General features: G+C 41.9%; 3 protein-coding genes across 3 annotated transcripts; 1 reads left to right on the top strand and 2 right to left on the bottom strand.

Annotated features, from left to right (window-relative positions):
- Nucleotides 1-3,195: 3,195 nt before the first annotated feature.
- On the bottom strand, nucleotides 3,196-15,414 carry LOC114838827 (sarcoplasmic/endoplasmic reticulum calcium ATPase regulator DWORF-like). Its single transcript, XM_029119153.2, has 3 exons — nucleotides 15,315-15,414; nucleotides 3,864-3,964; nucleotides 3,196-3,526 (listed from the first exon to the last, which is right to left on the bottom strand). The coding sequence occupies exons 1-2, from the start codon at nucleotides 15,325-15,327 to the stop codon at nucleotides 3,864-3,866; spliced, it is 114 nt and encodes a 37-aa protein (XP_028974986.1). The 5' UTR covers nucleotides 15,328-15,414; the 3' UTR covers nucleotides 3,196-3,526.
- A 6,134-nt stretch (nucleotides 15,415-21,548) lies between these two features.
- LOC105029339 (extracellular calcium-sensing receptor-like) lies at nucleotides 21,549-27,117 on the top strand. Its single transcript, XM_010902656.2, has 11 exons — nucleotides 21,549-21,781; nucleotides 21,889-22,180; nucleotides 22,364-22,606; nucleotides 22,709-22,804; nucleotides 23,527-23,842; nucleotides 23,929-24,101; nucleotides 24,232-24,462; nucleotides 25,824-25,947; nucleotides 26,038-26,231; nucleotides 26,314-26,592; nucleotides 26,689-27,117. The coding sequence occupies exons 1-11, from the start codon at nucleotides 21,549-21,551 to the stop codon at nucleotides 27,115-27,117; spliced, it is 2,610 nt and encodes an 869-aa protein (XP_010900958.2).
- A 9,495-nt stretch (nucleotides 27,118-36,612) lies between these two features.
- Nucleotides 36,613-40,629, bottom strand: LOC105029345 (extracellular calcium-sensing receptor-like). Its single transcript, XM_020044143.2, has 10 exons — nucleotides 40,394-40,629; nucleotides 39,925-40,207; nucleotides 39,517-39,603; nucleotides 39,315-39,422; nucleotides 39,052-39,234; nucleotides 38,593-38,973; nucleotides 38,272-38,496; nucleotides 37,713-37,836; nucleotides 37,146-37,618; nucleotides 36,613-37,056 (listed from the first exon to the last, which is right to left on the bottom strand). The coding sequence occupies exons 1-10, from the start codon at nucleotides 40,627-40,629 to the stop codon at nucleotides 36,613-36,615; spliced, it is 2,544 nt and encodes an 847-aa protein (XP_019899702.1).
- Between the last annotated feature and the right edge of the window lie 31,460 nt (nucleotides 40,630-72,089).

Below are 72,089 nucleotides of genomic sequence, written 5' to 3' on the forward strand. Positions count from 1 at the left end.
CTTCAGAGATTCTGATACACGCAAATTCTTAACACTGTACATTTTCATACTTTTTTAGCGGTCTGCTGTGGGAAACCAAGCCACAGCACTGGCACTGCAAGCACGATGCTTTTACTAGATATGCTAAATTGGACCACTTAAGCGTTGTATTGTAAGAGGGCCACCAATTGCAGAAATTGCTGACTGCTACCTGTTTGAGAGGTTCTGTTCAGACAATCTTTATGAAATTGTTTGTTAAGCTTGAGCTAGTCTAGAGCCAACATTACCATAAATCTTCGGTCTTGAGCTAGAATAAGTGTTATGAAGCATATAAAACAGGGTGTTCATGCAAAACAATGCTGTTGTTTGTTTTTTCCTGTGACAATCAATAGCTTGGTGAGATCCGATTTCATGATCAACAATTCTACAAAACAAAAGTGGTGTTGCACTTTTTCTCTGTGATGCAAGGTGTGCTGTGGTATCTGGCACTAAGACTTAGCAGCAGATTCTTTAAGTCCTGTAAGTTGCGAGGTGGGGCCTCCATGGATAGGACTTGTTTGTCCAGCACATCTCACAAATGCTCGATTGGATTGAGATCTGGAGAATTTGGAGGCCAAGTCAACACCTTGGACTTGTTGTTGTGTTCCTCAAACCATTCCTGAACCATTTTTACTTTTACTGAAAGAGACCAATGCCATCAGGGAATACCATTGCCATGAAAGGGTGCACATGGTCTGCAACAATGCTCAAGTAGGTGGTACTGTACGTGTCAAAGTAACATCCACATGAATGGTAGGACCCAAGGTTTCCCAGCAGAACATTGCCCAAAGCATCACACTGCCTCCGCCGGCTTGTCTTCTTCCCATAGTGCATCCTGGTGCCATTTCTTCTCCAGGTAAGCGACGCACATGCACTCAGCCATCCACGTGATGTAAAACAAAACGTGATTCATCAGACCAGGCCACCTTCTTCCATTGCTCCATGGTACAATGCTGATGCTCACGTACCTATTGTAGGCGCTTGTGGACAGGGGTCAGCATTGGCAACATATTAAGGAGATAAAACTTGTATCATTGTCCAATTATTTCTGGACCTAACTGTAGACACTGCTCCAAAAATTGAAGGGAACACTTAAATCACACATCGGGTGAAGGAAATATATAAAAAATCTAAATATTTACTTTATGCTGTATAATTCGTTGTATAATGTGACTCAGTAGTGCGTATGGCTCCCATGTGTCTGTATGCACTTCCTACAACATCTGGGTATGCTCTTGACGAGATGGTGGATGGAGTCCTAGGGGATCTCCTCTCAGACCTGGATCAGGGCAACAGTGAGCTCCTGGACAGTATCTGGTGCTGCTTTGGGGTGTTGGATGCACCGATACATAATGTCCCACAGGTTCTCAATTGGATTTAGTCAATGACATCAATGCCTTCATCATCTAGGAACTGCCTACACTCTGGGCACATGAGGCCGGGCATTGTCCTGCACCAGGAGGAACCCAGGGCCCATTGCACCAGTGTAAGGTCTGACGATGGGTCTGAGTATGTCATCCCAGTACCTAGCAGCAGTCAGGGTATCGTTGGTTAGCACGTGGAGGTCTGTGCGACCCTATCACGATATGCCTCCCCAGATCATCACTGACCCTAAAACGGTCATGCTGGATGATGTTGCAGGCAGCATAACATTCACCACGACGCCTCCAAACTCTTTCACATCTGTCACGTGCTCAGTGAGAACCTGCTGTCATCTGTGAAAGAACAGGGTGCCAATGGTGGACCTGCCAATTCTGGTGCCAATGGTGGACCTGCCAATTCAATCTGCAAATTGCTGGGCTGTGAGCACACGTGCCACGTTATCAGGCCCTCATGCCACCCTCATGGAGTCTGTTTCTGACAGAAACATGCACACCAGTAGCCCGCTGGAGGTCATTTTGTAGGGCTCCAGGAGTGCTCCTCCAGTGCTCCTCTTGTGTTCCCCCTGAGACGACTCAAGAAATTTGACATGTCTGTAACAACTCTCACCAACTTCTACAGGTGCACCATTGAAAGCATCGTCTCAGGCTGCATTACTGCCTGGTATATCTATAATATGCCAATCTACTACTCATATTGCTGTTAGTTGTGACGGTGAAGTGACGGACAGCCATGTCATCTCCCGCTTTCCCCGGTTTACTTTTCATACACGAACACATCCCGGACTTGTCTCTGATTATCACCCACACCTGGTCCCAATCCGGTCGTTAGTATGTGTTTAAATGTTGCTCCTCTGCTCCCCTCATTTGTTGGTCATTGTTGCTTGTCTATGTTTGTTGATGTACGTGTTGAGTGGTCTGCGGTCCACTTTGGTTTATCTCTTTTGTTTTTTATGTTTTCGGTGCGCAGTGTTAATTTTGATTAAAAAACACATCATCGACTGCCACCCCGCCTGTGCCTGGTTTCCTTCCTCTCCACCCCTATGCCAATCGTGACACTAGTTTACAGTACTCTTTATAAAATGCTGCTAATTTTAAAGTGTTATGTACTTTATATATTGCCATGTCACAATAATTTCATTGTGCAGGATGACGCTGTCTTATTCGGTGCATTTGACAAATAAACTGGAAACTTGTTCCTCCTGGCACAAAGGAGCAGATACCGTTCCTGCTGCTGGGTTGATGCCCATCTACGGCCCTGTCCAGCTCTCCTGATGTAACAGCCTGTCTCTTGGTATCTCATCCATGCTCTTGAGACTGTACTGGGAGACACAGCAAGCATTTTGTATGGATGTGCCACCCTGGTGGAGCAGGACTGCCTTGCAAAATGTGAAACTAGAGAAGAATCATTTAGGAAGGATAAGGAGAGCGCAATTGTCTGTGGCCACCAACAACAAAACCATTCAGTTTTTGGGGGTTGTCTAGCTGTTGCCTCTCCAGTGCACATGTTGTCACTTTCATTTGCACCAACATTTTTTTTTTACATCATTTATGTTTTTTGTGTAAATACATAAAACAAAAGCAATTAAGTTTACACTTGCTGGCTGGTCAAAAACCTATATTTTAAGGCCATGCCTTCAATTCAACAAAAGGTTGTGGACTTCAGAGAGGTTCCTATAGATTATTTGCTTTTTTACCTGGAAAGAATCCACTGGCAACATTTTAGAACCACAAAAGTTCATTTCAGAAACGTTTATTTTTTATGAGTGTAATGCAAAACTTTTTTCATAAGGTGTATGACTTTTTATCAAGGGTTCTTCATCAAACCGTAGCAACTGTCAGGTTTATTTGTAGGCCAAAAAAAGAGATTAAGAAAGGATAATAGACACAATCTGTCCCTTGTTCTATTTTTCAAGTGCAAACATACACATTTGAACTGAATATATTTTTTTATGAACAGGAATGTAGTAGAAAGACTGAATTGACATAAAAACCCCAATAGGAAATTCACATTTTACACATATTTCAAATCAATGTAAACACAAATTTCTTGGTCTTGGCATTGTCTTCTGTCCAATGTTTTGAAGGAAACATGTTTCAAAATGAAGCACATGGAATAGATTTCTCTCCTGTTGGGAAAGAGGGAAGGTGTTCATACAGAACTTTATTTATACTGTATTAAACCTATCATCTGACAAACACAATATGACACAAATGTGCACATACAGATATTAATTTCCTGCAAATAAGAAAATACTTACTTTTGGCATATTGAAGGTTAAAAGGATATTGTAAAGTCAGCAATTTCCACTATAATATGTCAGACTTAATTTGACTCAAATTAACTGAAAATTAATTAAACACTGATCAAATGTTCAATAGTATGCTAATTCACATTTTCTGGTGCTGAATGCTTATTTTACAATTGTGAGAATTGGGTCATATCCTACATTGTACACAGCATACCTAGGCAAAGACAAAGTAGACAATCACTGCACAGCCAACGATCCAGGCCACAATGAGTAGAACAGGGAACAGCCTGCGGGGCGACTCCACGTTACTTGAAGCTGCATAAAAAACACATCAGAACACCTAGATACACATCGTTGTGGGGCCCAGAGTTATTATTTTCTATGTGGTATGTAGAGTACATTCAGGAAGTATTTAGAACCCTCCACTTTTTCCAAATTCTGGAACATTACAGACATATTTTAAAAAGGACTAGAGGGGCATTTCACTCCTTAATGTATTCATTCCTAATGTTTACAGTGATACATTTGCATCATAATCATCACAATCTAGAACAAACAAAATTCCGATCTGAAAATAATTTTTTGAAGACAAAACAATTTAAAAAGACACTTTTAAACATTTTTGAAACACAAAAGATGACACCAAAGATAATTCCCATAGTGGTGTTCTGTGCCTATCTTTATTAATCACAAATACATGCTGAGTAGTGTTTTTTCCCATTTTGTTGGCTTGGTGCCAGTAATATACCCATAAGTGAATACAACAGATGTCACTGGCAAACATCACTTCTCATAAATCTTGCTGATATACCAACAAACAATAACACTGAAACACTTCTACCAGTAGACATTACTGTTTCCAATGATAACTTCCTTTTGACAAGCTAATTCTAAAAATATTAGCTTATTACTATTGGTAAAAACACAAAGAATTGCATTCCTGTAGAAATACAAATTCATGCTTTCATGACGTTCCACTAAAGTGGGTCATTCTATGAGCTTTGGCATAGATTCTACGGGTCTCTGGAACTCTACTGGAGGGATGGAACAGCATTCTTCCAAAGGATATTCCCTAATTTGTTTTAATGACAGTGGTGAAGAGCGCTGTGGAGAACACTTTACTTTGGCCATCTTTATCCAAAATCAAGTACAACAGGGTCTGCTCAGCATTTCTTTTAACAAAAACAAACAAAGAGAGAGATTCTCAACATCAGGTTTGACTACCTCATGTCCAACCGACAGCCATCTTGTCACAGCAGAAACTGAGTCTATAATCTGGGGTTTAAAGGGGAAGTGACACTTGATATTCAGGCCAAATACTTGCATACTGCCATGTGCTCTTAACTGAGGAGTGACCTCCGTCTGGCCACTACAATAAAGGCCTGATTGGTGGAGTTCTGCAGAGATGGTGGTCCTACTGGAAGGTACTTTTTACAAAATGCTTGAAACATTTACTCGACAGGTTTTGAAATAATGATCAGATGTTTTCTACAGACCTATTATCACATATTGATGGAAAAGATTTAGTGGCGCAACAGTTTGGGTGTGTGTATTCCCTTTGAAATGGGAAATTAGAATGTGTCATTTCTCTTGCCGTTCCAGCTAGCTTTTCATTTAACCATTCATCCATTATAATGTTTTGGATGATAAAGGTGTGTGGGTGAAAAGTACCATACCATACCATCTTCTTCCGCTTATCCGGGGCCGGGTCGCGGGGGCAGCAGTCTAAGCAGGGATGCCCAGACTTCCCTCTCCCCAGACACTTCCTCCAGCTCTTCCGGGGGGACACCGAGGCGTTCCCAGGCCAGCCGGGAGACATAGTCCCTCCAGCGTGTCCTAGGTCTTCCCCGGGGTCTCCTCCCGGTGGGACGGGACCGGAACACCTTCCCAGGAAGGCGTTCCGGAGGCATCCGAAAAAGATGCCCAAGCCACCTCAGCTGACCCCTCTCGATGTGGAGGAGCAGCGGCTCTACTCTGAGCTCCTCCCGGGTGACCGAGCTTCTCACCCTATCTCTAAGGGATCGCCCGGCCACCCTGCGGAGAAAGCTCATTTCGGCCGCCTGTATCCGGGATCTTGTCCTTTCGGTCATGACCCAAAGCTCATGACCATAGGTGAGAGTAGGAACGTAGATTGACTGGTAAATCGAGAGCTTCGCCTTGCGGCTCAGCTCTTTCTTCACCACGACAGACCGATACATCGACTGCATTACTGCAGAAGCTGCACCGATCCGTCTGTCAATCTCCCGTTCCATCCTTCCCTCACTCGTGAACAAGACCCCTAGATACTTAAACTCCTCCACTTGAGGCAGGCACTCTCCACCAACCTGAAGTGGGCAAGCCACCCTTTTCCGACTGAGGACCATGGCCTCGGATTTGGAGGTACTGATTTTCATTCCCACCGCTTCACACTTGGCTGCAAACCGTCCCAGCGCATGCTGAAGGTCCTGGTTAGAAGGGGCCAACACGACAACATCATCTGCAAAGAGCAGAGACGAAATTGTGTGGTCCCCAAACCTGACACCCTCCGGCCCCTGGCTGCGCCTAGAAATTCTGTCCATAAAAATTACGAACAGAACCGGTGACAAAGGGCAGCCCTGCCGGAGTCCAACATGCACTGGGAACAAGTCTGACTTACTGCCGGCAATGCGGACCAAGCTCCTGCTTCGGTTGTACATGGACCTGACAGCCCTTAGCAAAGGACCCAGGACCCCATATTCCCCAAGCACCCTCCACAGGATGCCGCGAGGGACACAGTCGAATGCCTTCTCCAAATCCACAAAACACATGTGGATTGGTTGGGCAAACTCCCATGAACCCTCCAACACCCTGTAGAGGGTATAGAGCTGGTCCAGTGTTCCACGGCCCGGACGAAAACCACACTGTTCCTCCTGAATCCGAGGTTCTACTATCGGCCGTATTCTCCTCTCCAGAACCCTGGCATAGACTTTCCCGGGGAGGCTGAGAAGTGTGATCCCCCTATAGTTGGAACACACCCTCCGGTCCCCCTTCTTAAAAAGAGGGACCACCACCCGGTCTGCCATCCCAGAGGCACTGTCCCCGACCGCCACGCGATGTTGCACAGGCGTGTCAACCAAGACAGCCCCACAACATCCAGAGACTTGAGGTACTCAGGGCGGATCTCATCCACCCCCGGTGCCTTGCCACCGAGGAGTTTCTTGACCACCTCAGTGACTTCAGCCCGGGTGATGGACGAGTCCACCTCTGATACCTCATCCTCTGCTTCCTCAATGGAAGAAGTGACAGCGAAGTACTCCTTCCACCGCCCGACGACATCCTCAGTTGAGGTCAACAGCTGCCCACCTCTACTGTAAACAGCGTTGGTAGGGCACTGTTTCCCTCTCCTGAGGCGCCGGATGGTTTGCCAGAATCTCTTCGAGGCCAGCCGATAGTCCTTCTCCATGGCCTCACCGAACTCCTCCCAGGCCCGAGTTTTTGCCTCCACAACCACCCGGGCTGCAGCCCGCTTGGCCTGTCGGTACCCGTCAGCTGCGTCAGGAGTCCCACAATCCAACCAGGCCTGATAGGATTCCTTCTTCAGCTTGACGGCATCCCTTACTTCCGGTGTCCACCACCGCGTTCGGGGATTGCCGCCTCGACAGGCACCGGAGACCTTACGGCCACAGCTCCGAGCGGCCGCTTCGACAATGGCGGTGGAGAACATTGTCCACTCGGACTCAATATCTCCAGCCTCCCTCGGGATCCAGTCGAAGCTCTGCCGGAGGTGGGAGTTGAAGATCTCTCTGACAGGAGACTCGGCCAGACGTTCCCAGCAGACCCTTACAGTACGCTTGGGCCTGCCGAGTCTGTCCAGCTTCTTCCCCCGCCATCGGATCCAACTCACCACCAGGTGGTGATCAGTTGACAGCTCCGCCCCTCTCTTCACCCGAGTGTCCAAGACATACGACCGCAGGTCAGATGAGACGACAACAAAGTCGATCATCGACCTGCGGCCTAGGGTGTCCTGGTGCCACGTGCACTGATGGACACCCTTATGCTTGAACATGGTGTTCGTTATGGACAAACTGTGACTAGCACAGAAGTCCAATAACTGAACACCACTCGGGTTCAGATCAGGGGGGCCGTTCCTCCCAATCACGCCCCTCCAGGTGTCACTGTCGTTGCCCACGTGGGCGTTGAAGTCCCCCAGTAGAACAATAGAGTCCCCAGTCGGAGCACTTTCCAGCACCCCTCCCAGAGACTCCAAGAAGGTCGGGTACTCTGCACTGCCGTTCGGCCCGTAGGCACAAACAACAGTGAGAGACCTATCCCCGACCCGTAGGCGCAGGGAAACGACCCTCTCGTTCACCGGGGTAAACTCCAACACATGGCGGCAGAGCTGGGGAGCTATAAGCAAACCCACACCAGCCCGCCGCCTCTCACCATGGGCAACTCCAGAGTGGTGAAGAGTCCATCCTCTCTCAAGGAGTGTGGTTCCAGAGCCCAAGCCGTGCGTAGAGGTGATCCCGACTACCTCTAATCGGAACCTCTCAACCTCACGCACTAACTCAGGCTCCTTCCCCGCCAGCGAGGTGACATTCCACGTCCCTAGAGCTAGTTTCCGTGTCCAGAGATCGGGTTGTCTAGGCCCCTGCCTTCGACTGCCGCCCGATCCTCTTCGCACCGGCCCCTTATGGTCCCTCCTGTGGGTGGTGAGCCCACGGGAGGGCGGCCCCACGTCGCCCGTTCGGGCTGAGCCCGGCCGGGCCCCATGGGGGAAGGCCCGGCCACCAGGCGCTCGCATACGAGCCCCAACCCCGGGCCTGGCTCCTGGGTGGGGCCCCGGCTGCGCCATACCGGGCGACATCACGGTACACATAATTTTAATCATCATTAAGGGGTTTTTGAACCGCTCTTAGTCTGACCCGTCGCCTAAGACCTGTTTGCCTTGGGAGACCCTACCAGGGGCATATAGCCCCAGACAACATAGCTCCTAGGGTCACTCGGGTACTCAAACCCCTCCACCACGTTAAGGTGGCAGTTCATGGAGAGGTGGGTGAAAAGTGTTTCATAGAATTTAGCAAATGAAACTTTATTTGAACACGATTAACAATAGTATTTTTTAAAAAACAATTGAATACCATCTGGATTTCACCTACTGTGGTGTACTCTCGCTCAGTAGTTGGCGACACTACACATCATGCTACTACTGAAATAATGAGATATTAAAAATGTCTACTTCAACTGCTAAATATGTTTTTGTTGAGATCGATGTTTGAAAGTGTCAAAACCGATTGACATGGACGCTCAGGCACTGGAGAACTGTGTAAACCGGCAACAAGCACTTTAAAATGAGTTAGGCTACTACTAACCAGGCTATCTTTAAACAGTTGTCACACAGCTAACTTTCACAATCTCTCTGTAATCTGTAATGTCTCTCTAGTAACAAATTGCCACAATTCATTTAAAGTTGTTGGTATCGCCGGCTTGTTTTCAAAAACTGAGACAGTCAGGTGTTGGACACTCAACCGACCCTGGTTTTGTTCAATATCACATGACAAAGTGTTTCGACAGCTGCTGCCACGTGACCGGAAGTGTTTTGGAAAATTGTTTTTCCGGTGCAGTGAGTGTTGGAAAGGTGTCGTAAAGATTGGAACAGTATCAGGTTTGTGTGTACATAGTAGCCGATCAAGAAGTTTACTCAAGAAGTTTTGATGCAATGATTGTCGAAAGGTCTGGAAAAGTCCATCATAACTGTCCAAAATGCTTGTTTTTTTTAGCAACACAACTATTACAGTGTTTTGGATGATAAATGCATTTGCCATAGAATGCAACACATTAAAGGAATAATTTGAAAACAATAGTGGTGTTTCAATTGGAAAAACCTTGCTAAAGTTAATCAGGAGTTGAACTTGTGTAGTTTCACAGGGAAATCCATGAGCCTACCCATTGAGCCACCACTGAAAATCACTTGTAATGTTGGTGGCAAAATGAATAATAGGGTGTCCAGTTAAGGTTGCAATGCATACTGAAAGAGTTACTACCATAGATAGTAGAACATATATATGTATGGTTACTATCAACTTGGCTAACTTGCAACAATGTGACGTTACTCATTCAAAGTTTTTGGTATTTCACCTGGTTTTCAAAACCTGAGACAGTAAATTGTTTGTGATGTGACAACACAGGTTTTATTTAAAAACACATGATCTTATAACACCCGGCGTCACGTGACCAGAAGTGTTTCGAAACATCTCCATAACTAAGGCCCCTCTCCTCCCGTTGCCCAGTTTGACTGGCGGGCCAACACTAGGAAGAGCGTTGGTGGTTCCAAACTTCTTCCATTTAAGAATGATGTGTGTTCTTGGGAATCGTAAATGCTGCAAGTGCTTCTGTCCCTGAGCCCTCCACACAATTCCCTAAACCTCATGGCTTTGATGTTACTCTGACCTGCACTGTAAACTATTGAAACATAATACACACAGGTGTGTGCCTTTCCAAATCATGGCCACTCCATGTAATTTATCATAGTCCATACTCCAATCAAGATGTAGAGTAATCTCAAGGCTTATCAATGGAAACAGGGTACACCTGAGCTCAATTTCAAGGGTTCTAGCAAAAGGTCAGAATACTTACATAAATGTGATTTCTGGTCATTATGGGGTATAGGGAGTAAATTGCATAGGAACATTTTATCAATATATTTCAAGAATTTTAGAATAAGGCTGTGACGTGAGAAAATTTGGAAAAAGTAAAGAGGTTTGAAAACATTTTGTATGCCTTGTTTGCCTGTAACCTAACCATAACCATAACCTTTATGTATAAACTTAACCTAACCCCAAAACCGACCCTAATGCCTAAAATGAACCCATATTTGTAACATCATTATCACTTATTCTTAACACATAACACTTATCCCAATTGTTAGTTTTACCCTACAATACAAGTGTTGTGGGAACTAAACAGTCAGATTTTGGGGATTCCTGGTCCACTCGTATATAATAAAACTAGGACGTCTCTCTCACCCACACATTTGTTTTCTATCATTGTGGGGACCAGAAACCTAGAAATAAATGTTCCCTATCACCTCGTTCTAAATGTAACCCGTACATTAATTTAAACCTAACCCTTAGCACATAGTGCCTAAAAACCCCCACCATTCTAACACTGCCAACTGTGTGTTTTACAATCCTGTTTCCCAAAAAGTTGGGACACTGCGTAAAATGCAAATACAAACAGAATGCAATGATGCGCAATTTATCCCTATATTTAATTGAAAATAGTACAAAGACAACATATCAAATGTTGTTGTTTTTGAAAAAAATATATGAACCATTTTGAGTTTGATGCCAGCAATGAATCAGTCAATCAGCAGTTGTCACAAAGTGCTTTTACAAAACACCCAGCCTGAAACCCCAAGGAGCAAGCAACAAGAGTGTTGAAGCACAGTGGCTAGGAAAAACTCCCTAAAAGTGGCTGAAATTTAGGAAGAAACCTAGAGAGGAACCAGGCTTGGAGGGGTGACCAGTCCTCTTCTGGCTGTGCAGAGTGAACATTTTAAGAGTACAAGTTGTAATTATTAATAAATGCATGTGGGCTGTGTCCACAGTTTATAAAACCTAGTCCAGGTCAGAAGCATGACCATGGACAAGGACAGGGACAACCCACGGGGAATGGTAAGCAGAGTGGAAGCTGGAATCGTCAGGTATAGTCTTGATCCGCAACACAAGACCTCATGTCCTCCTAAGTACAATCAGAGCAGGAGACAAAGAACATTTTGAGAGAGCAGTCCTTAAATTTTCAAGGATTTACAATGGTGAAAGAGAACTGACCTTACTCCCCTGGCACAATAATATACCAGTGTAAAACCTTGGGGCTGAAACAGGGGGGTCCAGTGACACTGTGGCCCTATCCGGGAGTATTTATTTTTTTTAAGTTGGGACTGAGGCATGTTTATTACTGTGTTTGCATCTTCTCTTCTTTTAACAACACTGTAAGCATTTGGGAACTGAGGAGACCAGTTGCTGTAGTTTTGAAAGTGTAATGATTTCCCAGTCTTGCTTTGTCATATTTTTTGTTTCATAATGTGTCAAATGTTTTCAATGGGTGACAGGACATGGCTGCAGGCAGTTCTTTTACTAGGGAGCCATGCTGTTGTAATATGTGCAGAATGTGGATTGGCATTGTTTTTCTTTTAATAAGCAAGGCTTTCCCTGAAAATGACATTGTCTGGATGGCAGCATACAGTATTTTACTCAAAAACCTGTATATATTGTTCCGCATTAATCGTGCCTTCACCGATATGTAAGTCACCCATGCCATCATGGATCTTGGCTTTGAAATGTGCGCTGATAACAAGACGGAAGGTCCCTTTCTAAGCCTGGAGGACGCAGTGTCCATGATTCCTAAAAATAATTGTAGAAAAGTTTTCCACTTTGACTCAGTTCAACTTAAATAAGTTCAGGCCCAGATAACACGGCAGCATTTCTGGATCTTGTTTATATTTGGTTTCTTCGTTGCATGGTAGAGATTTCACTTGCTTTTGCAGATGCAATAATGTACTGTGTTCACAGACAATGGTTTCCACTACAGAATCGTGTCTGTTTTTAAACGGCCATCCAATTTTGGTTTACGGACCTGTCAGTTGTGTACAGATATTTCTCTGGATTCCGTGAATCTTTAATAATAGTATGTAGATTAGGAGATCTCCAAACTCTTTGCAATTGTACGTTGAGAAACTTTATTCTTAAATTGTTACACTATTTCCCTGTGCAGTCCCTCACAGAGTGGTGAACCCCTCACCATCTTTACTTCTGAAAGACTTATCCTCTCTGGGATGTTCTTTCTATACCCAATCAAGTTACTGGCCTTTCTATTGAATGCAGTGTTTAAATGATTTGCATTCTGTTTTTATTTACATTTTACACAGCTTACCAACTTTTTTGGAAAAACATTTGTACCCTAAACCTATCCCCTAATCCGGAAATAAAATGTCCCTAGTGGGGAACTGCCAAAACATTGTCAGGTTGTTGGGTACACACATTTACACATAAACCTGGATCACCGACATACCTACCCGGGAGGATTCAAAATGATTTCAACAGCCAGTCCAGACTGTTACATCACCACAGGCAAATACATTCACCTAAAGGATTATTAGGAAGACCATACTAATACTGTGTTTGACCCCCTTTCCCCTTCAGAACTGCCTTAATTCTACGTGGCATTGATTCAACAAGGTGCTCAAAGCATTCTTTAGAAATGTTGGCCCATATTGATAGGATAGCATGTTGCAGTTGATGGAGATTTGTGGGATGCACATCCAGGGCACGAAGCTCCCATTCCACCACATCCCAAAGATGCTCTATTGGGTTGAGATCTGGTGACTGTGGGGGCCATTTCAGTACAGTGAACTCATTGTCATGTTCAATTTGAAATGATTCGAGCTTTGTGACATGGTGCATTATCCTGCTGGAAGTAGCCATCAGAGGATGGGTACATGGTGGTCATAAAGGGATGGACATGGTCAGAAACAATGCTCAGGTAGGCCGTGGCATTTAAACGATGCCCAATTGGTACTAAGGGGCCTAAAGTGTGCCAAGAAAATATCCCCCACACCATTACACCACCACCACCAGCCTGCATAGTGGTAACATAGTGGTAGCATAGATGGATCATGTTCTCATTCTGTTTACGCCAAATTCTGACTGTACCATCTGAATGTCTCAACAGAAATCGAGACTCATCAGACCAGGCAACATTCTTTCAGTCTTCAACCTTCCAATTTTGGTGAGCTCGTGCAAATTGTAGCCTCTTATTTCCTATTTGTAGTGGAGATGAGTGGTACCCGGTGGGGTCTTCTGCTGTTGTTGCCCATCCGCCTCAAGGTTGTGCGTGTTGTGGCTTCACAAATGATTTGCTGCATACCTTGGTTGTAACGAGTGGTTATTTCAGTCAAAGTTGCTCTTCTATCAGCTTGAATCAGTCGGCCCATTCACCTCTGACCTCTAGCATCAACAAAGGCATTTTCGCCCACAGGACTGCCGCATACTGGATGTTTTTCCCTTTTCACACCATTCTTTGTAAACCCTAGAAATGGTTGTGCATGAAAATCCCAGTAACTGAGCAGATTGTGAAATACTCAGACCGGCCCGTCTGGCACCAACAACCATGGCACGCTCAAAATTGCTTAAATCACCTTTCTTTCCCATTCTGACATTCAGTTTGGAGTTCAGGAGATTGTCTTAATCAGGACCACACCCTTAAATGCATTTAAGCAACTGCCATGTGATTGGTTGATTAGATAATTGCATTAATGAGAAATTGAACAGGTGTTCCTAATAATCCTTTAGGTGAGTGTAGGTGAGCAAAATGTATTAGAACTTATTACCAGAATGTATTAGAACTTATTACCAGAGTACGGAAGCAAGTTTGAAATTAAACTTCGCTCTGGATATCTTTCTATGCTCTAATTTTTACCATTACCAAAGATAACTTCAGGAATTGTCTTGATAAGTAATTTACCACTTCACAAATGTGAGTCCAATGACTTCAGTGGGATTAATGCCACAATTGCTAAAATTATTATCAAGTATAAACTGTCAGTTCTCCTTCCTCACTAAGTTCTCCTTCTCCTCTATAAATCGTTGTTGATATAAGAAATGCATTTTATGAATTTTCCCAGTCTCCCCCGTTTTAAACTTTAGGAGGACATGAGGTCCTGGTCAACACCTGCAGAGTACCTGGTTTGGGGGGCCCGTTGCTGTCCCTGTCCTTATCCATGGTCATACTTCTGACCTACTCTAAATTTAAATAGACTCTGGATTTAGCCCACATGCATTTATTCATTATTCCAATTGGACTCTTAATATATTGTTGTTTAAGGCCGGGTGTCTTTGTAAAAGCACTTTGTGACAACTGCTGTTGTAAAAAGGGCTTTATATATAAATTTGATTTTATTTTGATTTGATTTGTCAGGAAAACTAAATCAAAGCGTACACCTCCCGGGAAAAGTGAAGAGACCACCGCACCTTTTTCTTTCCTTTCCAAAAAAGTTGAAAAGGAAGGTTTTGAGTGAGGAACAGAATGGTTAAAATGAAGTGACCACTGCAAATTGAACACGTCTGTTCCTCACTCAAAACTTTCCTTTTCGACTTTTTCGGAAAGGAAAGAAAAAGGTGCAGTGGTCTCTTCATTTTTTCCAGAGCTGTATATTGCTGTACTGACCTATATACTTTTGTCTATTGACCTCTTGCCAAGTAAGGATTAATTTGGGTAATACGCCTCTTTATTGATATCTTCTCTATTAGTAAACAGATATGTTTAAACTCAATACCTGTCTAAAACATAAATACTGTATTACATGCTTATTAGACAAACCATTCATGACATATTTGTCTTGATAGAGTTTATGATGCAAATTAATTAGGATCCAGCATTTAACAGCCTCCAAACCCCTGTGAGTCATGCCAAGGGAGCAGGCAGCTAGCCAACACCAGATTCTGGCCCAATCCTATGTAGCTGCACTACATTAGAGTAACGGAGAGCAACTTCAGTCATTTGCTATACATATTGCCTTCACCTAATTGATGTCCCCTCAGGGCTCCAAATGAATTGGAGAAAGTACTCACAACTTAGTATATTCAGTCAGTAATCAAACTCAATTGCTAGACAGTAATGAAGAGAGAATATTAAAGGCATTTCTTACCTCTGGGACCCATGATACTTCCTCGCTGGTTCTCTGGTCAGCGTTAATGCTACGTATGTGCTGAGTCCTGCACTGATGAGTTGATGTTTACATCTAGCAGGGCAGCTAATGAATAAGCTAGGTTGAGTACATCCTCAGTCCTCACTGAACATAGCTCACAAAATTGACTAAACTCACACACAAAAACACCCACACAGACACATTAACACACAGTGTACTGCACACATCCTCATTTCCTAATCTGAAATGTCCCTCATGCCTCTAGATGTAGTGTTATACAAAACACAAACATGTATGGGTCCAAAAGTCCAGTAGATGTGTAGCGGAGTTCAGTCTAGTTCAGATTAGATTCAACTTTATTGTCACTGAACAGTACAAGTACAATAGAATGAAATGCAGTTAACATATAACTAGAAGTGCAAATAGAAGGGCAGAAACTTTACAAGTATTTACAAGTATTAAGTATAATGTATGTTACAAGTGGTATGTATAGAAGGAAGGTGCATGCGCAACTGAAATGCAGGGATGGCAGCAATGAGGTTCCTGAGGTAGATGTGTACATGTAGCAACTGAACATTCTTAACATTCTTATCACACTTTGCAAAGCAGTGTTAGAGGGCTCAGTTCAATGAAACCCCAACTGTAGTGTTTACACAGTAGATAATTAAATTACAGATTGGCCACAGACTAACAGGACAACAACCCTCACAGGTACTTCTCAGAATTCTAAGTTTGTAGGCACCGAAGGAAATAAAGTCAAAAGTAAGAGTAAAAGTTGCCACGACAGGATAAAAGGAATCCTAGTCTTACCATAACAGAGGTCACCTCAAAACATAGACCCTACATTTTGGAATTCAAAAGGGAGGAAAGTTGTTTCCATAGCAACTGTTTCTCTGTGGACCTGGTCCCAGCTGTGAAAGACCCAGGGCTCCACTTCAGATCTCTCCCAGGAGGAGCACCTCCAGCTGGGGAGCAGTACCCTGTCCCTGGGGATGTCTGCGAGGCCACATACAAACAGAAAGGCAGATGATAACCATGGAGATTTCATGGCGGCTTGATGATCTTGACTATGCCACTGTGACAACAGGCAGGTTATTAAGATGGTTAAGATTGAAAATCACAAGACTTTCAATTGGCACTCCACCGAATTGGTGTACAAATTAGATTAGGAGAAAGTGTTGGCCAAAACTGAACCAGAATATAAACAAAACATGTAAAGTCTGGTCCCATGTTTAATGAGCTGAACTAAAAGATATTTTGCATTTATAAAAAGTGTATTTTAGCACACAATTCTGTTTAAATCCCTGTTCAGACGGGAAACACCATGTCTTGGTTTAACCATTTATTAGAGAAACAATGCCAAACTATTCTCAAAAGATGTCTTGGCATTAGGCTCTGTCCCTTTGGGGTAACTTATTACCATCGAATGATCGTGTATACAATAGTACAAATAACATTAACAATGAAATATTATTAATAGAAATACAATGGCAATGAGCAAGGTATATGGTACAAATCCCCCACAGAAGGAAACAGAACCAAACAGGTGGAGGCTGGGGTGGTGGGTGGGTTGCGTAACTGCATGCTAAAACGACCAGCAGAGCAGGAGACTGAGTACCCTGACCGACTTAAATAGACTGCCATATTAGATAACAAATTCTTGAGACTGTGGTAGGAGCGATCCCAACGTCAGCCGGTGCATTGCTGAGCCAATGCCCACTCGGCTTCCCTGGCTAAATTATCTGCACTTCATTCACTCCATTGCCAAGATATTCCATCCACCTGACAGGTGTGGAATTTCAAAAGACTGACTAAACAGCTTTATCATTACCAACGTGTACCTTGTTTTGGGGACAATAAAATAATTTGTTTGTATTTTTGTCAAACCACTCAATGGCACAAAAGAGGGCATGCAATTGGCATGCTTGGCTGTAGCAATGTCTACCTGAGCTGTTGCCAGAGGATTAAATTATTATTTTTTTCTAAGCATGACATGCCTTCAACATTGTTTTAGAGAGTTCTGCAGTAATTCCAATCAGCTTCACAATCATTTACCAGGTGTACCTGCACTGGTCCAGAATTATTTAATTCGCCTGCATGTTGTGTTATATCCAGACTGTATTTTTCTATCTTTTCAATCTACCACCTGTGAGTCAGGAAGAGTAGAGTAGTGGGAAAGCCAGTCAAGCACAGTCTGCAGAGAGGAGACAATAGGGGAGGGAGGGATGTAAAGAGGTGGATGAAAAGATGAGAGGAAGTCAGGAGAGGCTAAGTACGGGGCGCTGTGGAGACAAGGAAAGGTACAGCTGGCTACAGGGAACAGTGGGTGTGTAATTATATCTATAGATGTTTTTCTAGTGTGGAAAATCATACAGGCATGCTCCAGAAAAAAATAACCCTCTCTGACTCCTGCCTTTCTCAGTTGATCTCTACAACACTTAATTCTGGTTAATTTAGTACTACAGTTCCACATACACACACACTAACACAGACATACTGTCACATTTTTTTACGTGACACCCCCTGAAAACCTGTCTTTTTGGACAGATGGACATGCAATCTTAATTTCAACACAATTGATAGATAGAGGTTACCTATTTTAGCAAATGGCACTGAGACATTAAACCAAGCAATAATGTATTCATAAAAATAACAGTAATGCAATTTCATGCTGCTGGAAAAGTAAGTACACCCTTAGCTTCAAAAGCTGGTGTTGCTCATTTTAATTAACTTCATGTAGCTAATTCGTTTAACGGTCTATTAGTCTCTTACATTGACTGGGAAGATTGTTTGCCCACTCTTCTTTACAGTACTGTTTCAACTATGTCATGGTTCATTGCTTGCATGTATGCTTCAAACCCCCCCCCCAGCATTTTGATAGTATTGAGATCTGGGCTGTGACTCTGCTATAGCATAACCTTGAATGTCTTCTTTTTAACAATTCTGTCGTAGATTTGCTTGTGTCTTTTGGATCATTGTCCTATTGAAGATCCATGTTTGCTTCAGCTTCAGATTATTTCAAAGATGGAGTCTTGTTCTCCTCAAGAATTCACAAATACAATATGGATTTCCTTCTTATTTTCCTTCTTATTACCATACTGGATATTTCATGCCTCTATGGGACACACATAAGACGAAACAACAATGCAATTAATTTATCAAATGATATTGTTCGTCACACCCAGTTTATACCCACCTTGTATGTCCGGTCTTCAGAGGATCTCTTTCATTCCAATTCAGATGCAAAGAAGGCAAGCTGTCGAGGTCCTGTGCTGCAAAGTAGCCCCAAATCATAATGCCACTGCCTCTATGCTTTAAGGTTTGTTCAAATCCATTTTTTCCTTTTTGCCAAACATGGCCTCTGGAATTGCATCCAAATAACTCCACCTTTGCCAATTTTAACCCCTTTCGTCTGTCTAGAGCCCTTTGTTCCTGTAGTTTTGTTCAATTTACATGTATTGTCTGTTAAAAGTCAGTAGTGTACTGAAAAGCTTTATTGAGAGCCTTCCTCCTTCCTTTACCTCCATTTGTAAGCCATTTTATTGATCATTTGTAAGCCATTTTATTGATCATTTGTAAGCCATTTTATTGAGCATTTGTAAGCCATTTCACGTGATGGTAAAGGTAGGGTTGTACTAATCTTTTCAGCGCACAAATATTGCAATTTGGTTTATTTAAAATGCATAAATAGCTTCAATGCTAAAATATTTTGTGTGGTTTGTGAAATTGTGAAAGACAACATTTCAGGGCGTGTCTTTACTGTATATACACACAGCTCAGAACACTGATATTATCTCTTTAAACTTGTACTGGAGGCGAAAGAGATAGAGAAGATGAGGTTATGATGCCTTGCTACATTATGTTCTTAGACTGTACATTTGAGAAATTCACTTACAAACTGCTCTCAAGGGTACAAGTCAGTGGTTGAAGAAAGACAATATCCCTTACTCTCTTCCAACGCTCCACTGATCTCCTTAATCCATTTAGTCACAACTGACCTTAATTTAAAGGACAACTTTTTTCTGTAATTTCATGATTTAATGTATTTCAAGGGTGGCAGCTATGAAGAGCAACTGGCCAGTAATCTAAAGGTTGTTAGATCTAATGGGAAAAGGTAAAAAACCTGTTGTTCTGTCCTTGAGCAAGACAGTTGAGATTCTTTGCTCAAGTTAATTGTTCTGAATAAGAGATCCTGTTAAATTACTAACATGTATTGAATGACGAGTGATAAGCAAAATCAACAATTCCTTCTCTGTGATGCTTTTAAGTAGAATACCTGTGATTACTAATCCAATGAATCATGGGTAGTAACTTCCAACTCACCCATATGTAGTTTTCTGGTTATATTGGAACTCCCTATTATGCTTTGAATGTCTTTGTCTACTAACATCTGTAAACATATTAAATAAATGCTTGAGCACATTTTTGTTGTTGAAGAGTTTTGCCCCCATTGTTACATTTGGCACAAGCACTTGTTACATCATGACCCAATATGAAGCTTCATTTTTCAATGTATTTTCAAATTACTTATATTTACCTATTTAATTACTGGATCATGTTTCTTTTGTCTTTTACAACTGAAACTTATTTTCATATAGATACTTGACTAGTTTAGTTACTTATTTCAGCTATATTAACAATATATTCAGCATTACATGGGTTTCTCTCATTTCACTCCTCTCCACTGCTCACTCCACTGGCTCCTAGTTAAAGCTTGCAAGAAAACCATGGATGAGGATTGCCTACAAAACAGCAAGAGTAACTTCCCCTCCCTACTTTCTGTGGTGATTTGTTGTAAGGATATCTCCATAGTTCAAAATAAATTAAGTTACATCTCAAGCCACAAATCTAAATTTTCAAAAGAGAATCTAAATTAAATTTGTATTTTGAGTACTGACTGCTACTTCACTGTATACAAATACTTAGTCGTGTTGTAATTTCACAATTGTTCTTATAATAGATGAGTTACGTATGTGTAAGGTCTGCAAAATGACGGAAATATTGAAAATGTGAAATAACATTAGTTAATACCCGTTCTCACTCTAATTCTCTGAGAAAGGTACTACACTACACCTTAGACTTGTGGCTACACTTCAACACGTGTCTACGGTTTGCATTGAGTTGTGGCTGATAACAACTCTGCAAGTGAACAATGTTGCTCAGTCATTCCATTAAGTTAAATAAAGGGCAGGTGAACAGCATATGTGATTCAGATGCATCCTGTTTCAATAAGGATTGCCCTGAGGCAAATTAGCTAGGGCAAGGACTTATGGGAACAAAGTAAATGAATGGACTGCAATCATAGAATGATGTAGTATGATTAAGAAAAACTGTATAACATCAGAATGTGTGAAATCTTACTGAAGTGTATGATGTATATGGTTATTTTGACGTCTGATCCGCGAGGCACCACAGTTCTTCCTCTCCGACCCTCCTCCTCGCCGATGTATTAAACCACCCACAGGAGAGTGATGGCAGCAACGCACCCCAGGACGCACCTGTTTCCACTCAGTCATTAGTTTAGTATATATTGTGTTTGTTAGCCACAGCAGAGCACAGATTATTGTTTCTGTCTCCCTGAACGTGAGGTGCGTTTATTGTGTTGCTACAAGTCTAAAGGATATACACAAAGTTTTGAACTGTCATTGCTTTGAGTTTTAGTTTTTCTTTCCACTGCCTCAGTTTTACGGCCGCTTGGCACTCGCACCGTCACAGTTATAAATGGTTGAACTTTTTTTAAGAGAAACAATTACATGTCTTATTAAGTGATCCAGAATAGGCTGTTGAAAAATAGGTACTGTGTCTTCCAATTTCATCACTGTAAATTACTTCAACCTAACTGGCTTTCAAAAAATATCCCAACAATTACAAACCCCAGTTAACCCCCTCCTGCCCCTAGAAGCATCACCTGGTGTCCATGTGCTTGTTTTTTAGCCTGGGGCAAATTTCTCCCTATATGAGCCACTACCCCTTCCCTCCTCTGTCTCGTTCAAGTTCACATTTTCTTGAAGGAGGTACTGAACTGATGGACACTGATTTTCTCTCCACCTGACTAAATCTAATGGGGCTAAAACAAATTATACCTATCTGAGTTGTCACTAACATTTCTCATTATAGGTTTCCATGTTGTATGTGTCCTTTTATCAAATACGTGTTTTCTCTGTCAGGTCCTGCTATGGTCTCTTTCCTTCAGGAAACGGTACAGGCCAGCTCTCTGCCTTTGCTCTGCCGATGATGTGCCACTGTGACTGGCTGTGGCTGCTTTGGTTCCTCCCTGTCCATGGGTCTGTCTGGGGGTTGGCTGCTGACAATGGAAAAAGGTCCTGCTGGCTGATGGGCAAGTCTGTCTCGGGCAGTGTCTATCAGGCAGGAGATGTGGTGATTGGGGGCTTGTTCCCCATCCATGATGGAGCCCCTCTGCCAGAGCAGGACTTCAGAAGTATTGAAGAAAATGCTACCTGTACAATGTACGCAGCTCCTAAGCATATAGGAAGGAAAGCTTTGAGTCACCTTTTTTTGTGTACAAGTGTGTTCAGTTACCTTGCCTCTCGCCTTCTCCTCCTCTATCCGCCAGTTTCAACCAGCGTTCTTACCGCTGGCTACAGACTATGATATTTGCAGTGCAGGAGATAAACCGTGACCCAGCCCTCCTGCCTAACCTCACCCTGGGGTACCTGGCTGCTGACACATGCCTGGCAGAGGGTACCACTCTGGGGGCAGCCCTAGCCATGGTGACCGGCCAGGAGCTCTCCGTGGGGGGCACAGAGTGTGGCATAACCCCTGAGGTGACCGTCATCATTGGGGATCCCCGGTCCTCATCCTCCATTGTGGTGGCACAGACCCTTGGGCCATTTCATTTTCCCATGGTGAGGCATGACGTTGGTTTACAGGAGAGGAAACAACACGATGACTCACCTCAAAATGAAATACCAATATGTATTGAGCGATCTAACATTCTCTTCCCTCTTTCTGCTTCTTTCTGCCCTAAATTAAATCACCGATTTTGTAATCTCTCTTCCTCTTTGTTTTTCTCACCGTTTGTCTCTCAGGTGAGTTACCTTGCTACCTGTGTGTGTTTGAGTGACACCAGGAGGTTCCCCTCTTTCTTCCGTACGGTACCGAGCGATGCCCACCAGACTCGAGGCATGGCCATGCTCCTTCGCCGGCTGGGCTGGGTGTGGGTGGGGCTGGTGTCTGGGGATGATGATTATGGCAAGTTTGGGGTTCAGCTGCTCCTCCAGGAGCTTCAGGGATCTGGGGTCTGTGTCGCTTACTCAGAGGTTATCCCCAAGGTACGTTTATCTCTTTACCCAAGCAAAGACTAAACTGTCCTTTCTAAATGTCCATCTCTGACTTTATTTTTCTTCCCTTTCTCATGGATGGTCATCCCCAAGGTACAAAATCAGAAAAAGCTCAGGCAAATTGTAGACACCATAAGAACATCCACTGCGAAAGTAGTGGTGACATTCACTATACAAACTGATGCACAGGTGAGCCAATAAAGGTCTGAATATAGATAAAGGTCATGGATATTAATTCCAAGGGCCATGTAAATTTGCATTTTGGGTGACGAAAATATATCCTGCAACATTTTCACTACAAAAATGTTGAGGAAACAGTTTGAGGAAATTACTTTTATATTTGTATTTGTCAAACAAAGTAGCAGTATGTAAAGACAAGTGCATCTAAAAAGGCTGCTGGATGAATTTCTCTAATGGGCATGGTGAACCTTTGTTGTTATGTCTTTAAGCAAGACAGTTAACCCCTATCACTCTGTCAATTTCTTTCAAAGAGGGATGTCTGCTAAATAAAAATAAAAAATGGATGATATTCATTTTGGACAATATAATTTGGACAATATGATCTTATATCCTTATTTTCAAGGCAAGTTGATTGAAAACATATTCTCATTTAAAGCAACAACCTGGGAGCAATTATAGTAATTACTGCTTTGCTCAGGGAAAGAACAACTGATTGCCAGTTGGATCTACCAAACTTTTAGTCAAATACTCTAACTGCAGTCAAAAATTTACTTGAGCTAACATTTGGTATTGTGTGACAATTAGGTTAAAAGGTTATTGAAATGACCTTTAGGTATTTGTTATACCACTGTACCTGTCTTGATTCCCAATGATGCATTAATTTCTTAATTAATAAACATGTAAACAAGTATTGCAACTATTATTATCTAGTTCATCATCTCATTATTCAGGCACTGCTGGAAGAGGTTGTCCGTCAGAAAGTGACAGATAAGCAGTGGATCGCCACAGAGGCCTGGATCACCTACACCGGTCTTGCTGCCCCCAAAAACCTTCCCTCTCTTGCAGGGACTATCGGATTTGCATTGCGGAAGGCTGACATTCCTGGCCTGGGGCCTTTCCTGACACGCCTTCGTCCCGATGGAGAAGACCAGAAGTCTGACCCCTTCCTGAGAGAATTCTGGGAGGATATGTTTGGGTGTTCTCTGGGGCTTGACCTTAAAGTGAACCCCTCGTCCAGGCGACAGTGCTCTGGCTCAGAGGTCATAGGTGAAGAAATAGAGTTTATATGATTTGACACCTACAACTATTGTGTCCTGAAATGTTCCCATTAAAATAAAAACTGCCAATTCCAGGAATAGGGAAGAGCTTGTATGCTGATGTGTCTCAACTGAGAGTCACCTATAATGTGTACAAGGCTGTATACGCCATCGCCTACGCCATACAGGACATGGTTGCCTGTCAACCAGGGGAGGGACCCTTCAATGGGGGAAAGTGCCCTGATATCAGGAAGCTTCAGCCAAGCCAGGTGACCATACCATTTTGATATTTTTATTAATGTTTTAAGTCAAAATACAGTAAAAACAATGGAATAATTTAATATTGAAAGCTCAAAGCCACACTTGCTTATAACTACCTAATGCCTTTTTCCCTTTGAGATTGTCCATTATCTAAGGACAGTGAAGGCCACAACTCCTGTGAAGGAATCTTTCCACTTTGACCAGAATGGTGACCCACCTGCCTCTTATGACATTATTAACTGGCATGTCACCCCTGAGGGGACGACAGAACTTGTGCACGTTGGTTATTTTCTGTCTTCTCAGGAATCGAACAGCAAGTTTCACATCGACATGGAGAAAGTGGTTTGGGGTTGTGGCAGCGGAGATAAGGTGAGAACAGTTTAGTTTGGTTTAGTGAGAGGGGACTGTGTGTGAGTGTGTGTGTGTGTGTGTGCATTCTTCCATTCACACATTTACTGTTATGGCAAGCCTATTGGTCCTAATGACCAAAGAAATTCTAGTGCTCTGGTACCTGGCAGACTTCTGTATCTGTATCCGTACACAGTAAGTCAAATCCATTTTTTATGATTTAACCATTTTATATAGTGTAAAATACATTGTAGGAGACTTGGTAATTGTGATGTCACTTCGCCCAGTGACACATTCCTTGAATTTTGCTTTAGAACGGCTGAATATGTTATATCTTATACTTGTCTAACATAGCTTGCGCGAAAAAGACAAATAACAGGGCAACGCTTTTCTCAGACTGTCATCAGAGCATGGATGGTTGAAGGGCTATCGGGTGCCTCAGGTGAAAGGGGAGCTAAAGGTCTATCGTACAGATCGGGTAGCAACAAAGTCCCTTTGTTCGGTGACTTCATCTTCACCAGGCAAAGTTACTGGCTGAGCTCAGAAAAGTGAGGGATAATGGAATTGCTGAATACAAATGTTGCTACAGCTGATCTCATCTTGCAAGAGTAAGGCCACTATTATGGATACGCTTATTCCAGCGCTGAGAGGTCTTTAGGAAACACTTTTGGACAAACCAATTACTCAGGTGTCCCCTTTATACCTGAGGCCACTGGCCCTGTTGGTAGATTCCAACCTGTACTGAAGTGGTCCCAATAACAGTCTTATTACACAGTGTTGACATCAGATGACTCCCTGTCAATGACATGTTTTCCTAGAAGGGAAATCAGGATTCCTAATAAATCAGAGTAATAAAGATTTAATTTTTCATTTATTATTAACATTTTGTCTTTTGTCTTCACTCTTGTATTTGTCCTTCAATCTGCCTAGTGGTTACATTTCTACCGGAGAAAAGATTACCCATTAAAACATTACAGTGCCTCTCTATTTCGATATGTGTAGCCCATATTTCTGATGCCATTAGGGCAAAAAGAGGATGATTTGCTACCCACACCATGCCGTGCAAAATTCAAAACAGATAATTTCCATGCATAAACAGTTCATTATTGTTGTATCTTGTTCCCACCAGCAGGGAACATGGTTTATAGATTTATCCTAAATCTATATATTTTTAAAGAGTAAAGAGAGAGTATTGAATTCATCACTATGAAGCAGACAAAGCCAATAGAATGCTTTTGAATTAGAACAACAGAAATATTGTCTCAGACAAAAACATACATTAGTGCAGTCAGATACCTCCACAGACAGGCTTGGTGCGCTAATCTGTGTATGTGTGTCTGTGTGTATGAGTGTAATGAAGGTGTGCCCCCCCTTTCTGGCAGGTCCCTGTTTCATTGTGTAGTGCTCCCTGCCCCCCTGGTACCAGGCAGGCTGTACAGAAGGGAAAGCCTGTTTGCTGTTTTGACTGTCTGCCATGTGCTGAGGGAGAGATCAGTACAGCAACAGGTACTCTATCAAAGTTTCCACTTCCAAATGATACTTCTTGCTTCAAACCTCAGTGGTGCTTATTGAGGATGTTCCTTTCTTTTCTTTTAGGGTCATTTGAGTGTAGCAAGTGTCCTGAGCAGTTCTGGTCTAATCCTAATCGGACGGAATGTGTCCCCCAGCTGGTGGACTTTCTCTCGTACAGTGACACCATGGGAATGGTTCTGTCTGTTATCTCAGTATCTGGGGCAATGCTCACAGCCGGGGCCCTGGCCACATTCCTCTACTACCGCCACACGGCCCTGGTGAATGAAACTCAATTATTACATCCTTGAGATAAACAAAATTACTCAGTCATACTAATAATGACATCATGTTTCATTCCAGGTGAAGGCTAACAATTCTGAGCTCAGCTTCCTGCTCCTTCTGTCACTGAAGCTCTGCTTCCTGTGCGCGCTGGTTTTCATTGGCCGGCCGAAGCCATGGACCTGCATACTGAGGCACACCCTCTTTGGCATAAGCTTTGTGTTCTGTATCTCCTGCCTCCTAAGCAGGACTTTGGTGGTCCTGGTGGCTTTCAGGGCCACTTTGCCTGGGAAAAACCTCATGAGATACTTCAGCCCTACCCAACAGAGGATCGGCATCTCCCTCTGCACACTCATTCAGGTGTGCATCGATTTCTGTGTGATTGTTTCCATCGCTAACCATATAATTTGACGTTATGGTAAATGTGCTTTTCATTCCAACCCTTTCCTCTTTAAGGTGCTAATCTGTGCGCTGTGGCTAGCTCTATCTCCACCACGGCCTGCTAAGAAGGTGGGCAGAGAGGGTCGGGGGCCGATGGTGGTCCTGGAGTGTGCAGTGGGCTCTATGGCCTGCTTTTCTCTGGTGCTGGGCTACATCGGCCTGCTGGCCTCGCTCTGTCTGCTTTTAGCCTTCTTGGCCAGGAAACTTCCGAACAACTTCAACGAGGCCAAGTTCATCACCTTCAGCATGCTCATCTTCTGCGCAGTGTGGGTGGCCTTTGTCCCAGCCTATGTCAGCTCTCCTGGGAAGTACACAGTTGCCGTAGAGATTTTTGCCATTCTGGCTTCCAGCTTTGGGCTGCTGTTTTGTTTGTTTGCTCCAAAGTGTTACATTATCCTCCTGAAACCTGACAAAAACACCAAGAAATACCTGATGGCCAAATAGAAAACAACAAAAAAACACTTGATGTACCAATACAGAAAATAAATTACAATTAAATGTATGGAATTAACTTGCAAATACTTATGTTGTGATTTAGACATAAATGGAAATCACACATTTTATGTCAATTGTGTTTGAACGCATTAAATTAATGTTACCCTCACTATTACTTTGTTAATACATACAGAAAAAAGATGAGTTCTTATGTGTCAGAATGAAACATGTCTAAACCAAAATATATAATACCTATTCTAGGCTGAAGTAGCATTGTGCCTGAAATTCTTGACAGGCCTGACAGCCCACCACATATATTTATTTTGACTCTCAGTACATGTAACGGTGCGTGCCGGCTTGTCCATCAACGTACACTAAATTCAAAACAGGCCCTTTCTAGTGATTGTCTACCAGTGTGGAAACCCCTCATTGGTAGAACACTCTCCATCTCTCCATTGCCTTTCAAACACAGAGCCTGACAGATGCACAAACCTTCCTCATTTTCCACCGGCTCTGTAGCCTATTCAGCATCAAATAAAAGTAACTTCACACAGTAGTACCACCACAAGAGTCCCTGCCCACAGAGACAGACAGTCTGCATTTCCAAGATTCCCACTTTCTCTAATATAGTATGTGTATTAGATTACATTAGATAACAATGTTAGGTACAGAAGCGGAATTCAGGGTCCAAGAAGCTTTCAGGGACATAATCACGCATTATCTCTAAGCCATTAGGAGGCCCTGGTGTATGAGTACAATAGAAGAAATGGTGGACACTAAGTCCAGGTGAATGGCCCTATTGAATGTTCGTATCTTGGATGAAAGCTACTGTCTTTGTGATGTTCTGTTCTACTGTAATAGTCTTTCAGCACGCTCAAGATGAAAGAAAACCCATGGAAGAAGGATTGGTTAAGAGAGGATCTTGACGAAAGACAGCTTAGGCACAGAAACACATTTCACAGTTGATGAATTTCCAGTCAGCGAAATGACAGATGCAGACAGTGTTCGGCATGGAGTTAGTCATTCTGGGGAGCTGGAGTTAAGATCAACTTGGAGTCAAGATTAAGTTTAAATACCACAGAGACCCAAGAACATTGGAATCAGAATCACCTTTATTCAACAAGGAATTTACACTTACACAGGCCTTTAGCTGCAGTATAGTCCATCTGTTTAGTTATCTGTGAAGGTGGTTTTCATGTTGGTCACTTTGGGACTGATGGCCTTTTGTTAACTTCCAAAGCACGGAGAAAGAAGCTCATCAGGTGGTAGGATGTTTGGGTCTTGATGACCAGTAATGCCTGCCTGCCCACAGCCTGCTTTGAAACAGTGGGTGGCCGAGGTGGGAGGGATCAGCAATTATTGCTTCCTCGAAATGCTGAACTTTGATGGAGGGCAATGAAGTTCACTTCTGCAGTGAGCAGATGCTGACCCAAACCTCTGAATGATGATTAAGGATGTTTTCTTTTTTGAATTTCTTTGGTTTGGTGGAATGGAGAATGTGATAAGTGGTCCATAATGGAGGGGTTGATGCAATAAATGCTATATGTTTATCTCTGTTTCCAAACATTATACAGGTTAAACCCATTAAAAAAGTTAAAGAATAATATACTGTATACATGCTGTATACAGTGTCTTACAAAAGTATTCAAATCCCTAACCAATTCTCAAATTTTATTGAATTACAAATGGTATTGTAATTTTGGTCTGTTTACATTTTATTTTAAAACACAGACAGCCAAAATAAAAGACTGTATGGTGGGTTTCATTTTGGGAAATATTTGTATGAAAGAAAGAAAGGTTTTACTTTCTAAGTATTCAACCTGTATGCAGCGAACACTGCCAGTTTAAATAGATGAAAGAAACAGTATCTTAAGATATTTTATTAAATATTAGCTGTTTTACCTTAAGTGCATTTGGAAAGTATTTAGACCCCTTCACTTTCACCACATTTCATTGACTAACAGACATTGTTTAATAGACATTGTATGATAGAATTAATAATTTATTACCATTTGTTACTGACAAACCACACAAAATACCCCATAATGGCAGAGCAAAGCAATTTAACAATAATCTTGGTAGTTCTGAACTTCTTTCACTTCACAATAATGGACACCCCTGTGTTCCTGAGAACATTCCATACATTCAATGCTATAGCACTTTTATAACCTTCCCCTAATTTTCCTTTATTCAGTATTGAGTATTGTGTATAGATTAATGAGAAAAATACGCTTGAATATACTTACACTGACTTTTTACACTGATACTGACAAGTCTTTTCGCTTCCATTGCAAATAGACAAGCACCATATAAAAGAGTTTGGGTAAAAGATATATTCAAACCCTGCCATATGCATGACATATTTGATGCTATTCAGAAAATGAGTGTGGCATGAATTAAGTCAAGAAAAACTGCCTGAAATTTTCAATATCAGGGTTCTAAACAAATGAGAAATGTGTACAAAGCTTGTAAGGAATGTGAACCCAGAAAAAAAATGTGTGTTGCTTTGCTATCAATCAACACGGAGAAAGCAGAAGCCTACAGGTTTTACCCAGGTATTTTTGTTAGTACTGCAACATGTATCTCTGGGCCTATATAATGTTAATCAAACACTGAAACACTAACAATGAATCTTCTTCTTCCGCTTCATCCAGGGCCGGGTCGCGGGGGCAGCAGTCTAAGCAGAGATGCCCAGACTTCCCTCTCCCCAGACACTTCCTCCAGCTTTTCCGGGGTGACTCCGAGGCGTTCCCAGGCCAGCCGGGAGACATAGTCCCTCCAGCGTGTCCTAGGTCTATCCCGGGGTCTCCTCCTGGTGGGACGGGACCGAAACACCTTCCCAGGAAGGCGTTCTGGAGGCATCCGAAACAGATGCCCAAGCCACCTCAGCTGACCCCTCTCAATGTGGAGGAGCAGCGGCTCTACTCTGAGCTCCTCCCGGGTGACTGAGCTTCTCACCCTATCTCTAAGGAATCGCCCAGCCACCCTGCGGAGAAAGCTCATTTCGGCCGCCTGTATCCGGGATCTTGTCCTTTCGGTCATGACCCAAAGCTCATGACCATAGGTGAGAGTAGGAACGTAGATTGACCGGTAAATCGAGAGCTTCGCCTTGCGGCTCAGCTCTTTCTTCACCACGACAGACCGATACATCGACCGCATTACTGCAGAAGCTGCACCGATCCGTCTGTCAATCTCCCGTTCCATCCTTCCCTCACTCATGAACAAGACCCCTAGATACTTAAACTCCTCCACTTGAGGCAGGCACTCTCCACCAACCTGAAGTGGGCAAACCACCCTTTTCCGACTGAGGACCATTGCCTCGGATTTGGAGGTACTGATTCTCCTCCCCACTCCTCCTTCACACTGGGCTGCAAACCATCCCAGTGCATGCTGAAGGTTCTGGTTTGAAGGGGCCAACACGACAACATCATCTGCAAAGAGCAGAGACGAAATTGTGTGGTCCCCAAACCTGACAACCTCCGGCCCCTGGCTGCTCCTAGAAATTCTGTCCATAAAAATTACGAACAGAACCGTTGACAAAGGGCAGCCCTGCTGGAGTCCAACATGCACTGGGAACAAGTCTGACTTACTGCCGGCAATGCAGACCAAGCTCCTGCTTCGGTCGTACAGGGACCCGACAGCCCTTAGCAAAGGACCCAGGACCCCATATTCCCGAAGCACCCTCCACAGGATGCCGCGAGGGACACAGTCGAATGCCTTCTCCAAATCCACAAAACACATGTGGATTGGTTGGGCAAACTCCCATGAACCCTCCAACACCCCGTAGAGGGTATAGAGCTGGTCCAGTGTTCCACGGCCTGGACGAAAACCACACTGTTCCTCCTGAAGAGGAACCAGACTCTTAGGTTTGTCCAGTCTTCTAAAGTTAACTTGTGTTCATGCTCAGAGACTGTTGCTTTATCAACATCTGTGGTGCTGCTCGTGGCTGTTATTCAGCTGATTCTACCTTTTAGCCACTACAAAACATTTACAGTTCCAATATCAATACTGGAAGAGCCTACCTCAATAAAATACATAATTCCAGAATATTATTCAGGAACCCCCCCCCCTCCCAGTTTAAAACTCATTTGAACAGAAATTACATTGCCAGGTCAACATCTTTTAACTCCTTTTTTCTGTAATTACACGCCAACTAGCCCTTGAACACATCTGGTCAGCATTTACAGTCCTGCACAACTGAGCATGGAGCGCAGTGCAAACCGTGTGCCATAAACAATGTATTAACAAGCCGACAGGGCTACAGTTTGTGCGTCACCGAATCTCACGCTCTCATAAACTCTCTCACGCATTTTTTTTTCTCTCTGCCCTTCCTATATGACACACTCCCGCCATCTCAACCATTTCTGTTCCGATTTTTCTCTCTCCATGCTGTTCGCATTGTGCATTGCACATGTGTATTTAGGGACTAATGGCTTTGGGAGAAGCCTCCCACAAGCGTAGACACAGGCCCGGCTCAGTCACGCGGTAGGATGTTCATTATAAGTGTATTAACCACTTGGCAGCACATTAGAGGTTTGAGTTGATGTTCCCTTCCAACCACACAGTTTAGTATTAACTGCATTCTAATCAATTAATTAGTTGTCGGTAAAGGTCAGTGCTGGAAAGAACATCATACAAATAATAACCATAAAGTCTTAACAAAGGACAACAGACAGAGGTGATGGCAGTGGAACTATTTTAACTCAAGGAGGAACAATTCGTTCTAAAAGTGGGATTTAAAAGGGCGGTTTTGTTAAACCAACATTGTAGAATCCGCCAGCTTTGTTTGAAACTCCATCAACGAGAAAGCAGCATTTTTGCTTTCTCGTTGATGGACAGAGAGTTGTTGATAAACTGTATGTCACCGCTGCTTGATGAAAGTAGCCTACGCTAAACACCTCAAAAATGTTGATCACTAGTATCACTGTTCCTGGAACAACATGGAAATGCTTTTTCTCCCCAATGCATTCAAGCAGCCATGTTACAACAGGTAGTACCCACATTTGGTGCACACCTTGTTTAGATTTTGCATTTATTTGGATTGTGCTCCCAACATCCATTAGTTCACTTCCTGTATCGGTGTTGAAACTTCTCTGTTTTTAAACTAAACAGTGATCTGCTGACAATAGATTTTTACATTGTACCAAAACCGTACCATGACCCTCAAACTGCAGTATGTCCCATACCGTGGGTTAGACTTATCATTACAACTCTAGTGGGAAAAGTAAATATAGGGTTACATCTCTGCGGGAGAACAAACCAAGAATATGCTGTATATCTCTTTTATCTACATGGGCAAACATGAACCGTTCCAAGAAGCAAAGACATTGTGTATGTGACTATAACCTTGGTTCCCCGGGGGAAGGATCATGGTAAAACATAGTAGGAGATTTGCACACTCTTGCACACAAAACCTGAAAAGGAATACAGTCATTCCTTAAGGCAAAACAGGTATGAGTCGGTGGGGAGCATCCGCACCTAAGCTATAAGAATGCAGCTCAGACCAGACAATACTAACTCAGACCCAATCATAATTGCGACTGAGAAAGAAAAGGGGCCCATAAGGTTTTTACTCCCTCTGGGAATTAAGGTTATAGTCATAATTTAAAGTTCTCTTTCGGCTGGTCCCTCAATATAACACAGTAAGGGTCACTACCATCTCAAGGCAGAACACTGAATGCCTAAAGCAGACATCCCACAGGAGCACCAGGGCCCACTAGTAATATTTAGGGCCATGGAATACGCAAGCTACAAACACCTCCCTTCGAAGCTATAGCACCAGAGTGATAATCCACACACACGTGAGGGGACTCCTTGCTGTAGCACACATTTTTGCAGAAATTTTAAAAATGACTTTACGGTCCCAGTACTTATGGAGGTCACTGTATCTTACAAGAGAATTCCAGAAATATTACTGTAACTATTACTGAGAATGTTAATGTAACTGAAGTGATCTGTTGGTTATATTCCATGGGCTGGTTTAATCTGAACATAATTTCTTCCAGTTCTAAACCTCTTGAAAAGAGTAGAATAACTGCAGTTCTTTTTTCTTAAATTAAATGAAAATATAATGTATTTACTTTTGTTCAATGATTTTTGATGATTCCTTAAATTATGCCCTTTTAATTTTTTTAGGTTAACTGGACATGATTGTATTGTTCAGGTGATATATTCAAACAGTATTTGGATATTTGAAATACATAATAAATGTCATTGCATGAGATTGGAATTTAAATTTTTGTTAGAAAAAGCAAGTTTTACTCCTTAGCAAAAATGAATTCTTACACAAATATTGAAATACAAAACTAAATTTTTTATATAAAAATAACTATGCCCATCCCTATTTCATGTTTCATGAAGTTGTCCATTTAATGTTCAGAGAAGATATATATGAACTGTACATTCAAAGGCAAAATAAAAAATAATTTTGCTAAAGACCTCCAACATTTTGCTCACTGGGATGTAATGATCTGATACATTCTCTCACCTTTTTTTGACCTCGTATCCCTCTTATTTAATCCTAACCACTAAAGTGCCGTAGTCACATGAGGGTTTGAGCCTCGGTTTGACAGACTATATGTGCCCTTCCTCCCCAACTTTTCCTTCCCTTTTCTTCCTAATGTCCTGTCAATTAAAATAATAACCTTTTGACAATTCACATTCATGTGTACTGTTGCTAATAGTTTGGGTGCTCCACTGACAATGTTTTCTGGTTTATGTTAGAAATCTGGAAAGGGTTTATGAGTCCAATATTGTAAATTTGTGAATTCTTGCTTTTGATGTTGGATAACTCTGGGGCATCATTGCCCTCTACTGGTGATGTAAACTTTGACATTCCTGGATTTGAGCACATTTGTGGTACACTATCTGTGCATGCACACACACCCGCACACACACGTGCCACACAAAGCATCTAAAGGCAGAGCAAAGGTCTCTTAAGAGATCATTATGAAAGAGATTCTTAATGTTCAATTAACCATAAAGACTGTTTCTAGAGGGAGGCAAATATAACAGTTAGAAACGTGCACTATCAATAAGGAAACCTTGCTGCATAACAATGTTTCAGCATTTTAGTGTAAATCAAATCCTATTGAAAACATGGGGACTAGATCTGTTTACCGTTTATGGTGCGTAGACCACCTGTCTTGAACAGAACGTAGGGGAGGCTGTAATCATGTTAAAAATGTAAGATAAAACTTCTGCCAGGCTAGATTGCTATTCCGTTAAAAGACTGTCTGCATCAAGGCAAAAAGGAATTGCTAATAAATGCCTTGTGTCTTATGAAATGATGTGTATCAATGACAAAGGTATATCAGACTCTCATGAGTTCATTTCTAGAAACATTTGCATCTGGACTTAATCTGAAACCAGGATATTGGCATTTTTGGCTTTTATAGGCAATGTCGGTACAATTACTGTACATGCTGTATTTCACAGCTGAATCGGAAATTGTCTGGAAAGTTGCAAAGCCTGTAACCTGCTTTCTGATTGAATCCAGGCCTTGAACTATTCTTGAACATAGGGAACACAGTTGAATTTAGTATGCCACAATTTTCTTTTTTCGACTTAATGTGTTTTTTTCCCTTTTTTGTCCCCTTACACCACATTCTTATTTTTCCCACTTTTAGTTATTTGCTATTGTATCTAGATCTGTCTAATTCCTAGAACTTGAAATGGATTTAGAAGAGTTAAATAACAAATTAATCCTTCCTCCTAGAAATTGAAGTAAATTAACTTTTTTCCAAAATATCATTCATAACCTTTTTTACTGTTATCTTTTTTCTCTCTAACAGGAAGTCATGCAAGTTAATGTGAATAAGGGCCCGCTCAGTCACTTGCTTACAACTTCAATTAGCTTTACAGGTGCCCAAGCTGAGGCAGTTTTTAGATCATTAAATCCCTGCTGAGGATGCCTTCCTCTGTTCAAGGCAATGCTGGCCAAAAGCAAAGCCCATGAGGCCACTCGTCAGCTTGTAGAACAGTCAAGAAACAAACATTGGCAGTGGTGATCAGCTTGGTGCTACAAAAAAGTGTCTTGGACTGCTGCTCCGCCTAGGAGGCCCTTGTCTCACATATAAAGTGTATAAACAGCCATGCAATCTCACTTGAGGTGATGCATACACAATCTGCCTTTTTATTTATGGATTTTCCACAGAAATTGTCCTATAGGCATTCAAAAGGGATGGCAAATCAGGAGTGATATAATATGAATACAAGTATAGAAGAGGTCAATACAGAACTTTATCAAAGGATATAGTCAACACATTGTATTTTGTGCCACTATTTAACCATAACTGGGAGCTTCCCCTTCCCTCTGCAGGGCCCCAAGGACCCCTGAGGGTGTCATATCCTTCCATCGTGTTTGATCCAGGAATAACAAAACAGATCAGTTAGGGTTGGCTGATCGATTGCAGCAGGGTGGCAACGTTCAAGTGGAAAATAATTGCCATTTCTGTTTGTTTTTGCACAGACAGCCAGACATGTTTATATGAAACTGCTCGAACAGAGTTGAGTTTAATGATCCAAAGACAGCCTGTCACAGCAGTGAGAGCCCCAAGACTCTGGCCTCCACTTATCACTCTGGCATGTTTTAGCCTGCAGGGCTATAGCCAAAACAGCCTGTCTCCAGGGAGAAGTGGTTGTGTCTCTCCCTGATCCTCAGTCAGAGAGTTGAAGGGGCTGTAGGCCTATGTAGTGTTTACTGTCCATGTGGAAGGTAGGTTGAATTGAAGCAACAACAACAGTTCACATGGTAGGATATTCGGTTTGTCTCTGTATGGAGACCAGTGTTTATTACAAATAAACGTGCAATTGTTATTGTGTTTTAACTTCCACTTTTGATTGACCAGCTTTCAAATACTGTAAAAAAGTTTTTAACGCTAACAATTTTCTCTGGTCAAGTTTAGTATACGGTACTGTTTCAGAAAGTATCAATCAGGAAACAACAGGGATTTCGCTTGCCCCAAACTGCCATTGTTCATAATTTTTATGTGCACTCAAAATCATTTCTGGTGGATTGACTTTATAAAACACAATTATTCAACTATTAATGCCGGTATATTATAGTGTTTTCTGATCTCACAGGGCAGAATAAATGGACATATTCCTCCTTTTAAGCAATATTGTACATCTTTGTTTATTAAATCCATTCAATCCTATTAAATATGAAGCCTGGGGGGTGAAAGTCAGGTATTAATTTCAGACTGCAGTTACATCTTTGAGCAAACTAAAAAGAGCCATGTGTAAGATCTATACACCTCTCCATATATCCACATTCTTAATGAGGATATATGGAAAGAATAGAGAATCTGGGATTACAACAGACTCAGAGTACACACAACAGCACCCTTCTGTGGTGGACAGAGAAAGGTGAAGTTTCCTCAAGCAGTAAGTGCAAAACTTAAGGAATATTTGGATTCACATCTACATTTAAAATTTCCTTTTGTTTGAATAAATATGACCTCATGCTACAATCTCCACAAAATAAATGACACAAGTCCACTACTAGAACCTGTTGTCAGGTACAGACTTGGCCATGAGGTGTGTCCGTGTGTTCTTCTCAGGCCTCAGCAGGATGATGTAGCACTTGGGAAGAAAGAGGCAGGCCAGCAGGCCGTAACTGGAGGCCAGGATGGCAAACACCTCCGTAGCCGTGGAATACTTCCCAGGAGAGCTGATGTAGGCGGGGACAAAGGCCACCCACACGGCACAGAATATCAGCATGCTGCAGGTGATGAGCCTGGCCTCGTTGAAGTTGTCTGGGAGTTTCCTGGCCAGGAAGGCTAAAAGCAGACAGAGGGAGGCCAGCAGGCCGATGTAGCCCAGCACAAGGGAGAAGCACAGGGCCGACCCCTCATCGCATACAAGGATCGCGAGGTCACTTTCATGTGTCGTCAGCCGGCGTGGAGTAGGAGGGGCCACAGCCAGCCACACAGAGCAGATCACTACCTGGTGGACAATAGTTAACGTTCTGTTGATGCCTTACACTCCAACCAGGACATGACAAGAATGACTGGGTTTAAATAAGGTGTGTCTACCTGTGCCAGAGTGCAGAGGGTGATGATGGCTCTCTGCTGCGGAGGTCTGAACCATTTAATGGAATTAGTTCCTGGAAGTGTAGCCCTGAAGGCCATCAATACCACTAGTGTTTTCCCCAGAACACAAGAAATGCAGAGGACGAAGGTGATGCCAAAAGCTGTGTGACGCAGCATACAGGACCACTCAGAGGGCCGGCCAATGAAAGTTAGAGAACATAGAAAACACAGAGCCAAGGAGAAGAGGAGCAGGAAGCTCAGCTCAGAGTTGTTGGCCCTGACGATAGGAGTGGCACAGTGACAGGCGAATATGAGGATGACCGTGGCCGTGCAAAGGGACCCCAGGAGGGCCACGGTAAGCAGGGTGATACCCATGATGTCACCATAGGACAGGAAATCGACCTCCTTGTGGTTGCAGGCTGTCCGCCCCTCGTTGGACCAGAACTCAGGGAGGCAACGCACACACTCTGTAGCATCTGGATAACATACAGAATACCATATATGTTGCGTTAGTGTAGCGGAAGGATTACAGCAAACATCCACGCAGACTGTAAGGTGAACTCATCCTACCTGTCTGATTGCTGATCTCTCCTGCTGTACAGACCACACAGTCAAAGCAGCAGACAGGGAAGTGAGGCCTGTGTGCCTTGCGAGTGCCTGGCGGACAGCTGTTACTGCACACTGAAACAGGGATCTGGGGGGTGGGGGGGTTAAAATACATTAGTTAAAATGAAACACACACACACATACTTGCACATGCATACGCAAGAGCAGACTTAAAAAAATGAAAATCAAACTGCATATGGAGGAAATGGGAAGTTAAAATATCAAAGCAGTTTCATAAATAAACATTTAACATCTCAGTTGGATATATTTTATTAACTGTCCTTGTCTCCAAATCACATTAAATAACCTGGACTCCAAAGGAAATCTGAAAAGCATAGATCTTTTTGAGAACATTTACATTTAAGTAATGTTGAACTCTTATCCAGAGTAACTTAGTGGAGTGCATACATTGATTTTGTTTGCTACCTCTGGGAATCAATTCCAATTCCTGACATTGCAAGTGTCATACTTGTAATAATTTTTTTTAAAGGGTTAACTGTTCAGAGTTCTATATGTTCTTTACTGTTGTCTGGTTTCTGTTCCAGATGATGTCTTCCTCCTGAATGTGGAGTTTCTTTGTGCCCAGGCTCTCGTCATATGTCCCCACGGTGACAAACTCCACCTGACCGTTGGCCCCGAGTTGCCAGTTTAATAGGTCATACACAGCAGCTGGGTCGCCATTCTTATCGAACTTAATCTCATCACCATACAAGTTAAAGAACTCCACATGCTTCAGGTACTGCAGGAGCTGAGGAGAGACATTGGGGCGTATATTCAGAATATGTAAAAAGAGCACCTTTTCTTGATAAACACTTGAGTCAAGCAGTCAAGCAGTGCTCAGTACCTGCCATGGCTGTAGGCTGTCAGTATCTGGGCAGTTCTGCAGAGGGAATGTCCCTCTTCCTTTCTCACAGTTTTTAATCGCCTGCAGTGCGTGAGCAACGGCATAAACTGCCTTATACACATTATAGGTTACTCTCAGCTGAGAAACATCAGAGAAAATGTTCCTCACATTTTCCAACTTCTCAGACCCAGTGCATAGAGGTTTGAACCCTGGAACACTTCCACCCTGAGCACCCTGCAGGCTACACCCAAACACCTCCTCCCAAAAGATGGGTAAGAACGGGTCCTTGGGGGTGTCTGGGTTCAAGGGGTTCAAGTGGAGCAGGAACTCCTGTAGCCCAGGCAGGTGCACAAGGCGACGGATGGCAAAGCCTAATGAGCCCTGGAGGATAGGGAGGAAGCGGGAAGGGGTGGAGAGGACAAAGGCTGTGGTCCAGGCTTCACTGGTCAACCACTGAACCCCGATCAGGCCCTGCTGCAGAACCTCGTCAAACAGGGCTACAGTATCATGCTCCAGGGCAAACACCAGAACCACTCGAGACCCAGAGGACCGTATACGGGCCACAATGGAAGCCATTGCGCCTGCCGTGTGGTTTCTGGGAATGATTTCATGCAGGGCCATGCAGACACTGACCTTCTGGACCTAAAAAATATCACCACTGACACTTAAACACACACTTTCAGTCATATTAACATGACATATTGTTAATACATATAACAAACCTCCTCTGAAAATATCTGGGCTCCCTCAAGGAGGTATGTATCATCACCGACGACCACGCCCACCCAAGTCCAGCCAAAGTGCTGGATGAGCTGCACCAAAGCATTCACCTGGAATCAGACAGGGATTAGCTTCGTCCCCACACTTAATTGTTATTGATTAGATTTGATCACTTCAAGACAGAAGAATGGAATGAAAAGTCACCTGAAACATGTCGCTAGGAATGGTCCTAAGAAAAGAAGGAAACTCTGCCTTGTTACTGAGGGATGAACTGCTGGAGAAATAGCTGACCTGGTTAGACAAATAAAGAGAGAGAGTGAGAGAGGGAGAGAGAAATTATATATATCCCTTAGAAGAACACTTGTTAGATCCAAATAGAACCATGTATGATTCCAGGTCGAAAAAGTTTGTATTCCATGTAGAGCCCGACGTGGGAAGACTTCTACTTGATAGACAAAATTATTCTAGCTTTGAAGAAGAACCATTCTACCAGGAACCATAAAGTGTACTCAATAGATTATGTCATGGGGACTTCTGAAAATCCCTATTTATTTTTTTCTAAGACTGGAAACCTGAAGTTCAACAGGTATTTGATATTTCTGTTCTGCCCACCTGAGGAACGTGGAAGACTCCCAGAAACCGGGCCACCGCCACAGAGAGAGTGGAGCTTCCATCCCCGATGACCACTGGAACCATGCCACGACAAGACCTTTCCCATCCTTCTTCCACTCCCCCCATTAGTTCCATGGAAGCCCTCAGGGCATGGAATGAAGCGCTGCAGGAGTCATAGATTTTATATCCTAGAGTGATGTTAGGGAGCAGATGATCATTTCTGTTGATCTCATCGATGGCAAATAGCATTGTCTGCATCCAGCGGTATGTCCGCAAGTTAAACCTACACGGGATAGAGGCATGGGGATAAGTCCTAAATCGAATACATTTTTGTTATCCTTATTTCATTTATATTTTCCTCCTTTAAGCTGTATCATTAGGGCTCACTTGGAAATGATAAATTGCTATTTATGTGTGTCCCCATAAAATATGTAGACAAATATCGATGGCTCCAGTCGGAAATGCTCACCTGGAACAGTGTGTGGACACTGGTTTGGATGTGAAGGAGAGATCAGCCTCAAGAACCATGTCATGGAGGGAGAAGAGGCCCCCCAGCTTCACATCCCCGGTCCTTTGCAGTACAGGCAGGGCGGAGGCACCCGCTATCAGGCTACACTGCAGAGGCTCAGGCTGTGGTTCGGCAGGGACAAGGTAAAGGAGCTCCAAGCATAGAACGATCCCACAAAGAAACCCTGAACTCTTCATACTGCCAGCGCACCAGCACCTTTACCTCGGATACCACAACTTAAAAAATCTATATAACAGTTTCTATACTGTACACCTAACAAAATCAACCATTCAATTTGACGTTTTATACCTCACAGTAAAGATACATTATTAAATCAACACTTGATCCTCCATCGTTGGTTCTTCGCTTTACAATACAGGCCCTCCAGCAAAGACGATCATTACCCCCCAACAGTAACCACCATGTTGCCTCCAGTTTCAGAAAACACTTTCTATTGAAAAATACCATAATCTGTGTCCACACAACACCTACATCCAACTGCAAGGCTGCCAGAGAGATACATCGATGCCGAACACTCACAGCGTGGGTCAAGCTAAGTCAGTCTAGCTCATGGCAAGAGTCGTCTTTATATGCTGCCTACATGTCTTAACCCCCGGCTCAGGTCACGCCCCATGACAGATGTAGGTCCTCTCTCACCAGGGATACAAATCAATGGAATGAGAGCATCGCCGAGTTTCACAGCGGGTGGTGGCAATGACTAGCAACTGAGAGTGCACATTTGACTGTAATGGATTGAGACAGGAGACAAACACCATTGTGTCTGAGTGGGAAACCAGTTGAACTTACAACAACGACAGGATGGCTCACCTCTTCTCCCTGAAGACAGGTAACGACTGTACATCTTTGACCACTCATCTACACACACTGACAACGGGTGTCTCGGGGGGGGGGGGGTTGGGGGGTTCCTGACAATTGGATTTGCTAAAACACAGCTGTCACAGCTACCTCGGAGTCTCTCAAGGGAAGGAACAGAGATGAGGACCTGCCGTCGACTTGCTCCTCAGCTAGGGAAATATTTCACTATGAAATTGGATCCAGGCCATTCCTGTATGTTTGTGAGGAGGGGACTAGTGCTTTTGAGCCCAGTAAAAGAACAGGGGCCGAGAGACAAAATGTGGGTTTCAAAAGCAGCTGTACATCTGTGGAGGAAGAAATCATTAGGTACCCATTTTGCGTGATAATCTGCAGTGTTGTTTGGGAACTGATCATTAGGACTAGTGCTGGTGGCTATATGAGACAAAGAGGGAGAGCGATAGATAAACAGGGAGAATAAGTGTTGTGTCGCCTCAGGCTCCAGTTGGGCTCCTCTTCGCTAATACCTCCCTTTGTGAGACAGAGAAGAGTAGGGGGGGGATTAGTGAGGCACTGTGTGGTGGTGCTCCAGGCAACAGCTCCCTCTTCTCTCTCCTAATACATCCCTGAGACTAGCTCTGCTCAATTAAAAGGGTCATAACAAGATGTCCCAGGGTAAACCTCTCTCGATGGAGGAACTGTTCAGGTGATAATGAAAACATGATGGTGAGCGTGAACAACACTAAGACAGCTGTATCACTGAGATCCTCCAGAGGAAAATGAAGGATTTTAGAACAGTTTTGGTGCCTATTAAAAAATGTCATTCTTTGTTTAGTTGCCTGATCTTACTCTTAAAATATGAGAGATACCTATCATTTAACTGGGGTAAATCTGTTCAAAGAAAAAACATTTTAACATCTATTGGTTTGTAAGAATTTCTAAACATGCAAATAATGACAGGATTCAGATTTTTTTTCTGGATCAGGAATGTGTTTTTCTTTGAAAATGTTTAACTCAAATAAAGGACAGATTTCTCTCATGAGATCAAACAACAACATTACTTTTTTTCATAGGATTTTTGCTTATCTTTATCAACTGTGCCAATAATTGTGGATGGCACTGTACCCTCAATTGAGCTTACTAGAATCACAGATCTTCAATTTGTCACTATTGCAGAACCCATTTGATGTGAGATATAATTATTTCCAGAAGACTCTACCTAGACCCCTTGATTTAGGGTTCTGCAAAGTTGGGTGGATGATGGGTCCTGTATGAATATTTCTACCATGGACCTCTTAATCAGTTATTTCCAAAACATGGTGTGAATGGTTCTACAAATAACGATTTTGTGCCAAATTAGTTCTTCCTAGAACGCTCTATGTGTTATGCTGCAAAGGATCCCTATTTCAGTAAAAAAAAAATTCCCAGAACTTGCTGTTAAGCATTTGTCCAAGAATCCTTTCATCTATTATAAGTGGTTCTTCCTTGAACTTTTTAAGAAGTAGAAAATTCAGGGATCTCTTGATACCAAGCCAAGGTCAGGTAGACCAAGCAAGATTTCAGCCAAACTGGCAGAAGAATTGTTCTGGATTCAAAGAAAAACCCTTCAGATAACCTCAGGAGAAATGCAGGCTGCTCTGGATAAAGACGGTGTGGTTGTTTCAAGGAGCACAATGCGACGATACTTGAACAAATATGAGCTGCATGGTCAAGTTGCCAGAAAGATGCCTTTACTGCGCCAATACCACAAAAAAGCCTGTTACAATATGCCCAAAAATTTGATTTCTTCTGCACAAAAGCTGCACATGGGATACTTTTGGACTCTCCAGCATGACAATGACCCTTAAGCACAAGACCAAGTTGACCCTCCAGTGGTTACAACAGAAAAAGGTGAAGCTTCTGGAGTGGCCATCACAGTCTCCCGACCTTAATATCATCGAGACACTCTTGTGTAATTACACCTAAAGGAACCGTTATATTGGGTTATAATCTTTCATGTTATAGTGTTTCATTTCTAGGTTGAAGAACCACATTTTTTGGGGGTGCCTTTATTTTTTACCTTATATTATATAATTATTTCATTATTTTCAACCCAATTACAGTGTAATTTGATAGTTAAGGCATGAAAGTATGAGGAAATACCATTGACACAAAATCTCATAATGCTTTAAAAAAAAAATCTTGATGCTGAATGGCAGAAATGTTTTCCGAAAACAATTGTTTTGCCTTTCAAACAGATGAGTTTTATAAATAGTGACCCAGAAGTCTGTTTGTTTTTATTGTAGCCAGAGGGGTTGGTATTACCAGGATACATCATAATAGGTTGTATCTGTTACAGAAATGAATCTAGGACCCAAAATGTCCCAGTAGTGAAATCCGGCCGAAAGCCCCATAGGCTACCAAGGGTTAAGAACTAAGGGTATGCAGACTTTTGAACAGAGATCAGTTCATTTATTTCTTTGTTGCCAGGTTTTTATTTTTTTTGTTGTGCCATTCCGTTATGACCTACAGTTGAATGTGAATCACATAAGAAATAAAAGACGTGTTTTGCCTGCTCACTCATGTTTTCTTTATAAATGGTACATACAATATCAATTCTCCAAGGGTATGCAAACTTTTGAGCGCTACTGTATGTAATAGATTTCCAGTTAGATTTCCAGATATACAATGTTACATTTCCAGGATCAAGTACATGTAAAACATCTATCCTTTGAGGAAAACTACAATTTAAAACACCTGTAACATCAATTGTAAAAACTTAGTTGAACCACTTAGTTGAATACTAATGATCAGACATTACTTTAAAGCACAGATAATGAACTCAATTAAAATACGTATTTACAGATGCAGAACTTTCCTTGCCTTCCCAAGAATACTTGCCTATCAAACACTCATAAAAATAAACATTTATATCATAAACAGGTCTTTTAATACATACAGTTTTATGTAGAACACTTTGCCTAATGAAAAATCCTTGAATTTCAAAACAGGTTCTTCAAAATGGTTGTCAGTATAACCCTATCCCTTTGAAAATAAGGAAGGGTCAGGGTATAATTTCTTCCTAGTGTATCTAGAATGTAAAAATGGGATTCAAACCTAAATTAATGAAATATGAAATATTTCATTAATTTACAGGTGTCGTCATTTTACACGTGTTGTAATTTTTTTAAGGCTTTTTTCATGTTTGTGAGGTGTACACTTTTGCTTAAACTAGATTTATTCTGTGGCTGTTCTGTTATTTGTTTAAACCATTGCAATAAGAGGTAATGATTATGATTATCAAATATATCTATTTTGATAAAGGACAATGTTAGAATAATTATAGACCTTGATCTCTTATTTCCCTGATGGAAGAGTCTAAAATTAAGTGGTTCAAATGTTTTGCTAATAAAAAGATTCATGGTTTCACTATCAGCATGAGGTAGCGTAGGCTGAGAGCTCCAGTTTTTTACTTTATTTTTAGTGTTCCATCGATAAATGTATAGCGATTTAGTCAGAATTTCATGTGTTGGTTTTCTGCCAATAATTCATTCTATTTTGAAGGTACAGTGTATATAATAAGTCTACACACCTTAAAATGTGAGGTTTTTGTGATGTAAAAGAATGAGACAAAGATAAATCATGTCAGACGTTTCCACCTTTAATGTGACCTATAACGTGAACGATTCAATTGAAAAACAAACTGAAATATTTGAGTATATAAATATATATATATATACACTCACCTAAAGGATTATTAGGAACAAATGTTCAATTTCTCATTAATGCAATTATCTAATCAACCAATCACATGGCAGTTGCTTCAATGCATTTAAGGGTGTGGTCCTGATCAAGAAAATCTCCTGAACTCCAAACTGAATGTCAGAATGGGAAAGAAAGGTGATTTAAGCAATTTTGAGCATGGCATGGTTGTTGGTGCCAGACGGGCCGGTCTGAGTATTTCATAATCTGCTCAGTTACTGGGATTTTCATGCACAACCATTTCTAGGGTTTACAAAGAATGGTGTGAAAAGGGAAAAACATCCAGTATGCGGCAGTCCTGTGGGCGAAAATGCCTTGTTGATGCTAGAGGTCAGAGGAGAATGGGCCGACTGATTCAAGCTGATAGAAGAGCAACTTTGACTGAAATAACCACTCGTTACAACCGAGGTATGCAGCAAAGCATTTGTGAAGCCACAACACGCACAACCTTGAGGCGGATGGGCTACAACAGCAGAAGACCACACCAGGTACCACTCATCTCCACTACAAATAGGAAAAAGAGGCTACAATTTGCACGAGCTCACCAACATTGGACAGTTGAAGACTGGAAGAATGTTGCTTGGTCTGATGAGTCTCGATTTCTGTTGAGACATTCAGATGGTAGAGTCAGAATTTGGTGTAAACAGAATGAGAACATGGATCCATCATGCCTTGTTACCACTGTGCAGGCTGGTGGTGGTGGTGTAATGGTGTGGGGGATGTTTTCTTGGCACACTTGTCCATCCCTTTATGACCACCATGTACCCATCCTCTGATGGCTACTTCCAGCAGGATAATGCACTGTGTCACAAAGCTCGAATCATTTCAAATTGGTTTCATGAACATGACAATGAGTTCACTGTACTGAAATGGCCCCCACAGTCACCAGATCTCAACCCAATAGAGCATCTTAGGGATTTGGTGGAACGGGAGCTTCGTGCCCTGGATGTGCATCCCACAAATCTCCATCAACTGCAACATGCTATCCAATCAATATGGGCCAACATTTCTAAAGAATGCTTTGAGCACCTTGTTGAATCAATGCCACGTAGAATTAAGGCAGTTCTGAAGGCGAAAGGGGGTCAAACACAGTATTAGTATGGTGTTCCTAATAATCCTTTAGGTGAGTTTTTATATATATATACAGTACAGGCCAAAAGTTTGGACACAACTACTCATTCAATGCGTTTCCTTTATTTTCATGACTACGTAGATTCTCACTGAAGGCATCAAAACTATGAATGAACACATGTGGAATTATGTACTTAACAATATTGTGTGAAATAACTGAAAACACATCTTACATTCTAGTTTCTTCAAAGTAACCACCTTTTGCTCTGATTACTCTTGGCATTCTCTTGATGAGCTTCAAGAGGTAGTCACCTGAAATGGTTTTCCAACAGTGTTGAAGGAGTTCCCAGAGATGCTTAGCACTTGTTGGCCCTTTTGCCTTCACTCTGCGGTCCAGCTCACCCCAAACCATCTCGATTGGGTTCAGGTCCAGTGACTGTGGAGGCCAGGTCATCTGGCGCAGCACTCCATCACTCTCCTTCTTGGTCAAATAGCCCTTACACAGCCTAGAGGTGTGTTTGGGGTCATTGTCCTGTTGAAAAATAAATGATGGTCCAACTAAATGCAAACCGGATGGGATGGCATGTTGCTGCAGGATGCTGTGGTAGCCATGCTGGTTCAGTATGCCTTAAATAAATCCCCAACAGTGTCACCAGCACAGCACCCCCACACCATCACACCTCCTCCTCCATGCTTCACGGTGGGAACCAGGCATGTAGGATTCATCCATTCACCTTTTCTGCGTCGGACAAAGACACAGCGGTTGGAACTCAAATTTGGACTCATCAGACCAAAGCAAAGATTTCCACTTTTCTAATGTCCATTCCTTGTGTTTCCTGGCCCAAACAAATCTCTTCTGCTTGTTGCCTCTCCTTAGCATTGGTTTCCTAGCAGCTACTTGACCATGAAGGCCTGATTTGCACAGTCTCCTCTTAACAGTTGTTCTAGAGATGTGTCTGCTGCTAGAACTCTGTGTGGCATTCAGCTGGTCTCTAATCTGAGCTGCTGTTAAAATGTACTTCCTTGAGGGACAGAAAAAGGTACAGTGATGTGCTTACTCAGTAAATGGCAGTAGTCTTCGATTGAGGAAAGAAGACATATGAGAAATGGCCTTACAGGGCATATTGCAGCTTAGAATCCATTCTTGTGGAAAGGCAACAAGAAGTTTTCAATAATTTTTTTTAGCAGCAACATGTTTGTATCTTAATCTCTCAATATTGTCCTGCAATGTTTCCAATCCAGAGCTAAACAGTGCATTTAGCAGTAGTGGCTCGTATAATAGCATCTGCCTTTCTCGCTCTGGAACCAGTGAGAGAGTAAACCTAACTTGCAACTGTGCTACACACAATCGCAGCCATGCTTTTCCTAAATGTCAGAAGTACACCTCAAGGCATATGATGGAATAAAGTCAGCTGTGGACTATTTTAACATAGTGACAATATTTAGGGTATCCGCTCTTGGTGGGATACATTTCTGGAAACTGGTCTGCCAGAAAACAACGTTTCATAGGACTTGTTAGGACTAGCGTGCTGGTTAGTATTCGGTGCTAGGTAGCAAGCTTCTTATCCACTGGGGGGCATGTGAAGCTGCTCCCATACGATCCATTTCCAAAGAATGTCTCCCCACTGGCCAAGAGGAATTTGTTTGCAACCAGATAGCTTTTAACTCATCCAGAACATCAGGAAAATCTTTCAGAAAAATCTGCAAACTTTTAGGGGAAAACAGCGAAATATATGTTTGCACTGAGGAAGGGAAGACGCTGAACAACTCATGGGTGGTCCCACAAATGTGTTCAGCGTCTTCCCTTTCTCAGTGCAGCTTCTACATCATAAGCCAAAACACTGTGTAGCAACAGTCATGGATTCCTGACTACATTACAGAAACATTTGTTAGCCCTGAGGGAAACACAGCAAAGCCGGATTCAACGCTTCTTGTCAGAGATAGCTCCATGATGCTAGCCTGTTTCCTATCTGCCTTTATTACCAGAATCAGACAAAGGAAAAAGGAAAAAGACTGACAAAGGCAGAGACATTTTTGTAGGTTTTGAACTCTTGGAGTAACAATAACTGTTTATGATGTGTAACTAAATGTAGTCTGCGACAGTAATTGCAAATACCTGAATAAACAAATCAGCATGACCCAAACCAGAACAATATGATGGAAAATGTTTGTTCTTCCATTTTAGAATTAAATTATATTGCTTATTAGTATGATAAGTAGAAGATCAAAGTATAATCAAGTAATTGAGTATGGAAATTGTGTGTGTGTGTGTGTGTTTTTCTGCTCTTCTCACTGAACAGGATGTGCCTACAGCAGATAAGTACAGCTATGGCTAACTCCTCAAGGATTGTAGACATTGTGCCGATCTTTGCAGAATGGCTTGTGAGACATGTAGTCTAACCATGCATGGGTGGGACACAATGTTATAGTGAGTGTATACCTTGAACAGAGAGCTCTTGATCTGACTCTGCTGAGAGTGTTGTTAACTGCTACAGGTTTTAAATCAACTGTGAAATATAATGTTCTCCAAATGCAAGCATTTCACTCATTGCCAGAAGAAGTAACATAAACATTAAGCTTAACGAAAACCTCATTGTGACTGCTTTTCCTAAGACACCGTTCGTGATTCCTGATCTTCTATAGAGTGTGGTGAAGAGAGGAGGAATTTGTTTGGTAAGGTCTGAGATGAGACTTTAGGATTGAGAATGGGGCTTTCATGTTGACTCAAGTCCTTTTTGGCTTTCACAGGTTGTGATTGAATTTTGGTGATGACACATTTTCATATCGTATGTTGTACCATGACTGTCTGAAAGCTGTCTTAAAAAGATGAGAGAGGCCTGTAATTTTCATTATAGGTACACTTCAACTATGAGAGACAGAATTAGAGAAACAAATCCAGAAAATCCCATTGTAGGCTTTTAAATGAATTTATTGGTAAATGATGGTGGAAAATAAGTATTTGGTCAATAACAAAAGTTAATCTCAATACTTTGTCAAAGGACACCAGAAACAAAATTGTAGACCTGCACCAGGCTAGGAAGACTGAATCTGCAATAGGTAAGCAGCTTGGTGTGAAGAAATCAACTGTGGGAGTAATTATAAGAAAATGGATGACATACAAGACCACTGATAATCTCCCTCGATCCGGGGCTCCACGCAAGATCTCACCCCGTGGGGTCAAAATGATGAACAAAAATCCCAGAACCTCACGGGGGGACCTAGTGAATGACTTGCAGAGAGCTGGGACCAAAATAACCAAGGCTACCATAAGTAACACACTACGCCACCAGGGACTCAAATCCTGCAGTGCCAGATGTGTCCCCCTGCTTAAGCCAGTACATGTCCAGGCCCATCTGAGGTTTGCTAGACAGCATTTGGATGGTCCAGAAGAGGATTGGGAGAATGTCATATGGTCAGATGAAACCAAAATAGAACTTTTTGGTAAAAACTCAACTCGTCGTATTTGGAGGAGAAAGAATGCTGAGTTGCATCCAATGAACACAATACCTACTGTGAAGCATGGGAGTGGAAACATCATGCTTTGGGGCTGTTTTTCTGCAAAGAGACCAGGACAACTTATCCGTGTAAAGGAAATAATGAATGGGGCCATGTATCGTGAGATTTTGAGTGAAAACCTCCTTCCATCAGCAAGGGCATTGAAGATGAAACGTGGCTGGGTCTTTCAGCATGACAATAATCCCAAAAACACCGCCTGGGCAATGAAGGACTGGCTTCGTAAGAAGCATTTTAAGTTCCTGGAGCCAGTCACCAGATCTCAACACCATAGAAAGATCTGCATGGAGGAATGGGCCAAAATACCAGCAACAGTGAGTGAAAACCTTGTGAAGACTTACAGAAAACGTTTGACCTCTGTCATTGCCAACAAAGGGTATATAACAAAGTATTGCGATGAACTTTTGTTATTGACTAAATACTTATTTTCCACCATAATTTACCAATAAATTCATAAAAAATCCTACAATGTGATTTTCTGGATTTTTTTCCTCTTTTTGTCTCTTATAGTTGAAGTGTACCTACAGGTGCAGGTCATAAAATTAGCATAACAAATAAAATAATATCATCAGAAAGTTTATTTATTTCAGTAATTCCATTCAAAAAGTGAAACTTGCATATTATATTCATTCATTACACACAGACTGATATATTTCAAATGTTTATTTATTTTAATTGTGATGATTATAACTGACAACTAATGAAAATCCCAAATTCAGTGTCTCAGAAAATTTGAATATTACTTAAGACCAATACAAAGAAAGTATTTTTAGAAATTTTGGCCAACTGAAAAGTATGAGCATGTACAGCACTCAATACTTAGTTGGGGCTCCTTTTGCCTGAATTACTGCAGCAATGCGGCGTGGCATGGAGTCGATCAGTCTGTGGCACTGCTCAGGTGTTATGAGAGCCCAGGTTGCTCTGATAGTGGCCTTCAGCTCTTCTGCATTGATGGGTCTGGCGTATCGCATCTTCCTCTTCACAATACCCCATAGATTTTCTATAGGGTTAAGGTCAGGTGAGTTTGCTGGCCAATTAAAAACAGGGACACCATGGTCCTTAAACCAGGTACTGGTAGCTTTGGCACTGTGTGCAGGTGCCAAGTCCTGTTGGAAAATGAAATCTGCATCTCCATTAATTTGGTCAGCAGCAGGAAGCATGAAGTGCTCTAAAACTTCCTGGTAGATGGCTGCGTTGACCTTGGACCTCAGAAAACACAGTGGACCAACACCAGCAGATGACATGGCACCCCAAACCATCACTGACTGTGGAAGTTTTACACTGGACTTCAAGCAACGGGGATTCTGTGCCTCTCCTCTCTTCCTCCAGACTCTGGGACCTTGATTTCCAAAGGAAATGCAAAATGTACTTTCATCAGAGAACATAACTCAGCAGCAGTCCAGTCCTTTTTGTCTTTAGCCCAGGCAAGACGCTTCTGACGCTGTGTCTTGTTCAAGAGTGGCTTGACACAAGGAATTCAACAGCTGAAACCCATGTCTTGCATAGGTCTGTGCGTGGTGGTTCTTGAAGCACTGACTCCTGCTGCAGTCCACTCTTTGTGAATCTCCCCCACATTTTTGAATGGGTTTTGTTTCACAATCCTCTCCAGGGTGCGGTTATCCCTATTGCTTGTACACTTTTTTCTACCACATCTTTTCCTTCCCTTCACCTCTCTAATAATGTGCTTGGACACTGAGCTCTGTGAACAGCCAGCCTCTTTAGCTATGACCTTTTGTGTCTTGCCCTCCTTGTGCAAGGTGTCAATGGTCATCTTTTGGACAGCTGTCAAGTCAGCATGATTGTGTTGCCTACAGAACTAGACTGAGAGACCATTTAAAGGCCTTTGCAGGTGTTTTGGGTTAATTAGCTGATTAGAGTGTGGCACCAGATGTCTTCAATATTGAACTTTTCACAATATTCAAATTTTCTGAGATACTGAATTTGGGTTTTTCATTAGTTGTCAGTTATAATCATCAAACTTAAAAGAAATAAACATTTGAAATATGTCAGTCTGTGTGGAATGGATGTATACATTGTACAAGTTTTTTTGAATGGAATTACTGAAATAAATTAAATTTTTGATGATATTCTAATTTTATGACCAGCACCTGTATGATAAAAATTACAGGCCTCTCTCATCTTTTTAAGTGGGAGAACTTGCACAATCGGTGGCTGACTAAATACATTTAGTCAACATTATTCTGAGAGAGTGGAGACCAGGTCTACAGCTTTGGAGAATTCATGATCAGATGGCAGGCATGACAAGGCACCAGTACTATCTGCCTGCCTCTGGAGGATGTGTTCATCATATAGGTTGAATACATTATTGTTATCAAGATCATCTACATTTTGGGGTTAACACAGAACTTGACTTGCATCAGCTGTCATATCATGAATATGGATTACGGAATACTTCAAAAACACCTTGACATTTTTTCCCTTTTGGACACAGGCCCTTCATGACCTTATAAGACAGCACCAAATGTTCTGCAAAAACCAGCCAAGGAGGCTTGTCAGGCTTGGAAGTCATAATACAAAGCTATCAGCAGGGTTGGCAGCTCCTACAGGATCCCACTGTGTCCACAGAATGTCACCAGTATGATATCACAAACTGTCTACTTGGCCCTAATACATCAACAGAAATAAACAGGCTAAATAGAACCACATAGGATTCTTTAGCATGTATCCATAGGAGATCTCTTTTTAGTCCTGGTTCTATGTATAATAGTCTAGGAAGGTTTCTTCAAAGATCACCCAGTTTATAGTTCTGCTTAAAACCCTGCATAAAGGGTTTGACCTACAAACCTCTATGAGGGGTTCTACCAATCACCATATTATCATCCATCCATCATCTTCCGCTTATCCGGGGCCGGGTCGTGGGGGCAGCAGTCTAAGCAGGGATGCCCAGACTTCCCTCTCCCCAGACACTTCCTCTAGCTCTTCCGGGGGGACACCGAGGCGTTCCCAGGCCAGCCGGGAGACATAGTCCCTCCAGTGTGTCCTAGGTCTTCCCCGGGGTCTCCTCCCGGTGGGACGGGACCGGAACACCTTCCCAGGAAGGCGTTCCGGAGGCATCAGAAACAGATGCCCAACCCGCCTCAGCTGACCCCTCACTATGTGGAGGAGCAGCGGCTCTACTCTGAGCTCCTCCCGGGTGACCGAGCTTCTCACCCTATCTCTAAGGGATCGCCAGCCACTCTGTGGAGAAAGCTCATTTCGGCCGCCTGTATCCGGGATCTTGTCCTATCGGTCATGACCCAAAGCTCATGACCATAGGTGAGAGTAGGAACGTAGATTGACTGGTAAATCGAGAGCTTCGCCTTGCGGCTCAGCTCTTTCTTCACCACGACAGACCGATACATTGACTGCATTACTGCAGAAGCTGCACCGATCCATCTGTCAATCTCCCGTTCCATCCTTCCCTCACTCGTGAACAAGACCCCTAGATACTTAAACTCCTCCACTTGAGGCAGGCACTCTCCTCCACTTGAGGCAGGCACTGATTTTCATTCCAGCCGCTTCACACTCGGCTGCAAACCGTCCCAGTGCATGCTGAAGGTCCTGGTTAGAAGGGGCCAACACGAAAACATCATCTGCAAAGAGCAGAGACGAAATTGTGTGGTCCCCAAACCTGACACCCTCCGGCCCCTGGCTGCGCCTAGAAATTCTGTCCATAAAAATTACGAACAGAACCGGCGACAAAGGGCAGCCCTGCTGGAGTCCAACATGCACTGGGAACAAGTCTGACTTACTGCCGGCAATGCGGACCAAGCTCCTGCTTAGGTTGTACAGGGACCTGACAGCCCTTAGGAAAGGACCAAGGACCCCATATTCCCGAAGCACCCTCCACAAGATGCCGCGAGGGACACAGTCGAATGCCTTCTCCAAATCCACAAAACACATGTGGATTGGTTGGGCAAACTCCCATTAACCCTCCAACACCCCGTAGAGGGTATAGAGCTGGTCCAGTGTTCCACAGCCTGGACGAAAATCACACTGTTCCTCCTGAATCCGAGGTTCTACTATCGGCTGTATTCTCCTCTCCAGAACCCTGGCATAGACTTTCCCGGGGAGGCTGAGAAGTGTGATCCCCCTATAGTTGGAACACACCCTCCGGTCCCCCTTCTTAAAAAGAGGGACCACCACCCCGGTCTGCCATCCCAGAGGCACTGTCCCCGACCGCCACGCGATGTTGCACAGGCGTGTCAACCAAGACAGCCCCACAAAATCCAGAGACTTGAGGTACTCAGGGCGGATCTCATCCACCCCCGGTGCCTTGCCACCGAGGAGTTTCTTGACCACCTCTGTAACTTCAGCCCGGGTGATGGACGAGTCCACCACTGAGACCTCATCCTCTGCTTCCTCAATGGAAGACGTGACAGCGGGATTGAGGAGATCCTCGAAGTACTCCTTCCACCGCCCGACGACATCCTCAGTTGAGGTCAACAGCTGCCCACCTCTACTGTAAACAGCGTTGGTAGGGCACTGTTTCCCTCTCCTGAGGCGCCGGATGGTTTGCCAGAATCTCTTCGAGGCCAGCCGATAGTCCTTCTCCATGGACTCACCGAACTCCTCCCAGGCCCAAGTTTTTGCCTCCACAACCATCCGGGCTGCAGCCCGCTTGGCCTGTCGGTACCCGTCAGCTGCCTCAGGAGTCCCACAAGCCAACCAGGCCTGATAGGACTCCTTCTTCAGCTTGACGGCATCCCTTACTTCCGGTGTCCACCACCGGGTTCAGGGATTGCCGCCTCGACAGGCACCGGAGACCTTACGGCCACAGCTCCGAGCGGCCGCTTCGACGTGTATAATATGGGTTGTATAGTTGTATAGTTTGGGTTGCTATGAGAACTTTTCACCAGGCAACGACATTGCCTATTCATCTTAGAAAGGCTCATTTGTACATCAGAATAAATAATACAAGCGTGTACATCACTATATATGATGTTTTGAACCATAATACATTGTTTGTATTATATATAAGATTAATATAATAAAAATTAATATTTAGTCAAAATAGTATGGGGATGTTCTTGAGTTTTTGGGAAGAAGTTGGTAATTTTTCTAAGTTTATAAAATATATAAGTCCATACGTAACTAGCGATCTATTACACCTAAAAACCGTTAGATAGGTTTTGGATCTTTCATTTTATAGTGTTTCATTTCTAGGTTGAAGAACCAAATTCTTTGGGGGTGCCTATATTTTTTACCTTCTATTATATAATTATTTCATTATGTTCAACCCAATTACAGTGTAATTTGATAGTAAAGGCATGAAAGTATGAGGAAATACCATTGACACAAAATCTCATAATGCTTTAAAAAAAAAATCTTGATGCTGAATGGCAGAAATGTTTTCCGAAAACAATTTTTTTGCCTTTCAAACAGATGAGTTTTATAAATAGTGACCCAGAAGTCTGTTTTTATGTGTTTTTATTGTAGCCAGAGGGGTTGCTATTACAAGGATACATCATAATAGGTTGTATCTGTTACAGAAATGAATCTAGGACCCAAAATGTCCCAGTAGTGAAATCCGGCCGAAAGCCCCATAGGCTACCAAGGGTTAAGTACTGAATTGCTTTTCCTGTTCTCAACCTGCCCAGCTTTTTTCAATTTTTTATGACATGTTCTAGCTATATAACAACATATGAATTTCCTTTTACAACACAATAGATCTTTGTTCCTTGTTGTAATTACTTTACTTGTATTTATTATAATTTTAGGAAGTGTTTCTATGAGCAAATAACCACTTCTTGTCCAAATTAATAACTTAATTCATTAATAACAAAATGTTGATAGTTGTCATAAGATTTTTAGGTACTGTACAGTATATTTATACATCCAGTGTGTGGCAAAGTTATTTTCTCATTACTGAATTACAAGTGGTAATTAGAAATGTAATTCTGCTTGATGTCTTATTTGAAAACACTGACACTCAAAATCCCTTGTAAGGTGAAATTGGTTGTATGTTGCTAGCATAAGTTTTCAACCCCCACACATTAATATTTGGTAGAGACACGTTTTGCTGCAATAATCACTTTAAGCCTTTTTGTTCGTACCTGCTTCGAAAACAGCTCCTTGGCCATTTTGGCTCATTCTTATACAGATTTGCTTCAGGTATTTCAAGGTGGTTCGACGATGCTTGTGGACCCTTATTTCTAAATACTGCCACAAATTCTCAATAGGATTGAGGTCAGGACTTTGACTGGGCCACTTTAGGTCATTCACCATTTTGTTATTTAGCCATTCCAATGTTTGTTAAGCCTTGTGCTGCTAAAATCATTGTTCTGCTAAAAGTTACATTTCCTTCCAAGCTTCAGTTTTTTAGTGGACTCAAACTGGTTCTCTTGCACTATTTCACTGAATGTTTTCTTTCTATTCTTCTTTCAAGTTTAACTAAATGTCAATGAGAAGCATCCCCACAGCATGATGCTGCATCCGCCATACCTCACTGAAAGATGGTGTGCGTTGAGGCATGAGCGGTCTTACGGTTGTACCAAACAGGCACTTTTTGAGGGCAAAAATCTCTATCTGAGTCTCATCTGAACGCCTGATCACTTGTCTATGCTTAACGGGTGTTAGAAATCAGCTGTTTCATATAGTGGTTGAAATATCGATCGTGTATCCGGTCATCTAGGGTGAGAGTAATTCAATTATTTATTGCAGCATTTAATAGTCTATTGCTCATGAGGTTACAGACTCGGTTTTCATACAAACAGAATAAACATCCCTGTACTGTAAGCCCATTGGCTAATTACTGTCACACATTGACTGAACATGACTTCCTGTGTACGGATATTATTTTGTTATTTAAACATTACAAGCATACATTCATACACTTCAACACGGGTGTGGAATGCTGTTTGATCTTTACTTTCCCTTAGATTCACAGCCAGTGAAATTGTAATATTTGACTGATTGGCAAAAATTCTGATTGACAACGGATGGAACTAAGGATCCCCAGTCAGGTAGAATAAGTGCAGCTTTTGGGGAATTTACTACAGAAATGATCAGAAGTCCTATTCGCATTGCATTGCTATGAGTGGAGGTGGTATGACCTGAAAGAGCAGTCATTTATTCTGATTCTTGCACGGCCCTGAATAGCTTGCAGTAAGTAATGCAGAAGCTAAAGGTATGATCTAGGCTAACGTAAGGAAGAGGTGGCAGGAATTGTGGGAGAGTGAAGAGGGTGAGTCATTTATATAGCATTAAAAAACAGCAGGATGAGGGAGGGCAGGTCAGAGCCGGAAGTAGTCAGACATTCTTAGACATTGACTGGAACGTAGAAAGCGGAATGATACCTTGAGAGTTATAGGACAACACCAGTCAAGGGGGGAGTGATTATTTCCAAGTGAGGGCATCTGTTGTATGCAGTGTGTTTTTGGTCTGCTTTCTATGTAGCTTATAGACAGGACACTTTATATAGATACTATGCAAAATAGAGCACTTACGTACACACTTTCACGCAACATATTCCAATTGTTGCAAACAAACGGACATGCAAACACTCAAAACCTTTTCCAGTTACCATAACTTACTACAAACATGTTTATGAGTAATGACATCTTTAATGAAAAATATAGACAAGATGTTTTCTGTAGTTTTACTGGCCTGATTAGCTTGTAGCTTGCTCTTTTGCAGTTATTTTCTTTGGCATTGCAGCTACAATTTAATGCAACCCCAAATTCTAGCTTCTCCGTCTCTTTCTGCCACCTATCGTGCAGGTAGTTACCACTCTGTGCAATAATACATTTTGCTGTGTATGAAGCAATAAGCAGTAATTATGGTAGGGCCTGTAAAATAAATAAGAGGTAGGATGAAACAAATACTTTGCAGAATGGGATGTTGCTTGCTAATTAAATATTTGTTGAGTGGATTTGTAAGATTTGTGTAGGTAATTGTACTGCAACACTGGTCAGTGTGTTGCTTAATTTACTGTGCAAAAAAAAAGCCTGTTAGCAAATTTTGTCTCTGCAGTCTTTTGAGGTTGACATGAACGAAAAAATACTTTATTACATGGACAGCAAAAAAATGGTGTGGCTTATGTTTTAGTCACTTGAACGATTGTACATAGGAATTAGAATAACCGTCACATTTTCCTATTACATAGAAGAAAAATACACTTATTGCAATAGCAATAAGTCAATTCAGAGCATGGGGCTATGAGTGAGAATACTCCATTAGAATGTCAGACTACATTCACTCCGGTAAAGTATGTTATACTATTGTGTTTTATTATATGTCATGGATAAAGTTCTCAGATTAATTTGCCAGATGGCCCTGTTTCTCAAACAGGCCCCAACTTAATTTGTGTGTGAGATATTATTTAAAACAGTCACAAAATCTTCCCCACTGTTTAATTAAAAAGCAAATGGGTGGAGACGGCAACCATAATATTTTCTCTCCCTGTGCTGCAACAGTTTAAAATACCCACTGCTTGTAACAGGCTGTCAAAGAAAAAAACAATTACAGAGATGCTTCCCTGGAGAGAGACAGAGACTGTTGTTTTTGAACTTAGAGCCCCAGAGAATCCCCTGTGTGCCTTTGCAATATCCCCTCCCTACCCAGAGAACTGTTTTAATGAGCCGCATTAGGCCAGATGTATCGAAGCATGGAAAAAAAAACAGTTGAAGCTGTTAAACATGTCACTTAGGGAGGCACACTTTGAGGTGACCAGGCCCAGACCTGCCAATTTACAGAAGCCCAGAGAATACAGGAAGAATGAAAGGCTTGGTCGGGCATGTAGGGGCTGGTAGTTGTTTTCTACCGAGGTGATGACATCAGGACCGAGGGCAGTGAGGCACAAGTTCACCAGGTGTGGCATGGAACCTTAATTAGTCTCCAGGTCTGATGGGGAGGGGGGGATGTGATTAAGAGATGAAACAAGTTGTCAGGATGCACACAAATGGGTTACTGTTTCTATGTTCAATGTTCAAAACACCAATGAGCTATGGGGCTTCCACAGATCACGGAAGCAAGAAAGTTTATCAATAGCATCAATATGCTAGAAAAGAATATGAAGATTTTATTTCAATATTAGTATTATAAGCATCTTAACATAATCATTCCATAATCAGATGAATTTATCAATCTAAATATTAAGGTGTAAACACACAATAAAAACAATAACAAAGCATACTATCGACACTGTTTCTTTCTAAACAAGCTAAGAGATGGGTCTGGTGAAATGTAACTACTCTAAAATTCATAGTTATAGCTATAGTGACAAGGATTGATCATCTTTGTTATCAATATTACAGTCTGAAACATATTCAGGAAGAACAAGCTGATATTTTGGGTTCTGATTTGGTACAGCGGTTCAAAGTCATGAGGAATTTATAAGTTTCAAATGTTCAAGAATCAGTGGATAAATATCCATCATTAATTTGGTCAACAATGTAATGTAGCAAATCTAAATTGCCCCTGTACTTGTTAATCATAGTCAATTTGTAAGACTGTCAACAACTGTTAGTATGATTCTGACAATCAGTAACTTGGTGAGACATTTTCTATGTTAACTACCGTTCAAAGGTTTGTGGTCAATTACAAATTACCTTTTTTTCACATTTCTTAAAATAACATGAAATTGATCAGAAATACAGTGTAGACATTGTTAATGTTGTAAATGACTTATAGCAGGAAATGGCTGATTTTCAGTGGTCGATTATCAGCAACCATAACTCCTCTGTTCCAATGGCACGTTGGGTTTGCTAATCCAAGTTTATCATTTTAAATGGCTTATTGATCATTAGAAACCCCTTTTTGCGATTATGCTAGCATCGCAACTCGAAAACTGTTGTGCTGATTAAAGAAGTTATAAAACTGCCCTTGTTTAGACTCGTTCAGTATGTTCAGCATCAGCGTGTGTGAGTTCCATTACAGGCTCAAAATGGCCAGAAACAAAAAACTTCCATCTGAAACCCATCATTCTTCTGTTGTTCTGAGAAATGAAAGCCATTCCATGTAAGACATGTCCAAGAAGATGAAGATCTCGCACACAATTGTACACTACTCCCTTCGCAGAACAGCACAAACTGGCTCTTACCAGAATAGAAAGAGTTATGGGAGGGCCCCAGTGAACAACTGAGCAAGAGGACAAATACATTAGAGTGTCTAGTTTGAGAAACAGATGCCTCACAGGTCCTGAACTGGTAACTTCATTAAACAGTATCTGCAAAACACCAGTCTCAACATCAACAGTGAAGAGGCGACCCTTTAATCCTTTGACTTGATGACAGCTTTGCACACTCTTGGTATTCCCCCAACAAGCTTCATGAGATTGTCACATGGAAATATTTTCCATCAGTCTTGAATGAGTTCCCACATATGCTGAGCACTTGTTGTCTGCTTTTTCTTCACTCAACTCAACTCATCCCAAACCATCTCAATTAGATTGATGTCAGGTGATGTGGAGGCCAGGCCATTTAATGCAGCACTCCATCACTGTCCTTCTTTGTCAAATAACCCTTCCATAGCCTGGAGGTGTGTTTGGGTCATTGTCCTGTTGACAATGACCCAGTAAGAAGGAAAGAAATTCCACAAATTAACTTTTAACAAGGCAAATGTGTAATTGAAATGCATTACAGGTGACTAACTCAAAAGCTACTTTAAAGAGTCTACAATATGAAATTTATTTTGATATGTTTGTAACATATTTTTGGTTGCTACAGCATTCAGTGTGTTTTTTCATAGTTTGGATGTCTTCACTATTATTTTACAATTTGGAAAATAGTAAAACCAAAATATGTAACAGTGTCCAAACGTTTGATCGGAAATAAATAAATACATAAATAAATACATACATACATACATACACACACACACACACGCATACACATACAGACAGACACATACACACACACAGTACCGGTTAAATCAAGTCAGGACACATTCGCTGGGAGACCAGACATTTAACTAGACTGAAATAGAGTTAACTAGACTGTTAACTAGAGTGAACAGGAACAAAACAAAAGACTAGACATGACGGAATGACATTATACAAGGAAAACAAAACTAACAAAGAACATTGGTGATGCTGGAATTTAATTGGGTCAGTGGAGGAAACAGGTGCAGGCAATAATAAAGAAAAGACAGGTGTCTTTTCTGGATTATGCCACAAGCATTTTACTGTTCCATTTCCACAGCATATCCTCTGTCCCAAATGAACTTCCTGTTGTGGCACCCCCAGGGGACATCAGAGGGAGAAAGTGATTGATGGCCAGTATATCACAAGGTGCTGGCCTCGCCTCTGGGAGACATCAGGGTGTAGTTTCAGCTATACTTAATGAGGTCAGATTGACAGTCAGCAGAGTGACACCCAATTTAAGATGACAGACGGGGCAGGAGAGAACCAAAAGGCTGAAGGACGCAGACAGAGAGACCAGTGAGGAACCCTCTCTCATTACCAGACCAACAACAGAACCCCTGTACCTGAAGAAAGAGGACAGCGAGGAGTGTTTCGATTGAGCTCTGTCCCTGAAGGAAAAGGACAGTGAGGAAAGTTTGATTGAGGCCTGTACCTGAAGGAAGGGGACAGCGAGGAGTGTTTTGATTGTGGCCTGTACCTGAAGGAAGAGGACAGCGTGGTATGTTTGGATTGAGGCCTATACCTGAATGAAAAGGATAGGGAGCTGTGTTTTGATTGAGGCCGGTACCTGAAGAAAGAGGACAGCGAGGAGTGTTTTGATTGAGCCCTGTCCCTGAAGGAAAAGGACAGCGAGGAGTGTTTGGATTGAGGCCTGTACCTGAAGGAAAAAGATAGCGAGGAGTGTTTTGATTGAGGCCTATACCTGAATGAAGAGGACAGCGAGGAGTGTTTTGATTGAGGCCTATACCTGAATGAAGAGGACAGCAAGGTGTGTTTTGATTGAGCCCTGTACCTGAAGGAAAAGGACAGTGAGGAGTGTTTTGATTGAGCCCTGTACCTGAAGGAAAAAGATAGCGAGGAGTGTTTTGATTGAGGCCTGTACCTGAATAAAAAGGTAGCGAGGAGTGTTTTGATTGAGGCCTGTACCTGAATAAAAAGGTAGCGAGGAGTGTTACCATTGAACCCCGTACCTGAACAAAGAGGTATACTCTTTTATAAATTTGCAAACATTTCCAAAAATCTGTTTTTGCATGGTGAATATGTAATATTTTGCCTAGATATGTAATAAACATATTTAATCCAATTGATAATAAGCCGTTGATGTAACAAAATGAGGGGAAAGTCAATGGGTTAGAATTCATTCCAAATGTGATGTATGTATGTTTTTATTATTGGAACTTCGGTAACACTTTGCAATAAGGATATACTAATTGGCATTGTTTAATGTATGAATAAACATTACCTAACAGTAAATGTAAATATAAATACACATTTATTATTATCTTTGTTAATATTAGCTAAGTCAGTTAAATGTAAGTATTAATGTTAGTAAACATGTTAGTCAAAAGACATTAACAGTTAATGTCCATATTAAATTAATTTTCATTTTTATTAATGTTTATGTACACACATGTTGATTTATTAACAATTGGAATATATAATGTATATGTATACTCCAGAGGAACAAAAACTCATGGATGACCCCTTATGCGTTACAAATTAACTTGAAAAAACAATACATCAATAGATTATACTCTTACACTGAACAAAAATGTAAATGCAACATTTAAAGTGGTGTTCCCATTTTTCATGAGCTGAAATAAAAAATTCCACAAATGTTTTACACTCTCAAAAAGCATTTTTGAAATTCAAGTTTAAGGCACTGTTTCGCAACAACTCCCAGAAAACTTGATATATTTTGTGCCAGAAAAAAAAGGCACTCTCTGACTTTATCCATGATTGAGCTCACAGTTGCCCAGAGTTGCCCAGCACAATTATTTAGAGGGTGATGAGGCTACTATTTGAGTACTGAACATCAAAACCTGGATGGTCGTGGCCAAATGCATTCATGAGCTGATCTATGATTTCTCTTATTGTTTATGTACAATTTTCTTTTTCATTCCTGAAGAATGTCTGAACAAACAGCCTCAAGGAGACTTTTGTACATACCTATACATTCAGCATTTTTATTTATTTTTTTACTCATTTTCCGCAAAAAAGAAAATGTGTGTTAAAATGAGGAGAAAAAAGTTAAATGTCCATGTACCATTTGTAAATCAGTAATATGAGAGAATTTCAAAAATCTACAGTCGCTGCTTTTGTAAAAGGTAGTCAGTAGAGGGAGGAAGAGTCCACGATAAGCTCCTGTCTGCTTCTTTGTCTCACTGAGATAATAGTGAGCATAATTTCTGGCATGAAGAAACACTTTGCATTCACTTACTAGCCATTTACAGATTGTGAAACTAAATGATGGCTTAATTGCTATAGAGTTTAAAAAAATAAATAAAAAATTTGCCATATAAACCCTTTTCAGAATGTTCACATGCTTTAAAATCTCAGACACATTTGGTTTATTTCTCAATGGAATTTGATAACAGTGTACTAATTCCACTTATCCATTCCATCAACACAAATCAGAGGTTTATAGAATACATTTAAAACAGGTGATGCATTTTGTGGGGCATAACTAATAAAACAAAATTATACAAATATAGACAAATAGACAAAGAAATTAAAGTTACATTTGTTTTTAATAAAACTGTTGACTGGGATCTGCCATAATTGATATCATAAATTGGAAATATTATCTTAGCTGCAAATAATGTGTTTATATTTGCATTGATGATGCAATAAAGACTGATATTGTAAAATAATATGCTAAATGTGTTTGGTAATATCTGTATTTATGCAGAATGTAAACTGTTTATTAGATGATGTGTTGGTTATTACATTACATTACAGGGAACATGATATTTTATCAGTAGTGTGATAACCAATAATGTTAAATAAACCTGAAATCTATTTCTTCATTTGAATGACCACAAAAAAAGGACTTCTTCATATCTCAACCACATCACAAAAACATCCAACTTATTTACGGGAGTTGTAGATCGTGGTATCCATCATAATGTTGCTAATCCGACCAAGAAGGCACATACTGTAGGTCAATGCACGTGAGGGCATACTCATTCGCCTGACGACCACAATTAACCTTTAGGGGGTCACTAGAGCACAGTTAGACCAGGATATTCCTACTAACTGTACCTTCCCGTTTTCCCTGGGCAATGCTGGCCAATTTACAATTTACTCTGGGACCACCCAGCCAATTGATAGCAAGCAGCACATTCTGGCAATGAATATTGAGCCTGTTGGTCAACTGGGCGCTACAAGAGTGGCTAAGATACAATAATTTCATTTTAAATGGCCACTGTGTGGAATACTAACTCAAATGAACAAAATGACTTGTCTCCTCGTCTTCCCTCACCGAACAAAACTGGTATAGTACTAGCTAGTCCAGGATGGTTAAGGGTGGGAAGGATAATACTGCGTCTAAAGCAAGTATAAGGAGACTACAAACCAATGGAAACTGATAGACAGCCCGGCAAGAAAGTCAAAATGGGTAATATGTCAGTCACTCAGATTAATTTTATAGAAAAATATAATTTGAAACTGAAAACACTAACTGCAAATATCTTCTTGTTATTTGTGCTTGTTTTCATGATAGTAGTACTGTAAAAATAAATATTGCCCCTTTAAGGGCAAAGTGTGGGAATACAGGTGAAATTAGTCATTGATGAAAACAATGCCTTAGTAGAAAGGCCTTTATGGATTTGGCAAAGATAAAAAGGATATGAAAGGAAATTAGGCTGGGAATTTGTATTGGTTAGGCAAGGGGGTGGGGGTCATTTTCCTAAGAGCTGTAGCAAACGGGTAAGACACAAATCCTCCTTGGAATCATAAAATTCATTGCCATTAACTTCTTCAGACCTCAAATGTAAACTAGACAAAATAATAGCGCATGCAAAGTGTCCCATACATTTGAAACATGCACACTATTAAAGAAAAGAATGAAACAGTGAAAGATTAAATTACTTATTTATAGTAAAAATATATTATTTTATGTTTTTACTTTGGTTATTAGTATTGGTAGTAGTAGTAGTTGCAGTAGCAATAGTAGTGATTAAATAATTTATACGATAATATCTTTTTAATGTAATAATCAGCACATAATGTAATAGAATTATTACAAAACAAATTATTTGTTTATAATGTGCAAATATATTATTCACATTGTATAATGTTATCATTTTGTAGTAAGTCTTCAATTTGCTCTTCTTTTTAGAGGCATTTGTTTGTGCTTTATTTGATAGGAAAGTGTCTGAGGCAGCTATCTTACAAATAGATCTTTAAATGGGAATAAAACAGAACCAGGCAAGCTTAGTTCAGCCAGCCCGTGATTAGAAGGGATGAATGTTGTTGTCCTTGGCTGGTTTCAATCTGTGGTTTTCTGTGTGGTAGACTGTGTTTTTAACCATTATGCTATTTAAACCGTGAGAATGCAAATTTTACCTCAGCCCTTACATATTCGCTGAAATAACGTGGACAACAGAACGTTTATTAATGGAACTAAAGTTAACTCCTGCACAACGATTACTGTAGATGGCTAACAGCTATGCAGTACAGTATCTATAATGTAAACAATGACTCCAATCACTCCATGTCTGGTTAGTTTCTTTAGAAAACAATAACAATATGAAAAGGTCACTTAAAACAATAATTCTCTTAAATAAATGAGACTCATGGTATTACAAGTGGATATATATGTTGTTGTACGATGGCTGAAAAGTACAGAGTGGATAATTATTTCTGAGAGACAAAAATTTGAACATCTGAGAGGGGAATCAAACCAGGGTCAAAATATTGAAGGTTGGAGAAAATCCCACAAGAACACAGGGCTTGTTGCTATTCAGTTCTGCTCTCTATAGTCTTTAAATGCAACTTTTATCCCAGCCATAAAAAAAAATCTGAAATAACGTGGGCAACAGAAAGTTTATTTAACAGAACTGAAGTGTACTCCTGTACAAAGAGTACTGTAGATGCTCGACCATAAAATAGCAGTTGAATAGCTAACCACTATCTTATGTGAATTACGAGGAAATCGAAAGCATTGTCTGAATCTCAAATTGCATACTAAATACTATGTACTGCTTGGATGACAGTGAAGTACATAGTATTTTGTATACTCTGCCAGTATTGGGACCGATTGGGACATACAACCTCATCAGAAAATTGTGTCTCGACATTAGATCATTTCGTTACGCATTAACATTGTGTCCAGTTTGAATGTTTAGCTAGACACCATTAATAATTTTTTTAACTGACTAATAATTCTTATTTAATTTCATGGCACAACATTGTACGGATGCGTACTTCGAAAATCCACCAGAAATAGTCGCAATATAACAGTAGACAGTTTTATTGTAGGCTTACTTTGTAACATAACTACTGAAGCTTGAAGCCAGCAAGGTTTATGTCTGTACTGAACAAATCCTAATGCATTCTATATTTTATTGGAGGCGCAGATTGAACACGGTTCACACGCAAGAAAGTCTGTGTCGCTAACCACTACACTTTTTTAACAAAGGATGGCCAGTCAGCCACTCACTCAGTAAGAGACATTTGTTTTTCTTGGCCGGCTCCGTTTACGCGGTCCGTCAAAAATAAATAAGCGTCTTTGGAAAATACAAACTGACTACAGATCCAGAAGACCTAAACATTTTCAAGAACATTTTGGTTCAGACTTTTTGAACGGCTAAGACATTGCCAGAGAATCTGTGGGACAGACTGGGCATATATCTCATAAGTACATACGTGGCAATCACTTTTCCACATACTGTGTTTCTATGCCCCATGACAACAGACACTTGTTAGACCATTTGTATCCCGCATTTAAATATTCAGATCAAACATTAGTTCTCAGCGGCAACTAGTGCCTGCACGTCATGTAACGAACTGTAAGTGATTCAGCCGGGGTTGGGGAAGACCATTAATAAATAAAGACCATCATTAGCGCTGGGGTCCAGTAGATAGCCCCTCTGCTCAGATCATTGTGCAAGAGGCCAGAAAAAGGAGGGGCGAGTCAGGGATAGGGAACTCAGGGCAGAGTCAGGGGAGTGTTAGGTCTGTCAGTCAACAGGTTTGTCAGAGGGGAGGGGCGAGTCAGGGATAGGGAACTCAGGGCAGAGTCAGGGGAGTGTTAGGTCTGTCAGTCAACAGGTTTGTCAGAGGGCCTGCCAGGGGGCGGCGGGTTAACAGGTGGGCTATGGTGTGCCCGGGGGGAGGCTCCATGCCCCAGGCTCCTCCACTATAGAAGATGTGCTCCTGGGCTTCGATTGAACTCCCCTTTGGACAGCCCGCGGAGGAGCACTCATCTGGAATGTGATCTGACAGTCGTCACCACAAGCACAGAACACAAACAACCTAGGATATAATTAAATCTGGCCTTAAAGCCATAACAGAAGATCATTACAAAACCCCAAAGCTGGGCAAACAATAATAACACATTTGAAAACAGCCTGCTTCATTGCCTTGCTAAATCAGGCTTACTGAATTAATTGTGTATTTTCTGTGACTATCAAAGGCATGATTTTAATGCCCTTAATGTGTAATAGGATAATGTAGAGGAATGAACTGACGAGGTTATAATAAATAATGGAACCACATACATCAACTACAATTACTGCCATATGTTAAAAATGACACAACAGTACTCCAATAAAGTATCTCTTAGACACACAATGCATTAACTGATGCAGTGACTCACAGACTTACACAAACACATTATCAAGCACTATGCACCATGGATGCAGAAAGAAAAAGAGGCATGCACACACAAATGTACACAATGTAGTCAAATGTAAAAAATGATGATGTATCATGGGTTAATTGACTGACTGGGGATCTCCTCTTCTACGGTACATAATATACAGGTGCTGGTCATAAAATATAAAATATCATCAAAAAGTTGATTTATTTCAGTAATTCCATTCAAAAAGTGAAACTTGTACAATGTATACATTCATTCCACAAACACTGATATATTTCAAGTGTTTATTTCTTTAAATGTTGATGATTATAACTGATAACTAATGAAAACCCCAAATTCAGTATCTCAGAAAATTTGAATATTGTGAAAAGTTCAATATTTAAGACACCTGGTGCCACACTCTAATCAGCTAATTAACCCAAAACACCTGCAAAGGCCTGTAAATGGTCTCTCAGTCTAGTTCTGTAGGCAACACAATCATGGGGAAGACTGCTGACTTGACAGCTGTCCAAAAGACAACCATTGACACCTTGCACAAGGAGGGCAAGACACAAAAGGTCATGGCTAAAGAGGCTGTGTCCAAGCACATTAATAGAGAGGAGAAGGGAAGGAAAAGATGTGGTAGAAAAAAGTGTACAAGCAATAGGGATAACCGCACCCTGGAGAGGATTGTGAAACAAAACCCATTCAAAAATGTGGGGGAGATTCACAAAGAGTGAACTGCAGCAGGAGTCAGTGCTTCAAGAACCACCACGCACAGACCTATGCAAGACATGGGTTTCAGCTGTCGCATTCCTTGTGTCAAGCCACTCTTGAACAAGACACAGCATCAGAAGCGTCTCGCCTGGGCTAAAGACAAAAAGGACTGGACTGCTGCTGAGTTATGTTCTCTGATGAAAGTACATTTTGCATTTCCTTTGGAAATCAAGGTCCCAGAGTCTGGAGGAAGAGAGGAGAGGCACAGAATCCATGCTGCTAGAAGTCCAGTGTAAAGTTTCCACAGTCAGTGATGGTTTGGGGTGCCATGTCATCTGCTGGTGTTGGTCCACTGTGTTTTCTGAGGTCCAAGGTCAACGCAGCCGTCTACCAGGAAGTTTTAGAGCACTTCATGCTTCCTGCTGCTGACCAAATTAATGGAGATGCAGATTTCATTTTCCAACAGGACTTGGCACCTGCACACAGTGCCAAAGCGACCAGTACCTGATTTAAGGACCATGGTATCCCTGTTCTTAATTGGCCAGCAAACTCGCCTGACCTTAACCCTATAGAAAATCTATGGGGTATTGTGAAGAGGAAGATGTGATACGCCAGACCCAACAATGCAGAAGGCCACTATCAGAGCAACCTGGGCTCTCATAACACCTGAGCAGTGTCACAGACTGATCGACTCCATGCCACGCCGCATTGCTGCAGTAATTCAGGCAAAAGGAGCCCCAACTAAGTATTGAATGCTGTACATGCTCATACTTTTCATGTTCATACTTTTCAGTTGGCCAACATTTCTTTTTTTGTATTGGTCTTAAGTAATATTCAAATTTTCTGAGATACTGAATTTGGGATTTTCATTAGTTGTCAGTTATAATCATCACAATTAAGATAAATAAACATTTGAAATATATCAGTCTGTGTGGAATGAAGGAATATAATATACACGTTTCACTTTTTGAATGGAATTACTGAAATAAATCAACTTTTTGAAGATATTCTAATTTTATGATCAGCACCTGAATTAAACGATTCAGAGAATCCTGAGAAATCTCTGTATGCAAGGGTCAAGGCCGAAAACCAATTAATGGATGGCCATGATCTTCAAGCCCTCAGGCAGCACTGCATTAAAAACAGACATGATTCTGTAGGGGAAATCACTGCACGGGCTAAGGAAAATCCCGAAAACCTTTGTCTGTGAGTGTAGTACATTGCTGCATCCACAAATGCAAGTTAAAACTCTACCATGCAAGAAACTGTATACAAACAAGATCCAGAAATGCAGCCACCGTCTTTGGGTCAGAGCTAATTTAAGATGGATAAAAATATTTTTGGGAATCATGGATGCCGCATCCTCCCGGGCTAAAGAGGAGAGGGACCATCTGGCTAGTTATCAGAGCACAGTTCAAAAGCCAGCATTTTTGATGGTATGGTGGTGGATTAATGCACATGGCATGCACTTGCACATCTGTGAAGCCACCATTAATACTGAACAATATATTTGCCCACTGACAAAGAAATTATCAGTCTATAATTTTAATAGTAGGTTTATTTGAACAGTGAGAAACAGAATAACAACAAATAAATCCGGAAAAACGCATGTCAAAAATGTTATAAATTGATTGGCATTTTAGTGAAATAAGTAATTAATCCCCACTCAATCAGAAAGATTTCTGGCTCCCGGGTGTCTTTTATACAGGTAACAAACTGAGATTAGGAGCAGACTCTTAAAGGGAGTGCTCCTAATCTGAGCTTGTTACCTGTGTAAGAAACACCTGTCCACAGATGCAATCAATCAATCAGATTCCAAACTCACCACCATGGCCAAGACCAAAGAGCTGTCCAAGTATGTCAGGGACAAGATTGTAGACCTACACAAGGCTGGAATGGGCTACAAGACCACCGCCAAGCTTGGTGAGAAGGTGACAACAGTTGGTGCGATTATTTGAAAATGGAAGAAACACAAAAGAACTGCGGATGATGTTGTCGTGTTGGCCTCTTCAAACCAGGACCTTCAGCATGCGCTGGGACGGCTTGCAGCCGAGTGTGAAGCGGTGGGGATGAGAATCAGTACCTCCAAATCCGAGGCCATGGTCCTCAGTTGGAAAAGGGTGGCTTGCCCACTTCAGGTTGGTGGAGAGTGCTTGCCTCAAGTGGAGGAGTTTAAGTATCTAGGGGAAGGTGTTCCGGTCCCGTCCCACTGGGAGGAGACCCCGGGGAAGACCTAGGACACGCTGGAGGGACTATGTCTCCCGGCTGGCCTGGGAACGCCTCGGTGTCCCCCCGGAAGAGCTGGAGGAAGAGTCTGGGGAGAGGGAAGTCTGGGCATCTCTGCTTAGACTGCTGCCCCCGCGACCCGGCCCCGGATAAAGCGGAAGAAGATGGATGGATGGACACAAAAGAACTGTCAATCTCCCTCGGTCTGGGGCTCCATGCAAGATCTCACCTCGTGTAACACACTACGCCGTCATACATTAAAATCCTGCAGCGTACGCAAGGTCCCCCTCCTCAAGCTAGCGTCTGAAGTTTGCCAATGACTATCTGGATGATCCAGAGGAGGAATGGGAGAAGGTCATGTGGTCTGATGAGACCAAAATAGAGCTTTTTGGTCTAAACTCCACTCACTGTGTTTGGAGGAAGAAGAGGGTTGAGTACAACCCCAAGAACATCATCCCAACCGTGAAGCATAGAGGTGGAAACATCATTCTTTGGGGATGCTTTTCTGCAAAGGGGACAGGAGGACTGCACCGTATTAAGGGGAGGATGGATGGGGCCATGTATCGCGAGATCTTGGCCAACAACCTCCTTCCATCAGTAAGAGCATTGAAGATGGGTCGTGTCTAGCATGACAACGACCCGGAATACACAGCCAGGGCAACTAAGGAGTGGCTGCGTAAGAAGCATCTTAAGATCCTGGAGTGGCCTAGCCAGTCTCCAGACCGGAACTCAATTGAAAATCTTTGGAGGGAGCTGAAATTCTGTATTTCCCAGTGACATCCCCGAAACCTGAAGGATCTGGAGAAGGTCTGTATGGAGGAGTGGGCCAAGAATTTGGGGTCAAGAACTACAGGAAACGTATGATCTCTGTAATTGCAAACAAAGTTTCTGTACCAAATATTAAGTTCTGCTTTTCTGATGTATCAAATACTTATGTCATGCAATAAAATGCAATTTAATTACTTAAAAATCATACAGTGTGATTTTCTGGATTTTTGTTTTAGATTCAGTCACTCACAGTTGAAGAGTACCTATGATAAAAATTACAGACTTCTACATGCTTTATATGTGGGAAAACCTGCAAAATCGGCAGTGTATCAAATCCTTGTTCTCCTCACTGTATGTCACAGAGGCTCTTCACACTGCTCAAGCTTACTCTCCTATGTTTACATCCTCCTAGAAATACACTCACCTAAAGGATTATTAGGAACACCATACTAATACTGTGTTTGACCCCCTTTCGCCTTCAGAACTGCCTTAATTCTACGTGGCATTGATTCAACAAGGTGCTCAAAGCATTCTTTAGAAATGTTGGCCCATATTGATAGGATAGCCTCTTGCAGTTGATGGAGATTTGTGGGATGCACATCCAGGGCACGAAGCTCCTGTTCCACCACATCCCAAAGATGCTCTATTGGGTTGAGATCTGGTGACTGTGGGGGCTATTTCAGTACAGTGAACTCATTGTCATGTTCAAGAAACCAATTTGAAATGATTCAAGCTTTGTGACATGGTGCATTATCCTGCTGGAAGTAGCCATCAGAGGATGGGTACATGGTGGTCATAAAGGGATGGACATGGTCAGAAACAATGCTCAGGTAGGCTGTGGCATTTAAACAATGCCCAATTGGCACTAAGGGGCCTAAAGTGTGCCAGGTAAACATCCCTCACACCATTACACCACCACCACCAGCCTGCACAGTGGTAACAAGGCATGATGGATCCATGTTCTCATTTTGTGTACGCCAAATTCTGACTCTACCATCTGAATGTCTCAACAGAAATCGAGACTCATCAGACCAGGCAACATTCTTCCAGTCTTCAACTGTCCAATTTTGGTGAGCTCATGCAAATTGTAGCCTCTTTTTCCTATTTGTAGTGGAGATGAGTGGTACCCGGTGGGGTCT

The sequence above is a fragment of the Esox lucius genome, chromosome 1 (genome assembly GCF_011004845.1).
Source record: "Esox lucius isolate fEsoLuc1 chromosome 1, fEsoLuc1.pri, whole genome shotgun sequence".
Classification (NCBI taxonomy): domain Eukaryota; kingdom Metazoa; phylum Chordata; class Actinopteri; order Esociformes; family Esocidae; genus Esox; species Esox lucius.

Coding starts and splice junctions, on each gene's coding strand:
- LOC105029339 (XM_010902656.2), top strand. CDS start 21,549: ATGTGCCACTGTGACTGGCTGTGGCTGCTTTGGTTCCTCCCTGTCCAT. Junction 22,805..23,526: donor CTATACAAACTGATGCACAG/GTGAGCCAATAA, acceptor CTCATTATTCAG/GCACTGCTGGAAGAGGTTGT. Junction 26,232..26,313: donor ACTACCGCCACACGGCCCTG/GTGAATGAAACT, acceptor GTTTCATTCCAG/GTGAAGGCTAACAATTCTGA.
- LOC105029345 (XM_020044143.2), bottom strand. CDS start 40,629: ATGAAGAGTTCAGGGTTTCTTTGTGGGATCGTTCTATGCTTGGAGCTC. Junction 40,208..40,393: donor GTGTCCACACACTGTTCCAG/GTGAGCATTTCC, acceptor TATCCCGTGTAG/GTTTAACTTGCGGACATACC. Junction 37,619..37,712: donor AGAGATCAGCAATCAGACAG/GTAGGATGAGTT, acceptor TATGTTATCCAG/ATGCTACAGAGTGTGTGCGT.